Source organism: Schistocerca nitens, chromosome 1, assembly GCF_023898315.1.
Source record: "Schistocerca nitens isolate TAMUIC-IGC-003100 chromosome 1, iqSchNite1.1, whole genome shotgun sequence".
NCBI classification, from domain to species: domain Eukaryota; kingdom Metazoa; phylum Arthropoda; class Insecta; order Orthoptera; family Acrididae; genus Schistocerca; species Schistocerca nitens.
This window is the reverse complement of record NC_064614.1, coordinates 37,299,410-37,371,498: the sequence shown is the minus strand read 5'-3', so window position 1 is coordinate 37,371,498 and position 72,089 is coordinate 37,299,410.

The window sequence follows — 72,089 nt, the reverse complement described above, 5'->3', positions numbered from 1 at the left end:
ATATGTGCAAATAAATAATATATGTTCTACAAAACTATTATTCTTTATCCCCTTCCTAATCCTATCAATCAATATTTTTCATAAAAATGCCCATGTGCAAGTCTCCATCCTACCCAGATACTTGCCTGCTAGAACTCACAACCATACTGCAAATGAAAGAGCCACACATTGGTGAGAATTTCTTTCATCTCAGCATCTGCCTCAGAGCGCATGGCAGGAAGTACCTGAGACAGCATTCTTATCAGAGCAGCTGACGTGGAACATATAGCTGTTCGACCTCATACTCTAAAAAAGGCGGAAATAGCAGTCAGTATTCTAATATTAATTGAGAGTAAAGAAAAATGTGTTTGATTCCCAATTAACTTACTAAGATGTGGCGACTACACATCTGTTATACACACATCAAAAAACGTTTTGCATCACCTCGTTTCCGCGAGTTCCGGAAGTTGTACAGAAAATTGGAATAGAGATCAACATAAACATTATATCCGCCATTTTTATTGCTCATGAAAACCACACTTTGCATGTTGTACCACCATACAGCGAGACCTTCAGAGGTGGTTGTTCAGATTGCTGTACACAGCGGTACCTCTGATACCCAGCAGTATGTCCTCTTGCATTGATGCATGCCTGTATTCGTCACAGCATGCTATGCACAAGTTCATTCAGATTGTCCCACTCCTCAATGCCGATTCGGCGTAGATCCCACAGAGTGGGTGGTGGGTCACATCGTCCATAAACAGTCCATTTCAATCCATCCCAGGCGTGTTTGATAGGGTTCATGAGTGGAGAACATGGTGGCCACTCTAGTCGAGTGGTGTTATCCTGAAGGAAATCATTCACAAGATGTACATGATGGGGTCGCGAATTGTCGTCCATGAAGACGATTGCCTCGCCAATATGTTGCCGATATGGTTGTGCTATCGGTCAGAGGAGGGCATTCAAGTATCCTACAGCTGTTACGGCACTTTCCATGACCAACGGCGGCATACGTCGGCCCACATAAAGCCACCCCTGAATAGCAGGGAACCTACACGTTGCTGCACTCGCTGGGCAGTTCGTCTAAGGCGTTCAGCCTGACCTGGTTGCCTACAAACATGTCTTCAAAGATTGTCTGATTGAAGGCGTAAGGGACACTCATCGGTGATGAGAACATGATGCCAATCCTGAGTGGTCCATTTGGCATGTTATTGGGCCCATCTGTACCACGCTGCATGATGTTGTGGTGCAAAGATGGACGTCGCCATGAACATTTGGAGTGAAGTTGCGCATCATGCAGACTATTGCACACAGTTTGAGTCATAACATGACATCCTGTGGCTGCACGAAAAGCATTATACAGTATGGTGGCGTTGCTGTCAGGGTTCCTCTGAGCCATAACTCATAGGTAGCAGCCCTTGGGCCTCCTGAGCGAGGCATGTCATCGACAGTTCCTTTATCTCCTCCATGTCCGAACATCACTTTTGTTCACTCCGAGGTGCCTGGACTCTTGTCTTGTCGAGAGCCCTTCCTGGCACAAAGTAACAATGTGGATGCGATTGAATCGTGGTATTGGCCATCTAGGCATGGTTGAACTACAGACAACACAAGTCATGTACCTCCTTCCTGGTGGAATGACTGGAACTGATCGGCTATCAGAACCCCTCCATCTAAGTGACATCTCTGAATAGTCAAAGGGACTGTGTCTGTGATACAACATCCACAGTCAACGTCTATCTTCAGGAGTTCTGGGAACTGGGGTAATGCAAAACTGTTTTTAATGTGTGTATCTATATATCAGAATCTACTTGTGTATGTCCAGGATCTTCTCCTAAACCTCTGGACCAATTTAAACCGGATTTGGTTAGAAACAGTAGGCTTCACGAGTATAGACTCTGTGGGGTTTATAACTTCCGAGATCCAATAGGAGTGGTGATACAGGGAAAAACTTGTTTTCCCAGTCCTGGCATATAGGCTTCCCTGCAAGACAGGCTTGTTGTGTGGGAAAAGTATCAGCCTACCATATCAACCTGCTTTGGAGGGCAGCCTACATCTTAGTGTCGAGAAACAGTTTTCTGAGCCCAACATGTAGGCTGCCTGGCATTACAGACTTGTGTTTTAGAAGTATTGGCCCACTTTATCGACCTGATCTGCATGGCAGTGTGTATGAGAGGGCAAATAAATGATTTTCAAGCCACTGCCTGTATGACAGATGAATTATGGGACTAGTATTGGCCTGCTTTACTGAAAGTGTGTTGCAGGGGCTACATGTACCAATGAGCAGAGGTGAGGACAGGTTGAGATGGATAAAGGAGGGGATGGACAGACTGAAGGGTAGGAGGGAATGGACAGAACGATGGGAGGAGGAGGGGGATGTATGAGCCAGGTGGAAGGTGTAGAGAGATAGTGGGATGTGCAAAGGGAAGAAGGAGAGGCAGAGATGGAAAGAGAGAGGGGGAGAAACATATGGTCAGAGAGAGGAGGGTGTAGGAAATGGACAAAGAGAGAGGAAGAGGACATGAAGAGAAGATAGGCAGGAAGAGGTGGGAGAATGGCGACAGATAGAGGCCTCATACTCAGAAAGAAGCACATCCCTCTTAAATACTTGAGGCAGTCTGTTAAATCTGTGTGAAATATCATATAATAGAAGAGTAAGTTGCGTAGGAAACATATTATATTTAACAGCATTTAACCTACAGCTGCTGTCTGTAAGTTGCTTCTAATTGTTCAAAACCACTTTAGACACTTTCAGCCACCCAAACACACAATTAGCAGTAACACGATCCTCTTCTTCTTTTTCCCCATAGTTCTCCGGTTGAATCACTGTAACATGTTCAGGGAAAATTAACTTGAGAGTATCTACGATGTCTCGACTAAGTGGGTTTCTTTAATACAGTAATGTTATGCAATTAGCATTCTCCTTAAATAGCGAATTAATGTCTGTGTGCAGAGAGTGAACATATGCATCAGTGGTCATAACTTGAAAGATACGTTGACTGACCTCAAAAAAGTGTTCAGTGAAAATTGTCGCCCTGCATTTGTCAGACTGGGCATCAAGGATTATAATCTCATTCATTTTGGCATGAGCAACAGTGATGAACTGACTGTAGAGCACACAGTACTTGCATGGGATTAACAGAGTGACCTACAAGACATTACTCGAAAGGAGTGATATTACGCCACAACTATCTGTTCGTATTTCATGACATTGTGGAAAACTGGGATCTGACGTGGAAATATGTTTGTCTCGGCCGAAATATGAAAATTAATGTCTTTTATTTCAACCTGGCATATTCCAGAATTCCAAAACAGTTGATAAGGGGTAATGTGAAAAACAATTTTGCTAAACGTATATAGGAACTGACATGATGTTCAGTGAATTTGTTAGTAAATAGAAATGCCGTGTGGCTAGGGCCTCCTGTCGGGTAGGCCGTTCGCCTGGTGCAAGTCTTTCGAGTTGACGCCACTTCGGCGACTTGCGTGTCGATGAGGATGAAATGATGATGATAAGGACAACACAACACCCAGTCCCTGACAGAAGAAAATCTCCAACCCATCTGGGAATCGAACCCGGGCTGTTAGGTATGACATTCTGTCGCACTGACCACTCAGCTACCAGGGGCGTACATTTTTAGTATGTGCAAGGATTGCTGTAATCACATGCAGTATGACTTTGTGGTGATAGATAAAATCAGGAGATCGAATAACGCTCGATTTAGACATAACGTCGAGGAGTTTCTGCTTAAGAGATAGTGTACCAATATGTGATATTGTCAATTGCTGTAGACTATGGATAAATCTGCGTGCTTGTCATACACTCATTCTGAAGCACTGATCAAATGTATATCGTTACATTGATAAATGTAAGCTATCAGCACAAAATTAACACAACTGGAAAGTCTTATCAGTGCAGTAGTTAGAAAAGATGAGATGTTGAATGATGGGAGAAATGAAGAGGTCAGTTCAAGACTAGCGAATATGATCCGATTTATCGGAGCAACGCATGTCGAAGGTTTGTCCCATCTGCCAGTCACCAGAAGTAGTCTCAGAGTGTGTGTAAATTGTATGCTGTCTCAAAACTGGTTTAGTGTACTCAAGAATGTTGACAAAAATTATAGGTGTGTAGGCGTGGAAGACCATTCGCCATAAATTACGATTGATAAAATTAGAACAGCTGCAATGAGGTCATTCTCTCTCAGAAACGTTAAAATGCTTTTGAAAAGAGTCTCACACACTGTAGATGGAGGTGGAAGAGGAGGACGAGTAGCTGTAGTATCAGTGGTATAAGAAGAGGAACAAGAATAAGAAGAAGAAGAAAGAGAAGGGGAAGACTACACTATTACTGATTTAGTTACCTATCACAGTGACAGTAAGTTAGACAGAGCATAAAGGGGACAAGAGATAAACCGTATTTGTTAAGTAAGACCCTATACATTTAACCAAACATGTAATGCAGGTTAGGAATAAGGATTTCGTGGATGTTGAGTCTAATTTTCTTAAAAAGGTCGAACACAAGCAAGTATTCACTGAATGAGATACAAAAATATGCTGAAATATTACACATGGCTAATGCACATAGGTGAAATAACACCCCAAACTGATAGATGAAAAGTGCAAAAAGCAAGAAATACAAGAATATTATAGGATCTGCTTAGCTGGTGAAGAAGGCATAGGTGAAAGTACTGACATTCAACATAAAAGACTGAATATTCTACCTCTGGATTATATATACTATGATGACCTGCATGACATCGTAGGATGAGTATACAACTCACATGAATGAAGTCATATTAATCATTTTTTAGCTTCAAGAAAGATATATCATTGAGTAATTATGGAGACAGTTGTTCTTGAGTTCCACAAATCTGCACACAAAGTATTCCCATTCAGGCATGTTATTCAGCATAAGCTGTAAATCAAAGTTTCGCAGAACATCGTGCTACAGATCGAATTTTAGCTGATAAAGACAAGCAAATACGTTAACGAAAGGACTTGGGCATATGCGAACATTTGATAAAGTAATGCATCCCAAACTTAAATTGGGTGCTGGGATATATTGTCAACAAGTTACGAATGGAGCTCATTATACACTAACAAAGCAGAAGAAAAAATCAGTAGGATGTTTAAAAAAATCCATGATCTCGGCAGTGACATCAGGTAAAAGTGCCTTGAAACCGAAAGGAGTGAGAAGATAGGTTAAAAGACCTATGATTCTGCCAATACCTAAGACATCTGGTGGAATCATCCTGTTTCTAGTTCCTGTGCTTCGTAAGCAGGAGGGACAGCTACCATCGATCAAACATTTAAGAATGCACAGAACGATGAGGAGTAAATACAGGACGCTATAAAGCATGAAAGGATGATGGACAAAATCATTATAGGTAAAGGATTATATTTAAAACCACACAGAAAAGGGCTTGGTTTGTCTGTTCAGAAAGAAAAGCTAACAGACAGGCCACTTACAAATATGGGTCTGGTTAAATTCGCGAGGAAACTCAAAATTCCAAGATATCATGGAGTGCTTCTGTGGATTAAGTTGTCACAGAAGCATGTAACCGAGAATTCTGCAATTTTCGAAGCTACCAAGACTTTGTTTATTATCTCTGTAGACATATCTGTATTCTGTATAATACGTCTCCTGATGGCTGCATCAGCACGCACGTAACTGCATCAATGGAAGTTTAGATGTGATGTCATACAATCTTGCTTTAAAAGAACTTTCATCTGTATGAAGAGCAGACTACTCTCCTCCAATAGGTCCAATCAAGGGGGAGTGGAGCATTGCATGAATCACTCTAGAAAAATACAATGGCATACTCAATATCACTGAGACGAACAGTAAACGACGTCTAGGAAGTGGTGATGTTGTGGAAACCCCTCTGTGTGATATGATATTAATGATTCGAATGCACGTAAGCTCAGGTTGAGAACATATTAGCTATACCAGCTGAAGGCTATGAGCGGCACGAACCGACTGCCTGAAAACCGAACGAACTTGGACCTTACAAAGACCCACTCCGGGATATTACTGAACTTCATTTATAACAGTTTGCAAATTCCGTAGATCAAAAAGTTCATATTTTATTGGTAACTAATTTTGTCATTATATTTTGTTTGTATATTACTTATAGTGAGCAGTATCTATTAAAGTATGAAGAACGAATCTACACCTAAACAATGGGAATCCTTGGTTCATGACCATGGAGTCCATCTTACAAGTTAAAATTTGGTTATTGAAAATTTAGTAATTGTAATTAAGGACACTTGCTCATTAACATGGGTGTCAATAGATTCAGAAAAATCAGGCGATCAGAAGCATATCAACAGTTCCCGGAAATTTTCAGCAGTTTAGTTATAATCAGATAGTTTTGAGCATGACAAAGACGGCTGCTTTGGCATGATTGGTTGTTGCAGTTTAATGTCCACTATAGTGACTGTGATTGGTTGTTCTGTTTAAATAGTGGGTAAAACCATGGCCCATTAGGATGGGGTTCAGTGTAGTCCAGATTACCTGAGGCTGATCAAATCAGGGGGGTTTCTTCCGGATGCAGGGCAGTTTCAGGCATTGTGGAGAACAGTGTTGTTGCTAGCAGCGTTTTTGTTCGTCGATGGTATTGAATTCAGTTTCCGTGAGAGTCCTGGCTGTACTAAGACTGGAATGTCACGATCGTAATCTCTTTCTCTCCGTAGGGAATACACAGTTCAATACTGGAAGACCGGTGTTAACTTATAACACAGATGTTATATGTCTCTCTTCCCTAACAACCGAACCTTTAGTGCTGTCATAGGAAAAGCCACATATAACACTAACGTGTCGTGAAACATTCTAATGTTACCCCCTGACAGGATTTCGAATTTTGACCGAGCGTGTGTCTAATGGACAAAGGTATCGGACTGTAATTTTGAATATGGTGAAATTAAGAGAAAACCTTGGCAGTTAATGAAAGTGGTAGAATCATAAGTGAATGAAAAAAATGAACGGTCGCCAGCTCAATTAGGTACATTAATTTTGAAATATATGTTTAAGAAAATTGAATATTTGCTATAGAGATTACTTTCATTGATATTTCCCTTTGAATAGCACACAGGATACAAAATGACACAGTGCACTTTGAACTGTGTGTAGCACCAGTTACCAATAACGCACACACCAGTGAATTATAGGAAGCAAATATGCACCAAACTCGTACTAATGACAGCTACTTTCAAGAGCATTACCTAATCAAATACTGAAATGTTCCTGCATGAAGTGCAGAACCAAATTTAGACATGAGAGCCTTTTATCTTAACTGACTTGACAAAAACAAATAAAGATGAATAATATCATAAATACACTGTTTGAACTCCTCTACATATATCAGTTTTCCTTAGCAACAGTAATAGTTCAATTTTTTCTAATAGGTGGAGAGTATGATGGGGACCCATAAACTAGTGTAGTTTCACTAATCAACACTCTCTGATTATTACAGTAAAAAAGTCTAATTAAAAAAGGTAATCATTCACTTCACTTGGAGTAGTTCATAACTTACTTTGTAAGACAATAAAATACAACACTGGGCTTAATTAAGTTCAAAAAAGGAACCATTCATGACAGAAATCAAAACCACACTATTTTTAAAATGAGCTTAACTTATTTGCCTTTTTATCACTTGTAAAGCAGGTATTCTAGACAATGATAATTCTAGACAACTGTAGCAAAAGGCTATCCAGTTTCACTTTTATAGTTTTAACTTTAACTTGTACTACTCCTTTTATAGCAGACAAAAAAATCACTTTTAAACACTTGAATTCGAGAATTGTTCATTTAAATCAGGATACTAGGTTTTAGTAGCACTTAGATGAGGACCCTGCATAGGTTAGTGATCAGGATACGGGGGGGGGGGGGAGGGCTTTCCTACATGTTACAAATACAAGTGCCCTAAGCATGAACCAGCTTTCAATAAAAATTTTCATTTGATGAACATACACATACTATAATAATTTATGATTTCAACATATCCTTTCGCTTTTTTCATATATACATTACAAAACTCTAATTTGCTTCCCATAGCTCAAGGACTTTAAATAACAAAGAATATACACTCAATAATTGCAGATACACAGTTACATAATATAAACCTACTTCTAATCGATATAAGTGTTACAAACTGCAATATTCTGGTATTCATACAGTATCGCGCTGTTCCGTCTGATATCAGGAGGTGGAATGTGGCTCAAGATAGTCAACCAGTCTGTGGGAGCAGATCACTGACCCGCTAACAGTGTGCATGGCTTCGTTACGTTGTATGTCTATCTTCTATACATGTGGACTATTAAGCCAGACAGGCGCACAGTAACTGGTGTTGAATACTACCAGTCTGAGAGCTGGTACTCGAAGATGTCTGCAGGTGATCCCCGAATAGTGCCACAGAGTTTATGGAGGATATTATTTCTGCTTTTGAGCTTAGGAGATGTCCGTGCTCCTTAAAATAACGTGTACTATCCAGCGGGACCCCAAAGTAATTTCGATGCATGATGCGATGAAATTTGTCTCCCTCAAAACAGACATCAAGGGCTTTGTGTGCCAAACTTTTTGCCAGAAGAAAACATGAAACTTCTGTTTTATCTGAGTTTGGTTGTAGCCTTCATTTACGGAAATGAATTATATACGATCGATGATAAATGTTCTCCGTTAATAAGTGATCAAAAACATCTGCATATTCACGCTCTGCAAACCACTGTGAAGTGCAGGACGGGCAGTACTTTTCACTGTACCACGTATTAATATTATTTCCGGTTCTGCTATCGTATGGAGCACAGGAAGAACGGCTGATTAAATCCTCAGTGTGACCTTAACTGGTTACTCTTGACTTTACGATTCTTACGGAAGGGATACGAACGAGGCTATAGTATATTCCTAGAGTCATCACTTAATACTGGTTCTTGAAAATTTGTGGCTTATGCTACTGCACAATAGTTGGCAAAGTTGTCTATCAGCAAGTGGTTGCCAATTTTTGAGTATTTCCCTGATGCTCTGCCTCAGCTTCTGTACAGAATCTTGTTCAGTGATTTCAGCTGTTTCTCAAAGCCGTTGAGGCTGATATCTACACTCCTGGAAATGGAAAAAAGAACACATTGACACCGGTGTGTCAGACCCACCATACTTGCTCCGGACACTGCGAGAGGGCTGTACAAGCAATGATCACACGCACGGCACAGCGGACACACCAGGAACCGCGGTGTTGGCCGTCGAATGGCGCTAGCTGCGCAGCATTTGTGCACCGCCGCCGTCAGTGTCAGCCAGTTTGCCGTGGCATACGGAGCTCCATCGCAGTCTTTAACACTGGTAGCATGCCGCGACAGCGTGGACGTGAACCGTATGTGCAGTTGACGGACTTTGAGCGAGGGCGTATAGTGGGCATGCGGGAGGCCGGGTGGACGTACCGCCGAATTGCTCAACACGTGGGGCGTGAGGTCTCCACAGTACATCGATGTTGTCGCCAGTGGTCGGCGGACGGTGCACGTGCCCGTCGACCTGGGACCGGACCGCAGCGACGCACGGATGCACGCCAAGACCGTAGCATCCTACGCAGTGCCGTAGGGGACCGCACCGCCACTTCCCAGCAAATTAGGGACACTGTTGCTCCTGGGGTATCGGCGAGGACCATTCGCAACCGTCTCCATGAAGCTGGGCTACGGTCCCGCACACCGTTAGGCCGTCTTCCGCTCACGCCCCAACATCGTGCAGCCCGCCTCCAGTGGTGTCGCGACAGGCGTGAATGGAGGGACGAATGGAGACGTGTCGTCTTCAGCGATGAGAGTCGCTTCTGCCTTGGTGCCAATGATGGTCGTATGCGTGTTTGGCGCCGTGCAGGTGAGCGCCACAATCAGGACTGCATACGACCGAGGCACACAGGGCCAACACCCGGCATCATGGTGTGGGGAGCGATCTCCTACACTGGCCGTACACCACTGGTGATCGTCGAGGAGACACTGAATAGTGCACGGTACATCCAAACCGTCATCGAACCCATCGTTCTACCATTCCTAGACCGGCAAGGGAACTTGCTGTTCCAACAGGACAATGCACGTCCGCATGTATCCCGTGCCACCCAACGTGCTCTAGAAGGTGTAAGTCAACTACCCTGGCCAGCAAGATCTCCGGATCTGTCCCCCATTGAGCATGTTTGGGACTGGATGAAGCGTCGTCTCACGCGGTCTGCACGTCCAGCACGAACGCTGGTCCAACTGAGGCGCCAGGTGGAAATGGCATGGCAAGCCGTTCCACAGGACTACTTCCAGCATCTCTACGATCGTCTCCATGGGAGAATAGCAGCCTGCATTGCTGCGAAAGGTGGATATACACTGTACTAGTGCCGACATTGTGCATGCTCTGTTGCCTGTGTCTATGTGCCTGTGGTTCTGTCAGTGTGATCATGTGATGTATCTGACCCCAGGAATGTGTCAATAAAGTTTCCCCTTCCTGGGACAATGAATTCACGGTGTTCTTATTTCAATTTCCAGGAGTGTATATCGCATATCTTTGCAGTGGTATCAAACTTGCGCTGAGCGGTAATCCTGGATCGTTCTTTGTAAACGAACACTTGGCAATGGAAATCAGTAATTCAGATTTTGCTCTGCTTCTTCAATTTCAGCTCCTGTATCGTCCATGGGTCTCTGGACACAGACTTTTGTTCCACTGGAAGCCTTTATATACGACAAGAATTTCTTTGGAATTTCTGAGAGAGCCTGTCCATAAGGTTTTGCTGTCGTAGTGCTGCAGGCATTTACCACTTCTCTGCCTCCTATCTTTTGCTTTGTTTTACACCAACTGCGCAGTAGTCGTTGTTCCGTTAGGAGATTCCTTACACAGATTGTGAACCACGGACGGCTACTCTCATCACGAAGTGTTGTACTACGTACATACCAGTCTTCGCTCTGATTTTAAATTGTTCCGTAAATTGGACGGGAAGGCGCCATGACTATTGACGTAAGCCACACAATTCACGATACACCGCCAGCGTCGGGGAGGACTTTTTTTACCTCTTCTTTAGGACCGGCCGTACAACTGTGGAAGCAGTTCCGCAGTACGGGAGCTGTGGCTGACAATTTAATGACGTCAGCACACGGCGAAATGCGTCCCGAAAAAAGGGGATAGGAGGTCGGGTGCATGTTTTGTTTCCAGCGACATCTGTCACTGCCACTGGACGTTTCGGCCGCGTGACAAAAGGCTGCATCTTCAAAGGAGCAAATCCGTAGCGCAGCAGGACCTATATTTTCTGTGCCAACCCTGCTGGTGCCCACATGGAAAGAAATGCAACGAACACGTGGAAAGCGAACGGCACGGACGGAATGGAAACCTTTGTCAATGTAATACAAAGCTTTCTTCGATGTAGCACTGTATCTTATATAGCTTCCTACAACGTAAAAATATTTTTCTTTGAAAATAACGTTTGATACTTTACATACCAACTGAGTGTTGTATCACAATCAAAGAACAGATATCAGCGCTATAACGGCAGAAACTGTGAGGAAATTTTACAACTGCACAGCGTGCCGCTTTCGGATAGTACTTTTGGCCAAAATACGATAAAAACTCTAAGAGTACGGACAGTATTTCATGTCTCTATTAGGTCTCTGTTAGAAAGAGAAAGGTAATGAAGTGGTCATTTTCAAGCAGTTTGGCATTCGCCTGGAGTGAATCAGGAAAAGTATAGAAAAATTAAGAGGGTTTAACGGGAATATAATTGCCACTCCTACTAGATACAAGCAGAGTGATTTAATCGCTTCATTGTAAACCGGATTTTTATGTCTTTTCAACAAACTAGATATTGTTGGATATTAAGCACGATATTTTTTTTTTTAAGTTTGAAGTCTAGAATGACAAATTCCTGTGAAATGCGATTCTGTAATGAAAATTCGGACAGTAAGTATCTTCTTCCTCTATTATTAACAAATGTGGTCATTTCTCTGTGTCAAACAATGAAGCAATTGATTACTGATTCTCCAGGATACATCTTCGTCTCTCTTCGTTATTCAATTAGTCACTTCGTTATATTTTTTCTTTACTTCATTACCTGTGATCTATTACTTTCGCAAGTATCTATGCTTTGTATTTATAGTACACTATTTGCTTCGTAAGTATATCAAAGCTAAGTTTTTAGTTGTGCATAAGTAATGAGCTATACAAAATTTCAGTAAACGCAGAGATAAACCTGCATCAATATATCTAACAGACATCTTTTAAACGAGTGGTAGTTGTTTTAAAAATTTGCATCATTTGGCGCCGCAAAGAGTGACACGAATAGTAGCGGAGAGTGTTGTTGAAAATGTGTTTTTAGTGACGTGTCGTTCTGCAAGACACGTGAAGATATGCAGAAATTTTCTGGGCTGGATATACTGCGATGGGCGTAATGGTCGACTGTTGATGTCAAAGCCTCTATAGATGACCACTTGCGCGGGAAATAGGAGACAACTGCTAATTCTCCTGGAAACGGAGACGGCTACTGCTGCTACGGTATCATCTCTGTTTGGTAAACTGATGACGTTATACACGTGCTAATAGACAGCGCATAACCAGTTTATAATCTTGATCCTCTCACTTGGAATGTACGTGAGTGGATGAAATTTTCAGGGAAATCTGTATAGGCTTTAATGTTATTATTTATTCTTTGTGACTGCTGCTTCGTATTTGATTCTCCTTTTGTTAATATTGGCCGTACGAAACCCGACAGCGGTCGGTTTGGATTAATAGATCTATCCGAGGACGAGATAGGGAGTATTTATGTGTCTCAGCTGTGCAGAAGACATTTATATAAACAGGGGTCTGACAGAAATTGTTCACGATAGATTGAAATTTTATTTGAAATACATATTAAATTACAATCAGCAGCATAACGTCATTCATTTCGGAAGGACCGTTTGTTAAACTACCAATAGTTATGTTTATTATTCTGTCTTCAACACAAAATATGCAGACAACGTTAGCTTTGGCTATAGCCGTTCCTGTTTATACAATTTATGTTACAAGATTTTAGATTAAATTCCATGCTCTATTAGATTTAATGTTAGCTTTAAGAAATATTTTAACGTCTGTCACTTAATGAGTGTAATATAAAATATGAATGATGCCTGGTTGGATGTAAGAGAGGTCTATGATTTTAATATTATGCGGATAAACAAATAAATATTTTTCGTTCCATTTGGCATGCAGTATAGTATACCCCACAAGCTACAATGAATTAATATATTTCTTTAAATATTTTACACGACAGACCAGTTCCGGCTTGTTGCCTTTATCAGGTGACCTGCGAAAATAACGTTGGTAAAATTATCTCTACATAAATAGTGTCTGATGTATGTTTACAGTTGCATTGGTACTTACGTCTATCTGGAAGTGAAAACGATATTGCACCTACAGTAAATTTTTCTGCCATGTCTTGGCAAGAATATTACTTTTTGTAGTTAGAAAACGTAAAAACAGATTTTTGTTAGATATTGTGACAGCTGAATTTTGAAAGTTCTTTACTACGAAGCTATATGTTTACAAGTATATACAGCTTACCAGAGATGATGTTACAATGTGCTGTTCTTAGGATAACCAATTTAGTATTGGAGAGCAGCATGGAGGGTAAAAATCGTAGAGGGAGACCAAGAGATTAATACATTAAGCATGTTCAGAAGGATGTAGGTTGCAGTAGGTCCTGGGGGATGAAGAAGCTTGCACAAGATAGAGTAGCATGGAGAGCTGCATCAAACCAGTCTCAGGACTGAAGACAGCAACAACAACAGTTTCCTTTAAATTTTTTCTATGGCCTGCGTAAATTTTGTTTACCGAAAGACCTTTTCTTTTCGTATTCTATTATGTGAATAAAGTTATCGACTTAGTATTTATGTTTCTAATCTATTTATTCATTTAGAATCTTGTGTGGATGTTTCCTTGTATGGATATAAATTTACAGTTCTTCAAGCAAGTTCATAGAAAGTCCTTTCGGTGTGTTGTGTAATATGTCTAACGCAGTTACGAGTTTCTCGTCTTTGTGGTGTTGAGTTTTCAGATGTAAATATAAGCTTGACTGATAACTATCACTGTTTCTAGTGTGTTCTTTAAATCTGGTGCTAAAATCTCGTCCGGTTTGGCCAATGTAGAAATTGTTGCAAAGGTCCCAGGTGGTTTTATGTATTCTTGAGGTGTCATGTTGTGATATTTCTGTTGTGCTTGACGTAATTTTGTTATAAGGTTGTTATCTGTATGGAGGGAAAGTGGTATGTGTGTCGATTTAAATAGTTGGTTTATCTTACTGCTATTCCTCCCACGTAAATTGTAGGCATTTAGGTTGTTATATGTTTTGTTAAGGTTTCTCTGATAAGACGTATGTCGTCATGCATCGTGACGGGATTCGGTTATATGTGTTTTTAAAGTTATGTTTTTGTTTTATCTGGATCTAAATAATTTTTGTAGGCAGTGTAACAGAGTGTTTTCATTTCTTTTTGTATAGCTGATTGTTCTAGAGTTAAATTGATAATTCTATTATTCGTGGATTGGAAGAAGGCCTGATTTTGAGTTTTATGGAGGCAAAATGGCTAAGCAGGGATGGCTAGAGGACAAATGTAAGGATGTAGAGGCTTGTCTCACTAGGGGTAAGATAGATACTGCCTACAGGAAAATTAAAGAGACCTTTGGAGAGAAGAGAACCACTTGTATGAATATCAAGAGCTCAGATGGAAACCCAGTTCTAAGCAAAGAAGGGAAGGCAGAAAGGTGGAAAGAGTATATAGAGGGTTTATACAAGGGAGATGTACTCGAGGACAATATTATGGAAATGGAAGAGGATGTAGATGAAGACGAAATGGGAGATAAGATACTGCGTGAAGAGTTTGACAGAGCACTGAAAGACCTGAGTCGAAACAAGGCCCCAGGAGTAGACAACATTCCACTAGAACTACTGATGGCCTCGGGAGAGCCAGTCATGACAAAACTCTACCATCTAGTGAGCACGATGTATGAGACAGGTGAAATACCCTCAGACTTCAAGAAGAATATAATAATTCCAATCCCAAAGAAAGCAGGTGTTGACAGATGTGAAAATTACCGAACTATCAGTTTAATAAGTCACAGCTGCAAAATACTAACGCGAATTCTTTACAGACGAATGGAAAAACTGGTAGAAGCCGACCTCGGGGAAGATCAGTTTGGATTCCGTAGAAATGTTGGAACACGTGAGGCAATACTGAACTTACGACTTATCTTGGAAGAAAGATTAAGAAAAGGCAAACCTACGTTTCTAGCATTTGTAGACTTAGAGAAAGCTTTTGACAATGTTGAATGGAATACTCTCTTTCAAATTCTGAAGGTGGCAGGGGTAAAATACAGGGAGCGAAAGGCTATTTACAATTTGTACAGAAACCAGATGGCAGTTATAAGAGTCGAGGGACATGAAAGGGAAGCGGTGGTTGGGAAAGGAGTGAGACAGGGTTGTAGCCTCTCCCCGATGTTATTCAATCTGTATATTGAGCAAGCAGTAAAGGAAACAAAAGAAAAGTTCGGAGTAGGTATTAAAATTCATGGAGAAGAAGTAAAAACTTTGAGGTTCGCCGATGACATTGTAATTCTGTCAGAGACAGCAAAGGACTTGGAAGAGCAGTTGAACGGAATGGACAATGTCTTGAAAGGAGGATATAAGATGAACATCAACAAAAGCAAAACGAGGATAATGGAATGTAGTCAAATTAAGTCGGGTGATGCTGAGGGAATTAGATTAGGAAATGAGACACTTAAAGTAGTAAAGGAGTTTTGCTATTTAGGGAGTAAAATAACCGATGATGGTCGAAGTAGAGAGGATATAAAATGTAGACTGGCAATGGCAAGGAAAGCGTTTCTCAAGAAGAGAAATTTGTTAACATCGAGTATAGATTTAGGTGTCAGGAAGTCGTTTCTGAAAGTATTTGTATGGAGTGTAGCCATGTATGGAAGTGAGACATGGACGATAACTAGTTTGGACAAGAAGAGAATAGAAGCTTTCGAAATGTGGTGCTACAGAAGAATTCTGAAGATAAGGTGGGTAGATCACGTAACTAATGAGGAGGTATTGAATAGGATTGGGGAGAAGAGAAGTTTGTGGCACAACTTGACTAAAAGAAGGGATCGGTTGGTAGGACATGTTTTGAGGCATCAAGGGATCACAACTTTAGCATTGGAGGGCAGCGTGGAGGGTAAAAATCGTAGAGGGAGACCAAGAGATCAATACACTAAGCAGATTCAGAAGGATGTAGGTTGCAGTAGGTACTGGGAGATGAAGAAGCTTGCACAGGATAGAGTAGCATGGAGAGCTGCATCAAACCAGTCTCAGGACTGAAGACCACAACAACAACAACATGGAGGCAAGAGTTGGCACTTAGTATTTTATCTGTGGTAGTAGTTTTCCTGTACAAGTCAAATGTGTGGCAATAGTTGCCTTTGCTAATTTTCAGGTCACAGTTTCATGAAAGTTAGTTTAATGAATTGTCTGTTTCTACTTTCATAGTAAATTTGATATTGTGTATATTTCCCTCAAATTACCAATAATTAAATTCTTTTTAATTATTAGAATTACTTTCAAGTAATTAAATAATTTTTTACAACACCTAATTCTCATGCCTGCTAAATTATTATTCCATTTGTCCATTTACCACACTTCATTTGGGTACAAAATCTCAGACAAAAGTCTACTGTGTATTTTCTCCCCAAATAACTAATTAATTTATTATTAATTACCCTGATTACTTTCAAGCGTCTTTCGCATAAACCCAGATCTCATGCTGATCAGTTGCCTACTGCATTTATCCATTTACATCTCCTCATCTGGTGTGAAAATTCTCACCGTGTTATCGTAGGGTGATCAATTAATTAGTGAAGCCTAAACTTCTGAATTTCTTGACTAAATAGTGCATGGGAAACATATGTAAGTGCCACAGTCCGGGTCTTCTGGTATTGTCGATCAGAAGGTGCGCACAGTCCAGGTCTTCTCCTACTGTCAATCAGAACCAACTGTGACATCAGTCCCTTTGAATGTATTTCAGTTCCAATTCTGTCCCTCTATAATATGTACTCCTTAACGGGATTGGTTGTTAATACCACATTTTCTTTCAAAGGTACCTCCAGTATCCATGCGGTTAATGCAGATCAAGAACTTTATGTGTTTGAATAAAGCTTCCTCTGAAGTGCAATATAGAGGTTCACACTATTATGCTGCTCACGTTTTCTATAGACCTCTATCAGAGTCGGAAAATGTCAGTTATGAATATTATACTTTTAAAAGCAAAGTAAAAATTTTCCTTGTCGTTCAGCCTTTTTATTCTGTACGTTAATATTCCGTAATTTTAAAGAGACTTTCACTGTGAATTGTTACCATCACTTGCTTTCATACCTTACTGTAGCATATGACATTACAGTCTTTAATGCACAGTCCGGTCTTGTGCAAACGATGTATACCCACCTAATGCCCCCACTGCTTTGAATTTTCTCCTCGATTGTTTTTCACTGTGTCATCATTTCTGTTGCTTTATTTCTTTTTTAATGCTGCGATAATGTATATATCATGGAAAAACTGTTATTTTCTGTTTCTGATTTATAATCTGCGTTAGGTGAAATATGTATGTAATGACCACAGCTTAAGTAACTTTAGTCCATATGATCACATGTAATCTGAGGGACCAAATAAACCAATCAAATTGATAGTTTCTGAGTGGGAGAGAGAAAAAAAATTTGTTGCAAAACTAAAACGAACAGAAAAGTAAAAGGAATGAGCTCGAGCAAATTAAGAAAAGGGTATGATATATATTCAGATTCCAAATTGGGCTGTGCACATCGGATACAACTTTGATATGTTGTGTGTCTACAAACTTAACGAACTTTCCAGACCGATACTCTGTTTCGCTGCCGCTAAAAATTGTGGTCTTTCTCTCTATCCCTCCAGATAAACAGTCTTGATTTCCTGTTTACAACCTCGGTATTGTTTCCGACCTGCGTATGCGACTATGCTATTAGAAGCATATATAAATAATAATCTTAAAAGACCAAGGAGCTGGTTAAGACAGAGGTTGAAAAACGTCTAGGAAATGTGTACTTCATGCAATAGCCATTGATAATATTACCACTTATAAGATCTTTCCATCTTGACTAAACACTTTGCCGAATGGACGGGAATCTAACTACCGAGCAGAGAGCAGAATTATTAACTACTTAAACAAATATATACAAAGCCTGTGTTATCTTTCTCATTACTTATAGAATGCAGTTACTAAATGAGAATGGCGTGAAAATTTAGTGGTTCGTTGGACGAAATTTCAGCTTATTAGAGGCAACAGGTCTAAAAAGGTCATAAAATGTAGATGTACAAGTTTCCGTGTAACAATTAATTTGAGATGACAAGTGAGATTCATTATTGCTGTGAAGAACCACCAGCACAAAAGATGTCTTGTAAAACGCAGAGAATCCTAACACCAATTCCTTTTTTAAAGAATTCTGTGATGCGAATATAGTTTGATACAAAAAATTTAATAAATGGAGAGCTATGTTTGCACTGGAAAGAAGAATTTCAAGACTATGTATCTGAATATGAAAATTCCATAACTATCTGCTGTAAAGTAATGTATTTCTTTAAATATTTTACAGAAAAGGCCTGGTTCCGCTTGCTGTCTTTATTAAGCTATCTACGAAAATAATATTGGTAAGTATATCTCTGCGTAAATCGTGTTTGTTGTATGTTTCCAACTTACGTCTAGCTGGATGCGATGATCACATTACATCTACCGGAAATTTTTTCTGCCATGTCTTGGTAAGAATACTTTTTGTAGTTACAAAAGGTAAAAATACGTTTTTGTCATATAGTTTGGCACTTCTGTTTCGACAGTTCTTTACTTCGAAACCGTTCTAGGCGCTACAGTCTGGAACCGCGCGACCGCTACGGTCGCAGGTTCGAATCCTGCCTCGGGCATGGATGTTTGTGATGTCCTTAGGTTAGTTAGGTTTAAGTAGTTCTAAGTCCTAGGGGACTGATGACCTCAGAAGTTAAGTCCTATAGTGCTCAGAGCCACTTGAACCATTTTTTTTACTTCGATTCTCTATGTTTACAAAGTTTACCAGCTTAGCAGATACAATGTTACATTACGTTGTCCTTAGTTTCCTTTAAATTTTATCCGGTTTGTTGTTGTGGTCTTCAGTTCAAACACTGGTTTGATGCAGCTTTCCATCTACTCTATCTTGTGCAAGCCCCTTAATTTCCCAGTAACTACTGCCGTCTACAGCCCTCTGAATCTGCTTACTGCGTTCATCCCTTGGGCTCCCTTTATGGTTTTTAGCCTTACGTTTCCTTCCAATATTACACTGGTGATCCCTTCATGCCTCAGAATATTTCCTACCAACCGATGCGTCCTTTTAAACATGTTGTACCACAAATTTCTCTTCTCAGCAGCTCTGTTCAGTACCTCGTCATTAGTTACGTGATCTACCCATCTAATCTTCAGCATTCTTCTGCAGCACCGCATTTCAAAAGCTCATGCTCTCTTCTTGTCTAAACTGTTTACTGTCCGTGTTTCATTTCCATACATGGCAACACTCCATACAAATATTCGTAGAACAGACTTCCTAACACTTAAATCTATGATCGATGTTAACAAATTCTTTTTCAGAAAAGCTTTTCTTACCAATGCCACTTTGTATCCTCCATACTTCGGCCATCATGAACTATTTTGCTTCCCAAACAGCAAAACTCATGTACTATTTTAAGTGTCTCATTTTCTAATCTAATCTAATTCCCTCAGCATCACCTGATTTAATTCGATTACATTCCATTATCCTCGTTTTGCATTTGTTTATATTCATCTTATATCCTCCATTCAAGACACTGTCCATTCTATTCATCTGCTCTTCTAAGTCCTTTGCTGTCTCTGACAGAATTACATAGTCATCTGCAAACCTCAAAGTTTTTCTTTTTCTCCCTGGACTTGAATTCATACTCCAAATTTTTCTTTTGTGTTCTTTACTGGTTGCTCAGTATACAGATTGAATAACATCGGGGATGGGTTACAACCCTGTCTCACTCCCTTCTCAACCAAAGCTTCCTTTTCGTGTCCTTCCACTCTTATAGCTGTCATCTGGTTTCTGTACAAATTATAATTAGCCTTTCGCTCCCTGTGTTTTACCCTGCCATTTTTAGAATTTGAAAGAGAGTATCTCAGTCAACATTGTCAAAAGCTTTCTCTAAATCTACAAATGCTATAAACGTAGGTTTGCTTTTCCTTAACCTACCTTCTATATGAAGTCTTTGGGTCAGTATTGCCTCGCGTGTTCATGCATTTCTCTGGAATCCAAACTGATCTTCCCCGAGGTCGGCTTCCATCAGCTTTTCCATTTTTCTGTAAAGGATTCGTGTTAGTATTTTGCAGCCATGACTTATTAGACAGATAGTTCGGTAACTTTCACACCTGTCAGCGCTTGCTTTCGTTGGAATTGGGATTATTATAATCTTCCTGAAGTCTGAGGGTACTTCGCCTGTCTCATACATCTTGCTCACGAGATGGAAGAGTTTTGTCATGGCTTGCTCTCCCAAGGGAGAGAGCTTTAAAGGAGTGTTATCTATTCCCTGGGCCTTGTTTCAACTTAGTCGTTCAGTGCTTTGTCAAAAATATTCACACAGTATCATATCTCCTTTCTCATCTTCCTCTACGTCCTCTTCCATTTCCATAATATTGCCCTCAAGTACATCTCCCTTGTATAGATACTACATATATACTGCTTGCAAGTGTCTGTTTTCCCTGCTTTGCTTCGAACTGATTTTCGATCTGAGCTCTTGATACTCATACTGGTGGTTCTCTTTTCTCCAAAGGTCTCTTCAGTTTTCCTGTAGGAAATCTTACTCGTATGTTATACGCTTCTACATCCTTGCATTTGTCCTCTAGCCATTTCTGCTTAGGCATTTTGTACTCACTTCCGATATCATTTTTTAGAAGTTCGTATTCCCTTTCGCCTGTTTCATTCATTGCATTTTTATATTTTCTCCTTTCATCGAGTATATTCAATATCTCTTATGTTTTCCAAGGTTCTCTAACTACCCCTCGTGTTTTTACCTACTCGATCCTCTGCTGCCTTCACTATTTCATCTCTCAAAGCTACCCATTCCTCATCTACTGTATTCCCTTCCCCTGTTCTTGTCAATCATTCCGTAATACTCCCTCTGAAACCCTCTACAACCTATAATTCTTTCAGTTTATCCAGGTCCTATCTCTTTAAATTCCTGCCTTTTAGCAGCGTCTTCAGTTTTAATCTGCAGTTCGTAACCAAGAAATTGTGCTCAGAGTCCACATCTGCCCATCGAAACGTCTTGCAATTTAAAATCTGGTTCCTAAATATGTGTCTAATCATTATATAATCAATCTTAAACTTTCCAGCGTCTCCAGGTCTCTTCTACGTTTACAGCCTTCTCTCATGATTCTTAATCCAAGTGTTAGCTATGGTTAAATTATGCTCTGTGCAAAATTTTACCAGACGGCTTCCTCTTTCATTCCTTTCCTCCAGTGCATATTCATCTACTTCTTTTCCTTCCCTTCCTTTACCTATTATCGAATTCTAGTCCCCCATGACTATTAAATTTTCGTCTTCCTTAACTATCTGAATAATTTCTTTCATCTCATCAGAAATTTCCTCAATTTCCTCCTCATCTGCAGAGCTAGTTGGCATATAAATTTTTACTATTGTGGTGGGTGTGGGCTTCATGTCTATCTTGGGTATAACAATGCGTTCACTATGCTGTTCATAGTAGCTTATCCGAATTCCTATATTTTTACTCATTATTAAACCTACTCCTGCATTGCCCCTATTTCATTTTGTATTTATAACACTGTATTCACCTGAACAGAAGTTCTGATGCTTCACTATCTCCCACTATATCTAACTTAAACCTGTCCATTTCCATTTTTAAATTTTCTAACCTATCAGCCCTATTAAGGGACCTGATATTCCACCCTCCGATCCGTAGATCTTCAAAACCCAAGCCACTAGTTAAGACAGAAGTTGAAAACCTTCGAGGAAATCTGTACTTCATGCAGTAACTATTGATATTACCACTACTTATAACATCTTTGCATCTTCACGAATCACTTTACCGAATGGATATGAAACTAATCTACTGAAACAAATATATACAAAGACTGTGTTATCTTACTTATAGCTTTTAGAATGCAATTACTAAAGGTGAATGGGGTGAAATTTTAGCGGTTCGTTGGAAAAAATTCTGATTATTGCAGACAACAGATCCGAAAAGGCTAATAAAATGGAGATGTAAAAGTTCCCGTGTAACAATTACTTTAGAGATGCCAAGTGAGGTTCATTATTTCTGTGAAGAATCACCAGCACAAAAGATACCACGTAATAGGCACAGAATCGCGGCACCAATTTCTTTTTTTAAGGAATTCTGTGATGCGAATATAGTTTTATATAAGAAAAAGTAATAAATGGAGAGTTATGTTAGCTGCCGACGTGAATCTGCACATCTGTGCCATGAAACGTGCTATCACTATAGGCAGGCGAATGTTGTAAGGTGTGTCGTATTGGCCACAAATCACGGAGTGACGTGGTTTTCACAGCTGTCTGACTACTCCCCCCTCCCTCCCCTGTCCGCCGTTGATCCATACAATCCTCCGTTATCCGCCCTATTCCCCCCCCCCCCCCCCCCAACCTGCACCATCATGACATCTCCGACGCCCGTCAGTTAGCTCCGATGATGATGATGTATGGACGGCATAGATTTATGGATGGAACGGCGCCACGGGAGCAGGTAATGGCGGCAAAACAGGGCATATGTTAACATGAGCGGTGCGACGGGACGACATCGACAGCTAACTGATATGCCTCTGGGTATTCGTGGTGTTTGTTTGGCTGCCATCTTCTCTTTCTCTGATAGAGCGTTGTACCGCAGTATTTGTATTCAGTTCTGCAGCGTGAAGCACGGATAAATATTAAAGCTATCTCGTGACAAGTCTGTCAAGTCACACTTCTAAACTGCTGTCAAGAATATCGTATATGAGGAGAATAGAAAGAAAAGCTGAAAATGTTCTGCTCGAAGACCAGTTGGTTATGAGGAAGGGAAAACACAGTAGAGAAGCAGTCCTTAGTAATGGAAGATAGGCTGAAAAAATATCATCATCCCTTGATAGAATTAGCATCCGACAGTATCACATAGAGTAAAATATTTACAATCCCTAGAAATCTGGGGCAAAAGAATAAAGGCAAAAGAATAACTGCAACAACTAAAAAAATTTTACTGCAGTAATAAAACTGGAAAACTGAAACAGATAAATTCGTGTTACAAAGTATAAGGTAGGATTTGCGATTATCGCAACTGTTTTTCAACTTGTGCACCGCAGAAGCAGTGAAGGAAGCGAACAGAAATTTCCCAAGGGGATAAAAGTGCAAGGGTCCACAGACCACATTACCGTTATTGATGGAGGTAAGGAAGACTTGGAACAACTGATGAATCACCATCGTACTTCTCACGGAATATGGCTTAAGGATAATCAAATTAAAAACGGAGCAAGTGAGAATGACGACTAGCTTAACATCAAAATTTAGAACGCCTCGTTTGTCGAAGAAATGAAACAAAACGCGTGTCTAGGAAGCAAGATCACACAAGATGACCAAAACAACGCATACGCCTTCTGCCTGGTTCCAGGTGGCGCGAATTCCTCTCTTGAGCCAACCTCGTATCGGAGTTGCACCTGCACACCACGTCCTTCATCTTCTTGGGTGTATTCCAATCTCTGTCTTCTCCTACAGTTTTTACCTTCTACAGCTCCCCCTAGTACCTTGGAAGTTATTCCCTGGTGTTTTTAACAGTTGTCCTATCATCCTGTTCATTGTTCTTGTCAGTGTTTTCCACATGTTTCTTTTCTCATTCTTTATCCTATCAGTCCATCTAATTTTCAACATTCGTCTATAATATTACGTCTCAAATACTTCATTTCTCTTCTTTTCCTGTTTTCACGCAGTTAACTATCCATTACCATACAATGCTGTGCTCGAAATTTCTTCCTCAGATTAAGGTCGATGTTTAAAATTGCCAGACTTCTCTTAGCCAGGTGTGCCCTCTTTGGCTGTGCAAATCTGCTTCTTATATTCTCCTCGCTTCGTCCGTGACCGATTATTCTGCTACCAAAGTAGAGAAAACTTTCGGTTCATCTACATCGTGGTCGCCAATTTTCATGTTAAGTTTATCGCTAATATCATTTTTGCTACTCTTTATTTCATTCATCTTGCTTCAGTTTACTTTGAATCCATATTCCGTACTCATTTGACTATTCATTCCATTCAACACGTCCTGCTATTCATCTTCGCTTTCGGTGGGTATACCAATGACATCAGCGAATACCTGCTTCCTTTCACCCTGAATTTTAATCCCACACCTGAATCTTTTTCTTATTTCCATCATTACTTCTTCGATGTACATAACAAGCACAGGGGACGAAAGAATGCACTCCCGTCTTGCGTCCTTTGTAATCGAATCGCTTCACTCTTTGTCTTGCACTCTTATACTTCACTCTTTGTTACTGCATATACTCTATATTACTCGTCATACGGCTATTTTTCTCCAAATTTCGAACATATTGCAGCATTCTACGTTGTGAAATGATTGTTTTGGTCGATAAATTCTATGGAATTCTCTTGATTTCTCGTAAGTCTTTATTCCATTATCAATCACGCCAGAACTGCCTCTTCGGTATCTTTACCTTTCCAAAGTTAAACTGGTCGTTTTCTAAATGTACCTCAGTTTTCTTTTCCACTCGTCTGCATATTATTCTTCAGCAATTTTTAAGCATGAGATGTTAAGCTGAGGGTGTGACAGTTCTCACAATTATCTGCCTTTGCTATTGAAAGCTGTCTGTTCATTAACCATTTTTATTTCTTTTATGTTTTTCTGTTCACATGTTATGTGACTACCTTTGTGTTACTTTATACATACTAACTATGATCAGTTTGACTAATCGATATAAGCACTGTGAGAAACCTCTTTCTGGTCATGTTAAAGATGGTTTAGAAAGTTTTCAGAGTTAACTACAATAGTTGAAGTATGAGACAGGTGATGATCATAGTTGTAGCAGAGATGATAATTCGTTTCTCTTATCCTGATCGAAGGCCACAAAGGAGTAAGAACTATGACCACGATTAGTGTCATGATAGATATGGTAGATGGAGGGTTCAGGACAACGTACCTGACTACAATGGAAGTTACAATTTTAGAGGAGGCATAGATGCTTACAATGGTAGGCCCATTGGTCATAGTGGAGGAAGTTGGAGAAATGGTAGAGATGGGCACTGAAATGGCAGAGATTCAGGTGCATATGAAGCAGACGTTTTATCAGCTGATCTACAAAAGAATGAGCATATGGACAGCCTCCATCTATGTGAATGACAATAAGTTCTGTCAGCAGCTAATTCAGGTACTACATATATGACAAACAATAGCTATGAACAAATGAACGTGCTGAATTTTGAAGATGTGAGCCTATTATTACTTAGTGCGACACAGGAAAATACAAATTCTTTGGTGAGTCCAGTGTCTGGAAAAGATGTTAATGGAGCTATTTTGTCATGCATTCTGGATAGGGATAGCTAGCTGCCTATGATGAGTTAGTTAGCGTTTCAGAGCTGTGAGAGTATAGGTTCTTGACCTATACTTCCTGTGCAACAGACTAAAGTGGAAGAGGAGATTGTTGCAAAATGTGTAGAGTTGAAGAGATAAATAAGGTGTTGAATTTCTTTGCCAAGGTAATAGGTTTACTGAGAGTTTAGTGATTGTGCCAATTTAGGGATTGACTTTATTCTGTGCACTAAGAAGTGATGGGCTTGGTTGTAGTGAAGTGATTCAGGTAGTGGTAACGCAGTTCTACTATTAGACTGACAATGAAGTGTTTGTACCATAAAAGAAATACAGAATTGGGTCGACTGTATTCAGGAGGCAGATGAGGTAGTGAAAGGAAATTTGTTTTGTGTACTGTGACATTGTTCTTTGTTGCCTGAACATCCTAGTGTAGTTAAGGAATTTTCAGGTTTAAAGACCGCAAGAGGTTCTTTGTCAGGGTATATTCCATGTCACTGATTTATAAAGCGTGAGTGGAATCTTAAACTGAGAAAATGTTGGAGCAAGATCTGGTTGAGCATGCTGTCAGTTTATGTTATAATCTGATGTAGTGCTTAAGGATAGAAATGGATTAGTTTCTAGAAATATTGATATAATTGTTGTACCAAAAACTGATAGATCATTAACATTAGAAGAGCTTTGGTAGAAATGTCATGGTATTGACTTAAGAGTGAGGTATTGGCCAATTTAACTGCATCATTCAAGCCAAAGATTCACAACATTCTTGTCTTATGGCTCTTACTAACAATTTTGAAATTTACTCTTTGGGTTTAATGTCAGTTTGGTTGCATTTATCAGTGGCTTTAGTAGTACTCTTCCATCAGATTTTAGAAGATTTTATACACCTACATTGACGATGTATTGGTTGCGTAGTTGGGGAAACCATAATGAGGTGTCTGATTATTTAGCAGTTTCAAAGAGTATTGAGTAACTCTAAAACAAGAAAAATTAGATTTGGGAAGGAGTCAAGTCAAATTTCTTGAACATATTGTGATTGCATCAGGGACCCTACCTGATTCAGGAAAAAACAAAAATGACTAAATTTTCCCACTGCTTAGACAAGGAAACAGGTTCATATATCCTTGAGATTAATTAACTTTTATAAAGGAGGTATGAATTTGAATATTTTCTCCGTACCACGACTGTGTGTACTGACGAGGAAAAAAATCTCCTTGGAATTAGGATTCACGAACGCAGACTAAATTCGAGGGTGCGTAAGAGGCTGTTTTGGAGACTCCTGTCCTGTCACATACTGATTTAAGTAAAAAAAGGTGGGTCTTGGTGCTGAACTCTTCTAAGAATTTGAGGCAGATGAAGGTATGGAAATTCATATGATTGCTTTTATAAACCAGGATACTTACTGTGAATGCAACCATTCCATCACTGAGGTCTGAAGTTCTTGCTGTTGCATGGAGTTTTATGAAGGTCATATGTTATTTGTTTGGTCAGGTGAACATGGCCTATACAGACCATCGATCATTAGATTTTTGATGACAAAGGTGGCTGATGGTTATTTATACAGTTGGGCAATATATCTTTGACTTCAACTTCATGACTGTGCACATTACTGGTAAAGATAACATTCTTGCTGACTCTCTTTCGAGATCTCGTCTAGGGGAGCAAAGAAGATCTGTAAGAAAACAATTTCAGTATCATGCAAAGAATAGGATTTTGATCATTTTGAAAGAGTCCGCTTGAGAGTATTACTATGGAGTAGGACAAAAACCATTACATAAGGACGTGAAAGATAAGTACAGAGATGAAAACAAAACTGCAATCAGAAAATATTACTTAGTCGAAGATGATATTTTGTTTAGGGAAAAAAGTAGACATCACTGATACTGGGTTGTTTTAATTCCCGGTGAAGTATTCAATAAACTGATTTGGCACACTCATCTGAGTTATGTGCACTTTGGGGCAAGGAACTGATTTCGCAAACCTCATGAGAAATGCTTTTTTCCAAATATAGAGAAACTGATTCAGAAAATCTTGGCTTCTTGCAAATCTTGTCTAAAGACGAAACTGTGAATTGTGTCTCAACATACATCATACATCATATCGTCCCATCGAAATTGGGAGAACATCCTGCAGTCGATTTGTTTGGTACTCTTCCAAGAACTCAGAAGCGTCATTTTTATATATTTGTTTTGGTGTTGACGTGACTTCTAAGTTTCTATCACTTCATAGCATTGAGGAGAGTCAATAGTCAGTCTCTTTCATGAGCGTTTCTGAATCACCTTCTATGTAATGATGACTATGTTGACAAAATGGTGTCAGAGAATGGTCCATATACTTAGATCAGTGTATTGGAAACATGCTTTGCAAAACAGAAGGATAAAAACAGTTTTCATTATCGCACCATCCAGAAACTAATCCCTCTAAACTTGTCGCGAAAGAGCTTGGTAATTTATTTGAAGTTAAAGCGTTTATTGACGACTCTGTCAACAGTTGCAGTATTTATATTAGGTGACTAGTTTCGAACATTACCTGTCATTTTCAGTTGTGGTCTTCAGAGATTACAAAAAGCTGTACATGGTTGCCAGTGAACAGTGAATACAAAAGTGGTATTGCAATAAAAGGTTCAAATGTAACAAATTAATTATTAGAACATAAACACATCTACATAGACACTGCCTGATCTTAATGTTATCCATCAAAAAGTGACAACACATACTTAATAAGTGTTTGCAGAATGAATGCAACAATCCACACATACCTCTTACCAAACCAAAATAAAACTGGTCAACATAGCCAGCAGCACCAGGGAACATCAAAGGCGCTAGCGTCGCGAGTCGCGTTCAAGCGCACGTCTGCATCGAATGGGCGTGTCGCGTTTTAAATGGAGATGTGTCTACACCCAATTTTAAACCTTGTCTCAACACAGTGGATGTCAACAACAAATACACAAGTGTTACACAAATACTAATACTAGTGTCACGTGTACCCATTACATATTTGAACATCAGACAAGCATTTCATGTTCAAGTGCGTGTCCATGGCCAATGGGCACATCGAATTAAGATAGAGAGCATCGCAGACCCTTTATTAAACAGTCATATTTAAAGTACAATGATACAAATCACATTTGTTGCTCCATTACAAATTTTGTGTCACGTGTGTGGATGGTAGTCTTCCAAAAGTCTACATACATAAATAGTTTGCATACATAAAACGTTTAAAAACAATACATATCAAGTTCCAAACAATTTGGCATTACTGGTGATTCATGCTGCTTGAAGAACCTTTTCACGCGGTGCCCCTACGATTACGCCGCCAGTCAGAAACAAACATCTTGACCTGATTAATTTACTAACTACTGTGGTGTGTGGTGTAATTGCGTGTGCTGTGTTGTACAATATCAGCAAGATTACAATAAAACTAGTTACTTATTATTAATGTAACATGAGGTTTTATTTAATCACTGCTTTTCCCGGCTAATGAACGTTATTTTGTTAAAGAACTCTCCACCTGGGAACGTGTAGCCATGCTGTCTGTCAAGCACTGTAAATGTCACTAAGTTCATTCACAACAGTAATCATTTGTAACCAATAAACAACTAAATGTATGATAAGTAATCTGAACTAAACAAGAGTAATGATTTTTATTCATTTCAGTGCTGTTGTTTAAAAGACTCTGTGTTAGTTGCAGATCGTTTATCAATATTAACTGTACTGTTACTTCGAAGTGGCCAAACTTTTCTTTAAGCAAAATGAACAGTCCTGTCACACAATGCCACCCGTACACAACGATAATGTATTTTCCTGTCGAAGTACTTCATAAAAGTTGTTACGAAATTACCTGGCTTCATACATCAGTAGATAAGAATTTATAGCACGTAAGACGCTGTTTGCAATCATAGAGGTTCGATGTGTTCACCGTTTAACTGGAATTTATTAGCTCAGAGTGGGTCCTCGGCCACTAGTACACAATTATTATTGCAATTATAACCAACAAAATTTAAGTCTGCATAGAAAATCAATTTAAAACTACCGCTGCAGTATTTCACTAAGATGGCAGCTAACATAAGGCAATCACTTATCGATTCTGCTTCAGGCTGTATTTTACTCATAATAAATAATATATAAGAAATCTTTTCTCACCTTCACTGTATGCATTAACATTCGAAAATATTTCTCAATGTTTCATGACACATTAATATTCACTATTTACCAATAAACTTGCGCTGTAGATCAATGGCGCTAATGGCTGCGCTCTTTGATAGCTGAGCGGAAAATTTAACTTTTAATAGGACGAGAATTACAATGAAATAAAACTCCAAACAAAGAAGATTCATTTCTATAACACATATACTCTATTTTCAAATATCAGTTAGCAACATGACAATACATTAGAACAGTTTTTTACAGACGTCTGTGTTACGAGACATCAATCACAACCTATAAGAGTTCTAACAAGAAGATGGATTTTTCTACAAAAGTCATAGCTAGCAAAAGACTGAGATTTTCATTATCTTTTTACATGGGTATTGTCTGAGATATAATTTTTTATAATATATTAAATTGTCATTGACAATAATTATTTATTATTTTACTAACGATGAAGTCCCTTTTATCAGTATCACGAGAATACAATCAAAGTTTAGTCAGATTCCACATACAATGCAGTCGTGAATATTATTTTGAATAAAATATAGGCGTGGATATTAAACTACACACGCTAATCCAATTAGAAATGTGCTTAAGTGCTGTCCTGTGAAACACTGCTTCCCATTCAGACATCACGAATGAAATATTTGCTGGCTGGGCATGCATATCTAATTACGGATCACACTCAAATGATATTATTCCACTACAAAGCGCTCTCGTACGAAACATTGTGCTACGTGAGATACGGTGCGCAGTATTACCTACTTATTCGCTGTGAGATCATCATACTCTATTTTAGGCACCTAATGCGTTAACTAGAAATTGAAAAGGCCATTACGCGTAGCCTGCAAGCGAAAACCTACATTCTCTCGACTAAAAACGAGATTAAGTTAAAATTGAAAGTAAGAAATAAAAATTAAAATGTCGAGAAATAAAATTTGAAAAATCAGTCCATTGTGTCCAGCCTCGGTCAACGAACATTTTTTCTCCTCCATCTGCACACACTGTTTAGAAAACACTTACTCCTAGATATCATGCCATACACACTTTAGCCCCTGTGAATATCCTAGCGTTACCATCCAGCAATGATCGGGAAACGCCGCTGGTGTCCCGTAACAAGCGATAAAGACGTAGGTGACCTTAAGTGAGCCTTGAATGAAATGTCCATGCTTAACGAAATACATGGGGAGGTGCGGATTGCTTTCGTTCCAGTGATCTTGTCAATGTGCATGGTATTAAGCAGTTCAAGAAATCACAAGAACCTAAAACACTATACGCCCCAAGTCCATTTGGAATTGTGCAATCACGAAAACAATAAACAACGTACTATAGAATAAACGATAGTCAATGTACAGCTCCAATCTCTGGGATACATAGCAAGTAAGCCTCACAGCAGACATCGAAACGGTTCATAAACTTTATTTATTCATTTGTTGTAATCATAAAACCTCGGGAACGGGTGTGTGTGATGTACGCTCGTACTTAGCGTAAGTTATATTAAGTAGTATGTAAGCTTAGGGACTTCAGCAGTTTTGTCCCACAGGCTTTTATCACAGATTTCTAAAATTTACAGTCGTAAAACCTGATCTCCAGCGAGTCTGCAGCAGGTCGTACAGTACTGGGGGATTTAAAAAATGGTTTCAGTTGCTTATTACAAACTATAAAACACGAAATCACATTGCGCTTGACACTGGATAGAGGAAGAATCAAAGTTTTGACACAGCTGTGCTACTGTTTCCTTGTAACAACATGGCGAATACACCAAAAGAGAAATCGTTTGTGTCTTGGAATGTGCGTAAAGTCAACCCAACGCTGACGAGCACTGCACCTTCGATTTAGCAAGAAGCCGCCTCTGCGCAAGCAGATTAATGACTTGCATACAAAATTCTTGGAAGTTGGTTACATATGCAAAGGGAAGAGCCCTGGTTGGCTACACACCTCTGAGGAAAATGTCGAGCTAATCGGAAATGCATTCACACGGAGCTCTCGGGAATCCACGAGATGGGGAGATGGCAGCGCTCTGAAACGTCGCCTGCATATGAAACGTTAGTGCATCCCAGCGACCATAACAGAAGGTAAGAATTTTGCACCTCGTACCTACAGAATATTGCAGAGGACACTTTTTGCAAACGACTCATCTTATCGGACGTGTATATGTTTCACCTATCGGGTAGAGTAAACTGTCATACTATAAGAATCTGGGCAGCACAAAATTCTGTGACGTCATCGAGTATCGAAGAGACTCACCGAAACTGGAGGTGTTCTGTGTCGCTTTTGTTCACAAATTATATGGACCTTTCTTTGTTGCGGAGGAAAATGTGACAGAAATGTCATACCTGTATATACTGCAAAACTGGTTCTTTCCCCAACTTCACGAAGATTCCAATGATTTCACTCTTATGCATGACGGCGCCCACCTCACTTTCACCCTGAGGCGCTGCGTCATCTTAACAACACCATCCCACAACGTTGGATTCGAAGAGGTGGACAAGAAGGTCTCGTTCATTGCTTTTGGCCTCCCATATCAACCATACCTCACACCTAGCGATTGCTTCTCGTGAGGGTACATAAAAGCCAGACTTTTTGTCCCACCTATGGCAGCTACTCTTCAAGTGCTGAGAAATTGAATTGTTCGAGCTGTTGATTCAATAAACAAAGACTCATGTGTACATTTAAATGGACTACCGTTTCAGCGTTTCTCGAGCAACCCGTAGCGCTTATGTTGAGTGTATGTTACAGTGTCTGTGCGAACATAAAACTTTGAACCTTCTTCTATCTAGTGACCCGCGCAACGTGTTTCTATCTTTCGTAGTTTATGTGTAATAAACAACTGAAATTCGTTATTTCTTTCTAAAACACCCTAAACATTCACTACACTGAAAATGCTCTGCATAATAGTACAGTATAAATTGTTTCTTAACTCTAATAGAGCAATATTAAGATATAAATTTACATAACGTACCTTAACAGTAAGTAAATATAGGGTACCCATAAAGTTACGCTATCCTTTCAAAAGATGGGAACTATTAGCATCGTGTATTGCTGTAGAAAGTTTAGCACGTGTCAAAGTATTTTTGTGTTATACCACAATTTCAATATGTGCACCGTTCGCAGGTAGTTGAACATCAAGGCGATATTCCATTTCTGCCCATGCAATAGTCAGCGCTGCAGCATCAACAACTCTGGTCGCTCCATTGATTCATGTACGAAGGGCAGCAATGACATTGACTAGTGTTGAGTACACGCGATCCTTGACGTTACCCCACAAAAAGAAGTTGAGAGGCGCGACATTGGGAGTGGATCTACATCTACATCCATACTCCGCAAGCCACCTGAGGGTGTGTGGCGGAGGGTACCCTGAGTACCTATATTGGTTCTCCCTTCTATTCCAGTCTCGTATTGTTCGTGGAAAGAAAGATTTTCGGTATGCCTCTTTGTGGGCTCTAATATCTCTGATTTTATCCTCATGGTCTCTTCGCGAGATATACGTAGGAGGGAGCAATAGACTGCTTGACTCCTCGAAGAAGGTATGTTCTCGAAACTTCAACAAAAGTCCGTACCGAGCTTCTGAGCGTCCCTCTTGCAGAGTCTTCCACTGGAGTTTATCTATCATCTCCGTAACGCTTTCGCGATTACTAAATGATCCATAATGAAGCGCACTGCTCTCCGTTGGGTCTTCTCTATCTCTTCTATCAACCCTATCTGGTACGGATCCCACACTGATGAGCAATATTCAAGCATTGGGCGAACAAGTGTACTGTAACCTATTTCCTTTGTTTTCGGATTGCATTTCCTTAGGATTCTTCCAATGAATCTCAGTCCGGCATCTGCTTTACCGACGATTAATTTTATATGGTCCTTCCATTTTAGATCACTCCTAATGCTTACTCCCAGGTAATTTATGGAATTAACTGCTTCCAGTTGCTGACCTGCTACGTTGTTGTTGTTGTTGTTGTTGTGGTCTTCAGTCCTGAGACTGGTTTGATGCAGCTCTCCATGCTACTCTATCCTGTGCAAGCTTCTTCATCTCCCAGTACCTACTGCAACCTACATCCTTATGAATCTGCTTAGTGTATTCATCTCTTGGTCTCCCCCTACAATTTTTACCCTCCACGCTTCCCTCCAATACTAAATTGGTGATCCCTTGATGCCTCAGAACATGTCCTACCAACCGATCCCTTCTTCTGGTCAAGTTGTGCCACAAACTCCTCTTCTCCCCAATTCTATTCAATACCTCCTCATTAGTTATGTGATCTACTCATCTAATCCTCAGCATTCTTCTGTAGCACCACATTTCGAAAGCTTCAATTCTCTTCTTGTCCAAACTATTTACCGTCCATGTTTCACTTCCATACATGGCTACACTCCATACAAATACTTTCAGAAATGACTTCCTGACACTTAAATCTATACTCGATGTTAACAAATTTCTCTTCTTCAGAAACGCTTTCCTTGCCATTGCCAGTCTACATTTTATATCCTCTCTACTTCGACCATCATCAGTTATTTTGCTCCCCAAATAGCAAAACTCCTTTACTACTTTAAGTGTCTCATTTCCTAATCTAATACCCTCAAAATCACCCGACTTAATTCGACTACATTCCATTATGCTCGTTTTGCTTTTGTTGATGTTCATCTTATATCCTCCCTTCAAGACACCATCCATTCCGTTCAACTGCTCTTCCAAGTCCTTTGCTGTCTCTGACAGAATTACAATGTCATCGGCGAACCTCAAAGTTTTTATTTCTTCTCCATGGATTTTAATGCCTACTCCGAATTTTTCTTTTGTTTCCTTTACTGCTTGCTCAATATACAGATTGAATGACATCGGGGAGAGGCTACAACCCTGTCTTACTCCCTTCCCAACCACTGCTTCCCTCTCATGTCCCTCGACTCTTATAACTGCCATCTGGTTTCTGTACAAATTGTAAATAGCCTTTCGCTCCCTGTATTTTACCCCCGCCACCTTTAGAATTTGACCTGACCTGCTATATTGTAGCTAAATGATAAAGGATCTTTCTTTCTATGTATTCGCAGCACATTACACTTTTCTACATTGAGGGTCAATTGTCATTCTGTGCGGCTGGTCCTGGTGGAGACAACGGTCCTACGACACTCCCCTGCGGCAAACCTGAAATCACTCGTACTTCGGAAGACTTCTCTCCATTGAGAATGACATGCCGTGTTCTGTTATCTAGGAACTCTTCAATCCAATCACACAATTTGTCTGATAGTCCATATGCTCTTACTTTGTTCATTAAACGACTGTGGGGAACTGTATCAAACGCCTTGCGGAAGTCAAAAAACACAGCATCTACATGGGAACCCGTGTCTATGGCCCTCTGAGTCTCGTGGACGAATAGCGCGAGCTGGTGACATAAGACCAATATTTCTTAAGATTTTCTGCCAAGTGTACGGGTGCCATGCGATGGAACAACCACCACGCATCCCCCTGTCAAGAAATGGGTCAGTCATCACATCCCGGAAGTTCAAACACCAATGTAGGGCTGCACTTCCATGCTGAAAGCTGCATGGTTGCACCTCTTCGATCTGCCATAGCACGAACTGTTCGAGCATGCCCAAGTAAACATTTCCCTACGTGATTTCTCTGCATAAAACACTGGGCCTATCAAGCTATCGTGCGTTAGATCACACTAAACATTAAGCTTCCAGCTGTTACGAATGTTTTCACGTGTGTTGTATGGGTCTTCGGAGCTTCGAATCATGTGTCTATAAATGTGAAACGTCGCTTCATCTGCAAACGGGCACTTTTCCGGGTAGTCATTGTCAGCATACACTGATCAGCCAAAACATTACAACCAATCCCGCGGCGACGTTGAATGCCACCTGGTGGCGTTACAGGCACCCTGACGTACGAACAAAAGCATGTAAGCGGAGCAGACACGGGCGGGAATCACCCTAGCGAAGATATGGGCTGCAACTGGGGAAATCCATTGGTATAAGCGACTTTGACGAAGGGCTGGTTATTATTAGACAAAGCCTGTGAACGAGTATCTCTAAAACGGCGAAGCTGGTCGAATGTTCACGTGCTACTGTCGTGATCATCTACTGAAGGGGGTAGAAGGACAATAGTAAACGGTTGGACGTCCACGACTCTTCACGGAACGTGGGGTTCGGAGGCTTGCCTGCTCTCTAAAGTAGGGTAGATGGTAAATTGTGGCAACTATGCCGAAAGATTACTTTTGAATACATTATGGGAGTAGCAGTGATCAATGTGTTACAAATATTTACTATTAAAAATAGTCTTAATCACGATTTATTTATCAAGGTGACCGGTTTCTACCACTGCTGTGGTCATCTTCAGACCTACCAGTTGTATACAAAGCTATAATTAGAGGGCTACATACATTAAAGAAAATACATAAAGTTATAAAGCAATAAAACGATGAATTACCATTGAGTAGGAACCTCTTTCTGTTGCAGAATCACTACTGGAGAAATCAGTGCACGTCTTACTATACATAATGGAGGCTCCGCCCACTTCTGACGGCATTATAAATGTGCACGCACAAGTGTTTTGGAGCACACCGTTCATCGTGACTCGTTGAACATGCAGCTCCGCAGCAGATCACCTTCTACGTGTTCACGTGTTGACCCAACGATATCGTCAATTGCGATTGCAGTGGGCGGTCGGGATTCGACCATCGATCAATGGAAACGTGTTGGATTTTCGGGTGACCACCTTTTTGCTACACTAGGTCGCTGGTCGTCTCCACAAACGCCGCCATTGAGGTGATCGGTGGTTCGAAATGTGTAGACTGGTGGCAGCAGTATTATGCTGTCGGAGACATTGTTCTGCGTTTGTATGGGACCTGCTGTAGGAATCGAAGACATACGGACAGCTGCGAGTCACCTGCATCCATTCATGCTTGATGTCTTCCTCAATAGCGATGTCGTCTTTCAGCAGCAGAACTGTCCGCGTCTCGGAGCCAGAACAGTGCTACCGTGGTTTGAGGAACATCATAGTGAACTAAAGTTGACGTTTTGGCGACCAAATTTACCTGATGTAAGTCCTATTGAATCCATCTGGATCGCTATCGGGCCCAATCGCCTCGGACGCAAATCAGCGGCCTATTATTTACGCGAACTACGTGACCTGTGGCTAGACATCTACTGCCACATACACACAGAAACCTACCAACATACTGTCAGATCCGTGATACGCAGAATCAGTGATGCATTTCGTTCCAGAGACGGACAAACAATCTATCTTGTACGGGGTCATAATGTTTCGGCTCATCAGTGCATAAGGAGGCCAGTATGGAGCCCGCGAATCCATGCTGCAGAGAACGATCGTTTGGTTACAATGCTTAGACCATTTGCACTTTTTACACAAAAACTTTTAACTAAATTGAACAATGTTTAATATAGTTTATTTAGATTCTTAGGGGCTTGAATATTCTGTCGCTCAAATTGACACAGGTACCGCTAGCGACAAGTGTGAATAAGTCACGATAAGATACAAGTGGCTGTTTCTATCGCCGCCGACGGCTCCAAAGCTACGAGCCGTACTGCAAAGTTGTGCAATAAATGCTATTGAGTATTGACTCGCAACGTTACAAGTTGCTCTTGCTTCCTGAAATTCAGTTGATTCATGACTAGTTTACGTCTGGGTCAAAACATGCTTGAAACACAGGAGGACGTCCACCTCGAGGAACATCTTGGACACTGGTTTGTAGGGAAGCAGCATACTCACGCCTTATAAAATTCACATCAGTCTTTCCATTGTGTGCCAGCCTAGTCTGCTGTAACTAGCTCAGATGTCATAAATATTGCGCAATACTTTAAAATGAAGTAAATATTCTGAAACGTTTCTAGCATGTCAGGAGTAATGCAAAATCAATATGTGTTGGATATCAGTTCAATAACTTTAACCATTTTCGAAATTTGGATGTTTTTCTGTAAAAAACATTGGCGCAACAGAAAAGAGCTATATACTTAAAAATTTATATTTAGATTCCTTTTGCATAATAATTTAGTAGAAACAGTATTCTGGATCTCACAAATTAAAATTTTAGTTAAAATTCATGATTTTCTGGTTTTTGTCTTAGAAATTAAGGAAGCAAGATAGATTAAGTAGGCGAATAAATAAAGCTAGGATGTTTAAATTTAAGTAGAAGAGAGAGCCGCTATAATCATAAAGATGTGAGAACTTTCAACTGAATAACTATAAAACTATAGCGATAGCGTATCTCCAAAGGGCAAGTTCAGAGCTCGTCTACTGCGTGTAGTGTAGTTAAATTAATTCTCTCGCCCAAAATATTTGACTTAGCCACGTCAGACTTTTATTATGATTACTTACTTGTGTGCTGATTGCACAATTAAATTGAAAGCTTCATCGGCCATCAGTAAAGGAAGCAATGATTTATTCGATAACTTAAAGTGGTGCATTACTAGCCCAGTGGCTAGTCGGGAGAGCAAATTTGATCAGGCGTTCCCTTAGCCATCCGCACCGCGGCTTTATATGTAAGAACGCTGCGCGCGAAAAAAAGAAGGCCTCAGTTCTCTCCAGACGCTGATTAGCCTGTGCCGGGAGTCGCGTCGCATCGGTATCGTTGATATAAACAGCCTCGGATGCCGTAATAAGTTACTCGGGATACGCATAACCATGAAATCGTTTTCGAGTGAAGTGTTAATTCTGGGATGACCTGAATGACCTATCTTCAGTTTGCGTATGTCGTATTTTCACGTGCCGCCGCAGGACAGACATTCTACCATTATTAGCATGGCGTTTGATGAACATTATCATCAAATTATGGCGAGCATTCACTTAAACATTTAATTTGAACAGTTATAGTTGCATCAGCGCATTAGACTCTGAACAGCTCTGGTAGTTTGATTATGTGGATTCTTTTTGGTCTGTGACTTTCAGAATATAGTGAACATTTTAGAGAGAATGGTTTTTGATTACGAATCCCAGACAATCTCCTAATTCCTCAGAGCTATAAGCTGCAGCTATAAATGTATTTCTCAGATGAAGTGGGCACTAGGAATTCTAATTACAGGCTTCACGTTTTGCTAATCACTTTCTGCTTGCCAATATTGTAGTTAGAGAGCCAGTGTTGAGAACGGCAAACAACAGCATTAAATAAATAATAGGAACATTAACAATTATTCCACCTGCTGCCCCACATATGTTGCTAATCGGCCGGGAAACAAAACATTTATTCCACCCGCCGCCCCACAGGTTGTCTCTCTAAAGCTTTTGAACCACATCATTATGCTTGGTTTTACCGGTGGTGCTACCCCATACTGGCGTCGATAACTGAGCAGAACCGTTGCCACAGATTTGGATTCTGCACGCCAGATAACACTTACGCCTTCTCTCGGTCTGTCACCATTTTTATGCGCTCCAACAAATCTCAAAAAAAGAACAAAGGATGAAAAAAAACCTTGTGAGCTACTAAACGTTTTACAACAAGCTACGATTCTCTGTCTCCAATATTTTTCAAGTTAGGATTTTTGACATGATACAGGAATTTATAATAGCATGTAGATAAAGATGAAACGAGTGGTTAGGAAGAGTCAAAACGAAGAAATGTAACACGTTACCTTTTACGTTACTTTTTCCAGCTAAACTTCGGCTTGGAGCTACCTCGGTACATCTCCAGATTCAGAAACACCTTGTTACGATCATATGAGTTGGTTTAAGAAGTAAATATGCCTACCCGATCGGCTCAACCGGCCGCCCTGTCAGCCTTTTAGATGCGGAACGTCGATGTTGTGTGAAGAGGCTGAGAGGATTCAAAAAAATGGTTCAAATGGCTCTGAACACTATGGGACTTAACTTCTAAGGTCATTAGTCCCCTAGAACTTAGAACTGCTTAAACCTAATTAACCTAAGGACATCACACACATCCATGCCCGAGGCAGGATTCGAACCTGCGACCGTAACGGTCGCGCGGTTCCAGACTGTAGCGCCTAGAACCGCTCGGCCACTCCGGCCGGCTGAGAGGATTCCTTCTCAGACTTCCAATAAGAAGAAAATCTTTGGTATTAGCGGGAACTGAACCCGGTCCTCGGCACGCCAATCAGAGATGCTGGCCTGCAACCTATGGAGGCCGGCTGGATTTGTGTTACCCATATGAACTGCTCAGAGAATTTAATTGGGACCCTCTGCATGAAAGGTGAGGTAATTTTAGCGGAAATTGGTTAGTAAATTTAGAGAACCGCTTTTCGCGGCAGATAGCGCACAGTTCTTCCACATCCACCGTATATTTTGTAAGTAGGCTGTTTAGGTTTTTATGCTGGTAACGCCACGAAGCGCTTTGTATGAAAATCACTGACTGTGCTGTGTGAAGTCTGTGGCTGGTTTCCATTGTTGAAATATTCTATTGTAGTGTTGGGCAGTTGGCTGTTAACAGCACGTAGCGTTGCTCAGTTGGAGGTGAGCCGCCAGCAGTGGTGGATGTGGGGAGTGAGATGGCGGAGTTTTGAGAGCAGATGGTCTGGACTTGTGTCCATCAGAGACAGTGAATTTGTAAGACTGGATGTCATTAACTGATATATATATATATATATATATATATATATATATATATATATATATATATATATATATATATATATAATGACTTTTGAACACTATTAAGGTAAATACATTGTTTGTTCTCTAACAAAATCTTTCGTTTGGTAACTATGCCTATCAGTAGTTAGTGCCTTCAGTAGTTAGAATCTTTTATTTAGCTGGCGGTATTGACGCTCGCTGTATTGCAGTAGTTCGAGTAACGAAGATTTTTGTGAGGTAGGTGATCCATGAAAGGTATAGGTTATTGTTAGTCAGGGCCATTATTTTGTAGGGATTATTGAAAGTCAGATTGCGTTGTGCTAAAAATATTGTGTTTCAGTTTATTGATGGTCTGAATAAGTAAATAGAGAAATGTCTGTGCACGTTCAGTTTTGCTCAGCTGTTTAAAAATCAAATAACATAAGGAGTTTATCAGCACAGTAATTCATTAATTTTTCTAAGGGGACGTTTCAATTTCACGTGGGAGCTTTGCATATGCTTTAAACACGAACAGGAGCACACATAGTGTCATTTCCCCTTCGCCTCTTTCGCTTCAGTAGCAAGGATATACGTGTGTCTGTACTCCCTCCCGTCTTTTAAATTCAAGGAATGCTTGGAAAAGGCAGATTTCCCCAGCTGCTCTCTATGTCTAGCCCGCCAGCGCACATCGCATTCATATTTAGCTGTGCGGTTCGTTAGACCAACATATTATTTTTCCTTCTGGCAAGGGGTCCCATATAGACCTTGCTGTCTGAGGATTAGATGGTCCTTGTTAGATCTCAGGAGGGAACGTGGGTATGTGAGAGGGCTGTGAAGCACGTACACACTTGGGATTTTGAAGAATTCTGTAAATTTTGAAAGGAGCACTGCCGTAGCTTGGCGTCAGCACACACTATATTTCAATACAAAAAACGAAAAACTGCTCCTGCTTGTAACGCCGGAAAAGCATATCCTCCTATCTCCATCTATGGTACTATAAATTTTTTTCCTATTTTGTTACCTGAAGATATGACATTTCTGTGTCTTTATATATTGTAATTGTTTTACTATTTGTATACATATATATTTATGCATTTATGTCGGTGTATAATTGGTTTGTTTTGCAAATGTTATTTGTATTTTTACGGTGGGTCTTGCCTAGGGAAAACTATGCTATCGAACGATTACATCGATAGGTCGTGTGGAGAACCGAAGTGTTTAGGATCTTTGGTAGTGTTAACTCTGCCGCGTGGAGCGCGGGCAGAGCAGAGTCTGGCTGGAGTAGGGCGGTGGAGCAGGTGTGTTGGTTGAGTGACGCTCCCGCGAGTTGCCGCACTTCCGGGGTTTGGCAGCATGTAATTGCGCTCGACTTGCTATGATAGTTTCTGGCACGGTGTCGCGGACGGGAAAAATTAGCAGGCATGCATCAAGAGCCCGTTTCGCCTGGTGACCGAGTCGAGAAGAAGGAGCGCCAACATCCAGCTTCTGCAACAGCGACGGCCGACGAGGAGTGACTGTGGCCACCTCGTCAATCGACGACTTCAAAACTTCAATCAACCAACAAGGAAGACTGAAAACACGTTAAGTTTTAGAACTGTGTGGCAGACCTCAGCTTTTCAAACTGTTCCCTTAGCATCACTAAATTACAGCAACGTAGCATGAACCTTTGTTGCTCATTGTCCCAATTGCATTGCCAAGCAGGGTCCCTTCCTTTTCCGAAATGAACCCGAGTGCCATTGAAATTCAAAAGCCAGCATTAAAGTAATGTCATTCGATTTCACTGCTTTAATTTCAAAGTTCAGTTAAGGTATTCATAGCTGGCTACAATATTTAGATTACACAAGCACAAATTAAGAGTGCGAGTTTTGTTACCATATTTTAGCTTACCTGTGACTGCAGCTCAGCTTGGTACATACTAAGCCGGCCGCGGTGGTCTAGCGGTTCTGGCGCTGCAGTCCGGAACCGCGGGACTGCTACGGTCGCGGGTTCGAATCCTGCCTCGGGCATGGGTGTGTGTGATGTCCTTAGGTTAGTTAGGTTTAAGTAGTTCTAAGTTCTAGGGGACTTATGACCTAAGATGTTGAGTCCCATAGTGCTCAGAGCCATTTTGGTACATACTAAATTTTACTAATCTTAATTGTTCAGAATCATTTAATTCAAGTTCACAGTTAAATCTATTTCTGAATTGCATAGATTCAAGTAGATTTTGAAATGATTGTTGAGGTAGCCCAAGACAAACCTTATTTTATTGAATTTCGTAGTGCTTCAGAAACAAAGTTCACTATTTATTTCAGTCACTAAATAAACTTTCAATTTTCCGGTTTTATTAATTCTTTGGTTTAATTAAGTCAGAGTGTAGCGAAAGTTATTACTTCTGACAAACATTCAGTTTTCACACAACACGTGTCAACCTTCAGTTGCCACGCTTTTAGTGCTAATTATATGTGCAATAACCTTTCCTTTTCAGTTAATATAGTAGTTGTACATTGGACTGCCGACCGTAATTTCCCCCAAATCTCAAATATCTAATTAACGATAGTTAATTATTAACGTAACGACCGCACATTTAATTTCTTTATTAACTTTACCCTTTTTCAAAATTAATTTCCACCAGTTTCATTTGCATTTTTCCTTTCATTTAGATGTAAACCTTTCGGCCCTCTTTACCAACAGATTAACTTCGGTGACGATTGCTTTTCCCAAATGTCCATTACGTACACGCGGTTTAATTTTTCTGTCATTAAGGTCGATAAGTGAGAGGGAGGTTACATGCTTCCAGCAACAGCTCTGCTGCAAAATAATTCGAAAGTCTATCAGTAATACGAGAAGTAACGTTCAAGAGCCCCAGAAACATTAGATATGCCCGAAAAACATGGAAATGCACTGTACTGATGATTGTTTATTACAGGATATGAGTTCGCTTGATAGATAGATAGATAGATAGATAGATATTCAGCGATCACAGGCCCTGCAGACCACGAGCTGCTTCCACAAACTGCCTCCATTCCTTCCTGTTTTGTGCCCGGTTCCTCCAGGTGTCTTCAATTCCCAGGGCTGCTAGGCCCTTCGCCAGCTCGTACATCCAGCGCTGCTTTGGTCGTCCAATGGGCCGTTTAGTTTCACCGTTAGTGCCATCTTCGCCTGTCTTCCATCTGGCATACGGACTACATGGCCCACCCATTGTATTCTTTTGCTCTTTATCTTCTGTAAGATAGTTGGTTATCGCATCAGAAGGTAAATTTCCTCGTTTTTCCTCCTCCTCCATTCTCCGTTATCTAAAACTGGTCCCCATATCTTCCTCATTACTCTTCTTTCAAATATTGATAGTTGCTCCCTTTCTCGCTTAGACATACACCATGTTTCTGAACCGTACATTACTGCTGGGCGTATTACTGTGTTGTAGATTTTCGTCTTAGTGTTCACTGAGATCGATGTAGAGCCGGGCGTCTCTCTGAGGGAATGCATGCATTTCATTCTCACTCCTATTCTTTCCTTGATATCCATTTTTATGTTGTTGTCTGTGGTAAACCAAGATCCCAAGTATTTGAACTGGTGTACTCTCTTGAACCTCTTGCCATCTATCTCAAGAAATTCTTCCTGCCCTTGTCTTCTTCCAAAATGCATGAACTCTATTTTGCCTCGATTCACTTTACAATGCAATGTAAGAGTCGCTAGAACTCGCGATAATTGTTTTCATTACCGATTTCCACACTCAACTCTGTCACCATCAGATCTATGCAAAAAAAAAAAAAAAAAAAAAGGTTTGCACTAAGTATTAAACACGTGTATAAAAACAATATAACCGTTTTTTATACTTTTTAACAATTTAACAAGAGAAATATCTTCAAAAAGGTATATGTTTTTGTAGCGCTCTTTATTTAAGTCACGTGCTTGTCGTTTTATACATGAGATAAATCGCATGGCCAGTATGTTGCCTGCCTAACCTAGATGATCTTCACGGGTATATAGAATGAACTACATTTTGTGGTGTCTATAAATTAGCAACTTGTATGTTTACATCATGTATTCTTTTGGTATCAGTGTTTAATCTGTACGTTAAATCTTTCTATAAATTTCATGAGCCTGAAGACGCCTGTGAGAATAGAAACTTGTAGTCAATAGAATTTTTGTGTCAGGGAGACTGATTATAATTATCTGTACTACCATATAACGACGAGTCGTAGTTTAACATTGTCACCAAAAATCTCGAAAAGCTCTTGACGGATCAACTTCAGATTTTTGTTTTACTCGGCACTATAATAAAAGATCGAGTGGACACTTTCGGAGTCACATAGGCTACAATTTTATAAAAGTATATACGCTATATAATTGCATATATGAAATCTAGATTTACAAAGGAAGAAAGTTGTAATTTAAGGTTTTTACCAAAAATCTCGAAATCTTGTAGATCGATTTACTTCAAATTTCTCACGATACTGTAATAAACGTTCGGAAGGACTTAGGGTACATAAGTTTAATATATATGATATATCAGTATGTATATACTGTTTAAATGGGAAAGATTGCTAGAAAAAGTCTCGAAAAGTTCTTCACCATTTTACTTCATATTTTTACCCGCCATTCTTATAAAGGTTCAGACGGACATATGCTACAAATTTTTTAATTTACAGGCTGTTAAAGTGTCGAATAGTTTGAGGGATGGTAGTACTCATCGAAACAAAAAAAGAATAAGTTCAATAAACATTGGTCCGGAAACATACTTTCCGAGATAAACACGTATTTGTACGAAGAGCTGCGCGGATCTTGGTTGCGGATATTAGCACAATCGTTTCGTTGGAGCTCCGTCATATGTGTCGACAGTGTGTTATGGAGTCTTGCGCACAGTGCTCTACACACCATTAGGTGGTCTGCAGTCAGGTGCGTAGTTCGAGTTTGTGTTGTAGGCTATGTCAGTTTTTGTCGTGTTTGTGTGCCTTGTTGTACAGTACTATCAACCCTGGGAACGTATCATGTTGTTTTACCTTCTTCCAAACGCGGATTCACGTATATGTTTACTGTTATTGCGTTGTTTGTACATACAAATGGTGTAACGCATTTACATTTTCTCTACTGTACCAGCTGTTAGCAATGGAACCCTACTACTCGATAAGTGAAATGGCGGATATGGTATTCTGCTATGGTTTAGCAAACGGTTGTAGCCTGCGAGTCGTTGCACTCTACACTGAAAAACAGCCCAGCGCAGTCCTCTGATAAGCTGTGCAGCAGGCTTTTCTAGCGTCTCTGGTAAACAGGTAGCCTCGAACCCCGCAAGACTGACGACGGATGGCCTGACATGGAAGAGCGCGTGCTACGTTCGGTGGAAGAAACCTCTGGGATCAGTGTGAGACTATTAGCAGCAGCAGAAGGTCCGTCTCATCCCCTTGTCTGGGGGGGGGGGGGGGGTACTTCATGAACAATTGCTGTATCCATATCATCTACAGCGGGTTCAGGCCCTAAGACCACAGGATCATAATGACAGACGCCGGTTTGTCAGTGGCTGTTGTAGAAGTGTACCGCAGATCCAAGATTTTATTTGCCTCTGAGGCAAGTCCATAAGAGATGGTGTTGTGAATTTCCATAACCAGCATGTGTGGGCAGGTGTGAATCCCGAAACAGGAAACAGAGCATAACACCGATTCTCAATAAGTAACGTACGGGCAGGCTCATTAGCGAAGCATTAACACGGCCACATGTGATACCACAAAATTTAGTTGGGGCTCATTATCTGGACTTTCTCATTAATGTATTGCCTACTTCGTTGGAGGATGTGCCACTGCAACGACGAATGCAAATGTGGTTCATGCATGATGGCGCAACAGCAAACTTTTGTTACAACGTGCGTGAACATCTGACGCAGACAAATTTTTACATGACACGCACACACACACACACACACACACACACACACACACACACACGCGCGCGCGCGCGCGCGCGCGCTCGCCGCGCGCGTGTGTGTCATGTAAAAATTTGTTTGAAGTAAATCGGGCTCCAACTTTTGGAGACTTTCGCAAATTGTTTCATACATATAAGGACAAGTCATTTTTTTAAGGTTGTTTCCAAATGTCTCGAAAAGCTGTTGACCAGTTTAGTTCAAATTTTTACAAGATAGTCTAATCACAATTCATACAATATAGGCTATACGTTTTTTAAGTGGTTGGTTGGTTGGTTGGTTTTGGGGAAGGAGACCAGACAGCGTGGTCATCGGTCTCATCGGAGTAGAGAAGGATGGGGAAGGAAGTCGGCCGTGCCCTTTCAGAGGAACCATCCCGGCATTTGCCTGGACTGATTTAGGGAAATCACGGAAAACCTAAATCAGGATGGCCGGACGCGGGATTGAACCGTCGTCCTCCCGAATGCGAGTCCAGTGTCTTACCACTGCGCCACCTCGCTCGGTTTTTTTTAAGTGCATATAATAGATAGACATATATGTAATATATAAAGACGAAACGTTGTTATCAACTATCTCAAAAAGTTTGTGACCATTTAATTCTAATTTTTAATTAATACTCTACTAAACAATCGAAGAGACATATCTTTAATATTTACAGTGTGTGTAATATATAAATGGGGAACATTACTATAAATCTCGAAACTTCGTTGGTGAATTTACTTCAGATTTTTACACGATACTCTGATAAACAAAAACAATCGGATCGATATAGGCTATATGTATTTTGGTATACACAATATACACTATCAATACATATCTAATATACAATGGGGACACATTCATACAAAAATATCTAGAAAAGTTCTAGACCGATTTACTTCAAACTGTTATATGATACTCCAATGAATATTTACCTCGACATAGGCTAGATATTTTTTGATATATGAATACGTACTTATTGTTCAAAGGAGAAATGTGTTACCCAAATACTCGAAAAGTTATTGACATGTTGTAACCTCCCCACAGAAATTTTGAAATGACAATACTTAATAGAAATGGAGCCAAGTGTAACCTTCCCGCAAAAATATTAATGACAATGACAATTAAACAAAAATTAGCTATCTGACCGAAGTATAAGTTCTCCACACAAAATGTAAAATAATCCCATGACAATGAAACTACAGTGATAATCAAAACTCAATTTAACCGAAATGTCGGTCTTTGGCCCTGTGCAAAATCAGAATTAATTTCTTACCTTAGTATAATTGCATGTGACATATCTGCTCTTATTCTGCGCCACAGCTTGGAGGAAATGCATCGCAATAACTAAATTTTTTGAAGTTAATTGAAAATTTTTTTTTGTTTAAAGGAAATGGAAGGAAATCGAATGATTCTTTGTTAAAAATTGCTTTTAAATCAAAATTATTATTGGGGGCGATTCTTACAGAAATTACACTTAATTAACATCATTAGCTGATCGCAATGCTGCTTAATAATATACCTTGTCCTGAATCTCGACCATTGCGGTGCCGACGCCCGCCGACTGCTCTGCGCTACCACTACTGACAGACACCTCTCCGCTACATAACTCGGCTACTGCTCCCAACAGACTACTGTACTGCACTGCGCTTCGAGCGCAACTGCTCTGGTCAGAGATTCTACAATGCCTCATCATCGCTGCCAACGAGTACATACGCCTTTCATAACCCTCCACTGGGGGGGCAAAAATTTGGCAGCGATGGTGAGTCATTTGGACTTGCCAATCGCGGCAAAATTTTTTCCTTTACTTAGTTAACATTTACAATTTACAAAATATTTAGATGTACCACATGAATTAAATGTTGTGCGCATGCACCGATTACAAAACATTACAGACAAGACAAAATATAATATGTATAATGAGTAGAGAGCGTATCAGCAAATCAGAAAAATGTATATACAAATTATTTGATAGATAACAAAGTGCACACGCACTGTAAGATTCTGTAGCATTTTCAGAACAAATTCATGTTGACAAGGGACATGAGTGCACATGCACTGCAGTGGAGAACATATCAGCAAAAGACGAAATGTATATACAATGAGTAACAAATGACATAAAACATATCACGAAATCATAAAAGGTATACAGAAAAGGCACAAATCATATTGAAAAATGAGAAAAGTGCACAGGCACTAAAGTTCAGTAGAAAACATATAAGTGCACATGTACTGAAAACTTTTGAACATTTTCATAACAAATAAACGCAAGGGTAAATAATCAGCAAATCACAAAAAGTATATACAATATAGATGACAAGAGTGCACACATACTGCACTTCAGAACAAATCGAAAATGTCTTTAGTATTTTCACAACAAATATACATAATGGCAAAAAAAAATCATGTCGACAAGTGACACAAGTGTTCTGGAGTTCAACAAATCGAAAAAAATGTATAGGCCATGAACATAAATGATGTTAGCTAAAATGATTTTCACTATTAGGATAGGAAAGGAAAGGATTGCATCATGGTTGTAGCACTTTAGTTTGCACACAGCTGCACTGAAAGTCCATATCTTTCCACAGAATCACAACACTAAGTGATACAATCTGCAGTTCCATTCCCAGAAGTATTTATCAGCGTATCAAGACACTGAAACGTCGTAGTAATATTCCATGCTATCATTTGGCAGTATGCCAGGTACACCAAACAGTGGGACCATAATAACGTCTTCATCGCTTACGGTGGTGGACAGCATGTCGTGTCAACACCACACTCTTAAGAGGCACACCAACGTAGAATTAGTGCAAAAACCAAATATAGTGCTCCATGATAATGAGGATGGACAAGACAAATGGATGTTACAATATTTTCAGGTAGTTAGGTCAGAAGGTGAAGGACATTAACTAACACACAAGTCTTGATTAGTGATTACATAAGTAGTTTGCGGCATCCATACTCTAGTTATTGAACATTTCTGTACCAAGTATTTTAGTATTACAGAATAATGTTCATAAAATTAAATTTGCCATCATGGGTAGTCGTAATACAATAAACAGCGGCAATCTATGTTCAGTTACACAATTACAATCATAGCATTAATAATCATGGGCATAATAAGTAATCTCATTACAACAGACAGTGGTAATTCTTAGCCAGTTATAAAATTACAATCATAGCATTAATAATCATGGGCATAATAAGTAGTCTCATTACAATAAACAGTGGCAGTTATTAGCCAGTTACAAAATTACAATCATAGCATTAATAATCATGGGCATAATAAGTAGTCTCATTACAATAAACAGTGGCAGTTATTAGCCAGTTACAAAATTACAATCATAGCATTAATAATCATGGGCATTATAAGTAGTCTCATTACAATAAACAGTGGCAGTTATTAGTCAGTTACAAAAATATTTTTTTTATATATATATATTTTTTGTATCATTAAGAAGTCATTATTCAAGTGACATACTATTCAGAGCTGATCAGTATTATTCAGAATTATCATAAACTAGTGACATTATATGAGACTGGTAATACATTTTGTTTTTGTGCTAGCAATGCATTGCTTTGGGTAATTATAATGGAAAGCAAGAAGAGAAAAAAGAGAAAAAATTGCTTCTAGGTTGTTCCTATAAATGAAAAATGTGTAACGTCATTCGTCAAGAGTCAGCTGTACCAAGGTTGTGACACAAGGTAGTATATGTGATCACATTTATAAATGATAGACACAAATGGGTAAAAAAAAATGCAAGTACTAGAACAGGTATAATAAGTAACAAGTTTAGTAAGTATCATGAAAAGCTTCTCCTGGAAAAAATACAAAATGGATTATTGAGCTGAAAGAAGAAACGCAGACTATGCTGAAAAGTAGTGAACTTCGAATTAACAGGTAGTGAAATGTGTATAAAAAATGTATTCCATAGCTGTCCTTTCCAAAACTTTCAGTCATCCTACTATGCAATATAACACCTGCTGTCAAAGCAAACTGCAACAAATACTTAAATAACTACATAGCATAAATACATAACTTCAACATCATCCTCATCTGTAAAGAAAAAAAACTTCATTATCCATATTATCATAACTTCATTATCATCATCACCTGTAAAGAAAAAACTTCATTATTCATAGTAGCATATTCTTCATCATTACTCTTCATCAGCATTAATTATCATCTGCAAAAATCACTTCATTATTCATCACACAACTATTCCTTATCCCTAGCATATTTCATCACTTAAAACTAAGATGTGTAGTTCTGTCTGACAGCTTGCATCAATCGCCTTGTATTCTGAAAGAAAAAATTAGTTAAGACTGCTATTCTACGATGAGTATAATATATTCTTGTTAATGCTTGTTAAATTCTGATCCATTTACTCTTCCTCATAAGGTGTTTGTATCTTCTTTCGTCTATTCCGTAGTTGAAATTCCCATTTCTGTTTCATTTATTTCCTTTATGCATCATTTGTTTCTGAAACTGATGAACAAAGATTAATGTCTTGCATTTAAATCATCTACCCATTAAATAATGACTGGTTAATGGTGACACAATTAAGCATACAGCATAACATGACAGAAAACGTAATATGTCTAAAGCATAGACAGTGTTCAAAGGCAAAAAGTGTACAGAGAATATCATAATGCAGCAGCAAAAAAAAGAAAAATGTAAAACAGTCACGATGTTGAGATATCATAGGGCAAAAAAAAATGTCAAAGTCAACTGGTGTGTTATACCTTAAAAATTTCACAGTGCATACAAACTAAACATGAAAACAATCGTACATACATAAAAATTGAAAAAAAAATATGCACGGTCTGATGTGTAACGACAAGAAGAGCGACCTGCTAACCTTACCTTGCCGGGCACTTGCCAAGAAAAAATACGATAATCATCAATAAGTAGTCATGTGAATATAATTGCAGAAATGTTCATCAAAATTAGCAAATAGCATTACGGCGTGATAAATCATAAAGTATGTTCACTCAATAAAGGGTTTTATGTTTGACCAATGGTGGTTGCCTTTCGATTTCCTGGTTCTCAGAGTTTCGACGTGTACAACATTGGGGTGAGGAATGCTGCGAATCCGATATGGACCTGCGTACAGAAGTTCAAATTTACTGCACTTACCTTTTAATTTGCTGGATAAATAGTGTGTACGTACTAATATCTTCTGTCCAACGTGAAAGTCTCGGCGTCTACAAACCTGTTTTTGCTGTCTTCTCCGGCGCTCTGCGGCACGTTTGATGTTGTTCAGCGCAATGTCAATTATTTCGTGGTGTCGTAATCGACGAGATGTAGGAAATGTTACTAATTCTTTAATTTTGTTTGGTGGTTCAACGTTTTTCAGTATTACAGACGGAGATAGCATAGTGGATTCATTTGGTATGGAATTAATTATATCTTGGAATGAGTGTATGTGTGTATCCCAATTAACATGTCTTTTGTGGCAGTATATTCTACACAGTTTACCAATTTCTTTCATTATTCGTTCACAAGGGTTCGAAGAAGCGTGGTACTTGGATATATAAATCGGAGAAATGTTTCTAGCTCGTAACATGCGTGTCCATATAGCAGAACGAAATTGTGGTCCATTGTCAGAAATTACTTTCATCACATGCCCTACATGAAATAGAAAATGTTTTACAAATGCTTTCGAAACGGTTTTAGCGGTAGCTTTGCGTAACGGAGTGAAGGTAACAAATTTTGAAGTGAGTTCAACAGCGACAAAGATGTAGCAAAAACCTCTGTTAGTTCTCGGAATTGGACCAAAAATGTCTACTGCGGCCATATGTCTTAATTTAACAGGTACAATGGGGTATAATGGAGGAATATGTGAAGTGGTGTCAGACTTAGCTTTCTGGCAAATTTTACATGACGCTAAAACTCGTCGTATACGTTTTTCCATGTTGGCAAAATAACAGTTCTGTCTCAGTATAAGAAAACATTTTCTCGCTCCGTAATGTGCATAACTTAAATGAGTGTACCAGATTAATTTGTTAATCAGTTCGTCAGGAATGCATAATAACCAATTGTTGCTGTCAGGATGAGAGCGGCGAAACAGAATGTCATTGCGTACAGTGTAGTGGTTCCTAATCGTAACATTATTCTTATCTTGCCAAAGGTGTTTAATTTCTTTCCACACATTGTCTTTGCTTTGCTCTCGTGCTATGTCTTGTAATGACAACGAAATAAAATTTTCAAATGCTACTTGCTGAATGTACATAACGCTGAAATTTGCTTTGCAGAAGTTGGTTGCGACGTCTTGCTGATTGTTGCTGAGAGAACGAGAAAGTGCGTCTGCTATAACATTCTGTGTGCCGGGAATGTGAACTATTGTAAAATTAAATTCCTGTAAATACAGCTTCCATCTACTTAGTCTGTCGTGAGTAAATTTAGCCGAAAGTAAGAATTGTATAGCTCTGTGATCTGTGTAAACAGTCGTATGTCTGCCATAAAGAAAGTGCCTAAATCTCGTAAAAGCCCATACAACACACAATGATTCAAGTTCAGTAACGGAATAATTTCGTTCAGCAGGTGGCAAAATGCGGCTTGCAAATGCGATGTTTTTAATTACTGTAGAACCATCTTCTTCAATTTCCTGAAAAATGTGTACGCCTAAAGCTGTGTTAGAACTGTCGGTGGCAATGGAAAAATTTCTGGTAAGATCTGTGTGCGATAAAAGTGGTGTATTCAGCAAAGCATGTTTCAACAACATTCTCGTGAATAAGATTCTACGTGTCAAAATTTTTGCTTACGTTACTGGAATATGCAACCTGTACTGTATCTGGTCAAATTCTGTCGTACGTACTGTTATTTACGGGACGATGCTGTGGTATTTTGACTATTTAAACTGCTCTGTTATTTCTTACTGACGTGTTACGCTATAGATGACACCTATTGTCTGTTTCATTCATGATTATATGTTGTTGCTAACATTCTTGCTGCTGAAAAGATCGACTGTAATGAAATGTACGCTGAAAAATTGTGCTCGTTAATTTTACGTCTGTCATAATAGTCACTTCTATACGGCGCATTACGATACGAGTCTAAATAGTGTGTTGTCCGTACGTAGTTATTTCTTTGCTGCTGTGTGTTATTATTTATTGTAGCTGGGACTACACGTGCACGCGGCGAAACATTAAAGCTTGGTTGACCTTGTAGACTGCATTGTTGGTTAGGTATGCTAAGCGGCTAACTTTCATGCTGTTACAGTGAAAAACATCTATTGTTACCAAAATGTGGTTCCTGTTGCCAAAAATTTTACACACACTGATGATTACCATCTTATCTGTTATTAAAATTACGCTGGTAGTTCTGGAGTGCCTAAAGAGAATTGTCATTTTCGGTAAAATTTGTCTTATCGGGTTTTCATTACATTTTTCTTAATTCTAAGTAGAGCAATAGTTAAAGAGCTGTTTTGATAGATATAAAGGATAGTAGAAGAGAAGGCAGCAGTGCAGAAAACTAAAGATGAAACAGCACTACTACAGCTCGGGGCCCTATGCTCGCTACGGCACATATTCATGAAAGCGTAATGAATCCCCTGAGGTCTATTACGCACTGCAAATAAAATTTAACTTTTGCGTCACGGGCAATGGCGGTATAAATTCAGAAATAAATTGCTGTATCCATGCTAATTGTCGTTTCTGTATTACACTCAATGCTGATGAAAATACAATGGCAAATTGTCGTATCGAGTTCAAAGCTAGTTTCTGCGTTACAGATAATAGCTGTGGAAGTACAGAAATAAATTGTCGTATACAGCTCAAAGCGTGTATCTGTGCTCTGTCATTATTAAATTCCTTAGATTTTCTTACAAATGCAAATTGCTCATAATCTACGTTCTCGTCACTGATTTTAAGAATACGTTCAGGTTTGTGTGAGAATCTGTTTCTCTGTGTCATTTCTGAATCTAAGTCCCGTACTCTCTGTTGATTACCCAAATTATGCGCGCTGCGTGAGTCTGGCAAATGTTCGAAAAGTGGCGTCTGCTGTGATGTATTATTAACTGAAATACTTTTCATCTCTGTTACTTCTTGTTGTAAACTTGACAACTTTCTATGCAAGGTGTTATTAGACGAATCGATCTCATTAATCGTCTGCTGTAAATTTTGAAATTCCGGTGTTTGATTAAATGAAACCGGTGAAGTATCGTCTGATTTATTGTCATTAGTACTTTCGATCACATCAATACGACTGGCCAATTCATCACATTTTTCAGTCAGTATTTTTACCTGATCATCGGTTTTAGTGTCAGTGGCATTAATCTGGTTTTGCAATTTACGTGTAGTTTCGTTCAGTTTTCTAACGTCAGCTTTGACGACATCGGAATCCTGTGTTAGTTCTAATTGTTCGAGTCTATCGGTCACTGTTTGAAAATCGGTTGTGTATGTGTCTGTTTTTGACTGAAGATCAGAAATTTCGTCACGTAATTCTGTGTTTGACTGTTCAATAGTATTAATTTTGTCCGAAACTGTGGCAATATTATTGTCTACGTATGTTTTTGCCTTCGCAAACATTTTACGTTTGTCTCCCTGTCTCTGAACAGTGATTGTTTCCATTACTTGACGTTTTACTTTATTTTGATCATCAATAAATTTGCGGTAACGCGTATCACTGTTTTGTATATGGAGACTAAGACGTTCGTTAATTTGTGTGTTCTGTTGGTCGAATTTCGCGTCAATCTTTTCATCCATTGTGCGCGAAAGTTCTGCTGTCACTGCTTTAAATTCGTCGCGTAATGTGTAGCTTTTTCAGAGCATTGTTTAGCGACTGTACTGATTTCCGCTCTAAGTGTTTCTGTTGCAGCTGTTTGCAATTCCCTTAATTCCTGAGCAACAGACTTAATTTCTTCGCTACTTTTTTCTGAACAAGCCTCGATTTCCTCGCGTAACTGTTCCTTAGTGTCATGACACTGCGCGGCAACGGCTCTAATTTGTTCACTAAGCTGTCTGGAATTTTCGTCTAATTTTTCATTAAGATTGTATTGTTTTTCACTCTGTTGTCTGACCTGTTCACTAAGTTTGTCTTGTTTTTCATTAAACTGTTTGTTCTGTTCACTAAGTTGTCTGAAATTTTGTTGCAAAAATGCCATAATTGGATCCGATAAAAAATTAGCATTTCTGTTCTCTGTGTTAATCAATGCTGGATCTGGAATTGTCTCATTTTGTGTAACCATTTGGTTATTCTGAGATTCACAAAAAGGTTTGTCAGTCGGATGTGTACTGTCAGACATTATTTCGGAATTAAATAAATCCGGCATACTTTGTGTACACTGCCCATTTTCATTAGACAAATTTGTCTGTTCGTTACTTGAATTTTCCAAACCGGGTGTGTTAACCTGGGCAGCGCTCATTACAACAGAGCGTCCCTCGTCATCGATTGTCGTCAAATCAACAGAGGACATAACCGAGTTCGTTTGTTCATCATTAAGACAAAAGTCATCGTTAGTGGTTGAAAAGCATTGATTGTCGGTGCACGCAGGATTGTCATCATTACACTGCGTGTCACAATTACTATCAGTCACGTTGTTTAAATCGGTAATTTCATTCAAAATACCTCGCGATACACTATTCACAGTCTTTCGCGGCATTTTTACAACAGTCACAATTATTCAAAAAAGAAATAAGCACAAATACAAAAGCAACACACAAATACAACAGAGCAACGAATCGCTGATGATCTGAGGAAAGAAAGTCACAAATTAGTAAAAGCGTTGCGCCAAATTATAATTATATTTAAGCAAATAAGAGCAGATATCTGACTGTTTTTCAAAAGATTCTCACGAAATACGATCCTGGACTGGGTGTCGCCAAGTGTAACCTCCCCGCAGAAATTTTTGAAATGACAATACTTAATAGAAATGGAGCCAAGTGTAACCTTCCCGCAAAAATATTAATGACAATGACAATTAAACAAAAATTAGCTATCTGACCGAAGTATAAGTTCTCCACACAAAATGTAAGATAATCCCATGACAATGAAACTACAGTGATAATCAAAACTCAATTTAACCGAAATGTCGGTCTTTGGCCCTGTGCAAAATCAGAATTAATTTCTTACCTTAGTATAACTGCATGTGAAATATCTGCTCTTATTCTGCGCCACAGCTTGGAGGAAATGCATCGCAATAACTAAATTTTTTGAAGTTAATTGAAAATTTTTTTGTTTAAAGGAAATGGAAGGAAATCGAATGATTCTTTGTTAAAAATTGCTTTTAAATCAAAATTATTATTGGGGGCGATTCTTACAGAAATTACACTTAATTAACATCATTAGCTGATCGCAATGCTGCTTAATAATATACCTTGTCCTGAATCTCGACCATTGCGGTGCCGACGCCCGCCGACTGCTCTGCGCTACCACTACTGACAGACACCTCTCCGCTACATAACTCGGCTACCGCTCCCAACAGACTACTGTACTGCACTGCGCTTCGAGCGCAACTGCTCTGGTCAGAGATTCTACAATGCCTCATCATCGCTGCCAACGAGTACATACGCCTTTCAATGTTTACATTAAAGTTTTACACCAAAGTGTAATAGATACTTGGATGCACTTGGGGTACATATTTCTTAAACAACAAAGTACAGGTTTTCTATTGAAACTGACACCGCTAGAGAAACCTTGTGCTGTGCTCTGCCATGGAAATGTGTGGTATTGCTTTGTTTCTCACAGCCAGATAAGTTATTTTTCCCATATAAAGGGTGAGTCACCAACTATTTCCACCAACAATAACTCAAAACGTATGTAAATAGCTGAAAGAAATTATAGGAAGAAAGTTGGATAGGGCAACGGGGGCTATAATATGGCGTTGGTTTTTTGTTCATAGGTGGGGCCGCGTCAGAGATATGGTCAACTTTTTTTTAATGGTTTGCTATAGTTTGGTACTTATTCACTGATTGCGGCTATCGAGACGAATCCAATGATGCGTAATGGTAAGGTCAATGAAGGTCAAACAAATGGCATGAACGTCCATTTACAGAAGGTGTTCGCAGTGATTACTATTTGTATGAATGCAGTGCTGCAATCTTCTTATCATGGATTGAGTGGTATTCCTTATCACTTCGGCACTTATCGAAGAAAATGCACTCACAGCTCTCTCTCACATATGTCTTTTACGAACCCCACAACAAAAAATCCGCAGGCGTCAAGTCTGGCGAACGAGCCGGCCACGACACATCTGCTCAGCGTCCAAATCAACGATTTGGTATTTGTCTCATCAACTCATTTCTAGCCATCAGCGAAAACTGTGCCAGGCACCCATCATGTTGATACCTTATTCTGTTCCGTGTTCCTAAATGTATTTCTTCCAATAACGGGCCTAATGTTTCTTGCAGGAATCTGGTGTACTTCCTACCATTAACATTTCCTTCGATGAAATAGGGGTCTATAAATCTGTCCTCCAGAATCCCACACCAAGCATTCACCGACCACGGTTTTTGGTGTGCAACTTGCCGCAGCCAACATGGATTTTCAATTGCCCATTAATGCATGTTATGCAAATTAACATTTCCATGGTTCGTTAGTGTAGCCTCGTCAGTAAATAAAATAAAATTAATAAATGTGTCATCCCTCTGAATCTGAAATTGAGCCCAACGGCAGAATTTAATGCAACGTATACAATCCGTGCCAGTTAATTCTCGGTGGAGACTGATATGGTAAGTGTGGTGTCACAGCCAGACACCACACGTCCTAGGTGGTAGCTTAAATCGGCCGCGGTCCTGTAGTACATGTCGGACCCGCGTGTCGCCACTGTGTGATCGCAAACCTAGCGCCACCACAAGGCAGGTCTCGAGAGACTGACTCGAACTCAGCCCAGTTGTACGGACGACAGAGCTAGCGACTAGACGTACGAAGCCTTTCTCTCTCATTAGCCGAGAGACAGAATAGCCTTCAGCTAAGTTAATGGCTACGAACTAGCAAGGCGCCATTAGCCTTACAGTGATTGTAATTAGAGTCTCACTTGTGTTCACCATAGAGATGTACAAGAAGAAATTAAATATAAGTATATGAGAAACTCCGTTCTTTTCTTCATAGCATTAATTACGTATCCTGTTCCAGTACTTCACGCCCGTGTGCGTTAGTCTCGCATGCCTTTTTAAGCCACCTCTATCTACAAGGTGTTGGCCCAGCTGCCGACACATCACATGGCGACGAGTCTACAACGGCTCTTGTGTTTTACTTTGCCCTAATTTCTTTGTGTCATGGCTTCGCCACAATCTCCAGATGTACTGTCCGAATTTTATCGCTTGCAGAATCAGCAGATGCAGGCGTTATTGGATGCTCTTGGACAGCTCGTCCAGGGTCAACGTGCGCTGCACACCGATGCGGCCGCCGCCGCTTCATCGCTACCGCAGCCACAACATGCTGTTGCACCTCAATTCAGACCCTTTGATGCCACCTACGAGTCGTGGCACGAGTGGTCCCGCCAGTTCAGCTTTCATCTAGCCGCCTACAGAATTCAAGGTAATGAGCGGCAGCCGTTTTTGCTTTCTTGTGTCGGTGTGTCCACCTACCGAGTGATAGTGAAGTTGTTTCCCCGGCGCGACGTAGCAACTCTGTCCTACGAAGAACTTTTGTCTGCTTTAGATGTCTATTTCAAGGAAACAGTAAATGTCGTTGCAAAAAGGTATAAGTTCTTTCGTACAAAACGTACGGCCGGTCAGACTAATAGGGAGTGGGTTGCGACATTGCAAGGACTTACTAGGGAGTGTGCGTTTGAATGCGAATGTGGACTTCCTTATTCAGATACTATGGTGCGTGATGCAATAGCACAGAACGTTTCTGATGTTCGCATACGGGAACAGATTTTGAAACTAGTTAATCCCTCCCTTCAACAAGTGATAGACATATTGGACAGGCAAGACAGACTTGTCTTTGCTCAGGCCTCGTTTGAAACTTCGCCGGCAGTGTGTCATGTTCACCGGCCCGCCGGGCCCGCTGCACGGGATGCTAGGCGGCCCTCGCGCCCGTCAGCGCAGCGGCAGCCTAGCTCGCAAACACGTGCGCCGCGTAAGCAAGCTAATGCAGTGAAATCATGCCCGCGGTGTGCAACTAGACATTCGCGTGAAAATTGCCCGTCACGCCACGCTATTTGCTTTTACTGTCATAAGAAAGGACATGTCCAAAGTGTTTGCCAGAAAAAGCTCAGATCAGACACTCACACGAATTCCAGGCCCTTTGCTTCGCGCCGGAATCGAACCAAGGACACTCAGGCTCGTGAACCTTCGCCCATGGATATTCATGTAGTTCATTCCACCCCGTCCGGTGACAGTGTTCATTCCACAAAAAGTGTGCATCGCCGTCGACGGACGTCCCGTCACGTCGCACGTGATTCTGTCCCAGTGTCTGTTCCAGTTGCACAACACAGTCGCTTTTGTCGTCAGCAGGACAATAAACTTTTTGTAGACTTAGACTTTGCAGGCAAAGTGATACCATTCCAGCTCGATACCGGAGCTGCGGTTTCATTGCTCAATCACGACATGTACAACCAACTGGGCAAACCTCCGTTGCGTGCCACAAATGTTCAGCTCAATAGTTACTCAGGCCAGAAAATACCAGTGTTAGGACAGTGTAGCCTTCTTGCAACATACAAGGGACAAACAAAACTTGTGTCATTTTACGTTCTTCGTTCTTCTACTGCAGTGAACTTGTTTGGTTTAGATTTATTTCAGTTGTTTAATTTGTCTATAGTAAATCAGGTCCTCTCAGTGAATCAGACTGTGCCTTCCGCCAGTGTTTCTAGTCTATGTGAAGAATTTGCAGACATTTTTGCACCGGGCCTTGGCTGCGCTCAGAACTATGCAGCACATTTGGAACTGAAAGCAAACGCGCAACCGAAGTTTTTCAGAGCGCGCAATGTTCCTCACGCATTGCGTGATGAGGTCACAAGAACATTAAACGATTTAGAATCTCAAGGTGTAATTGAACGTGTGCAGGCTTCTCTCTGGGCCTCACCCTTAGTAATTTTGCCAAAACCTTCCGGAAAATTGAGACTTTGTGTGGACTTCAAGGCAACTGTGAATCCACAACTTGTGACTGCAACTTTTCCTTTGCCCCGCCCGGAAGATCTTTTTCACAAACTGTGCCTGGGAACATATTTTTCAAAGTTGGACCTAGCAGATGCGTACTTGCAAATACCTGTGGACGAAGACTCCCAGCGCGTCTTGGTGGTAAACACGCATCTTGGCTTGTATCGCTTCAAAAGACTGCCTTTCGGGTGTGCATCCGCCCCTGCATTGTTTCAGCAATATTTACAAACTGTTTGTGCGTAGGTCCCTACTGCTGCAAACTATCTGGACGATATTGTGATCTCCGGAAAGACAGAAGCCGAACATTTGCAAAATCTCCGAACATTATTTCAGGTCTTGCGACAAAATGGTCTTCGCTTGAGGAAGGACAAATGTGTGTTTTTTGCTCGGGATTTACCCTACCTGGGCCATGTAATAAATGCCCAGGGCATCCATCCGAGTCCAGAGCACCTCCGTGCCATACAGGATTTGCGTTCACCGCAGAACTTGAAGCAACTACAGAGTGTGCTGGGTAAAATAAATTATTATCATAAATTTCTGCGCAATGCTTCTTCCATTTCAGCTCCGCTTCATCGCTTACGCCGTAAAGGTGTTCCGTTCGTCTGGACGACGGAATGCGAACGCGCCTTTCGCCAGTTGAAATCGGCGTTACTTTCAAATACTTGCCTTACGCCGTTCGATCCCCAGAAACCCCTTTTGTTGATGGTCGATGCATCGGATTTCGGGATCGGTGCTGTGCTTCCGCACACAGATGGATCGCATGATCGCCCTATTGCCTTTGCGTCAAAATTGCTCTCATCTGCGCAAAGAAATTATTCACAGATAGAGAAAGAGGCTTTAGCTCTCGTGTTTGGTGTTACTAAGTTTCACGATTTCTTGTATGGTCGTCACTTTACCATCATCACGGACCACAAACCTTTGACATCGCTTTTTCATCCGAACAAGCCTGTACCTCCACGTACGGCGCTGAAATTCATTCGCTGGTCTATTTTTCTCTCGCAGTACCGCTACGATATCTTGTATCGGTCCACTGCTAAGCACAGAAACGCTGATGCGTTGTCCCGTTTGCCTGTTGCTGAGGATAAAGCATTCGATTCTTCCGAACTTGCTTGCATGTTCATTGATGCGGAAACCGATGACTGGTCGCATCGTTTCCGATTGATTTTCGTCGTGTCGCTACAGCCACAGCTGCTGACCCTGTCCTTGCTACTGTTTTGCGTTTTGTTGCTACGCAATGGCCCTTGTCCAAGTCACGGATCGAGGATCCGTTGGTTCGCCGATTTTTTGCTCACAAGGAGCGACTTTTTGTACGACGTGGTGTTTTGTTGTTGCGTTCTGATAATGATCAGTCCTGAGTCGTGGTCCCACGTTCGTTACAGTCCTCTGTCTTACGGCTTCTTCACCACGGACATTGGGGTATAGTGCGTACGAAACAACTTGCTCGTCAGCACTGTACTTGGTTCGGAATCGTTGCTGCGATTACGAATATGTGCTCCTCTTGCGTGGCGTGTGCCGAACAACAATCCGCACTGCCGCGGAAATTCTTTGCATGGCCGAAAGCCACTTCCCCTTGGCAACGCTTGCACATCGATTTTGCTGGTCCGTTCTGGAATGCTCGTTGGTCGGTTGTGGTCGATGCTTTCAGTAATTTTCCTTTTGTTGTCAGGATGTCTTCCACGATGTCTTCTGCCACAATCCAAGCCTTGTCTGCTATCTTTTGCATTGAAGGTCTTCCGCAGACTATTGTTTCCGACAATGGCCCACAATTCATGTCCACAGAATTTCAGTCCTTCTGCAAGGCCAATGGTATTCAACATCTGACGTCCGCGCCGTTTTCGCCTCAGTCAAACGGTGCCGTGGAACGATTGGTCCGGACTTTCAAGTCACAGATGTTGAAATTGAAAGAGTCGCATTCTCGGGAGGACGCATTATTGCTCTTTTTGTCCTCGTATCGCTCTCAGCCCCGCGATGGTCGCTCGCCGGCTGAGTTGCTCCATGGTCGTTCTCATCGAACCTTGATGTCTTTGCTGCATCCGCCGCATCAGGTTCCTGTGCAGTGGCAGACTCCTGCTTGTGCTCCTGGCGACGTTGTCTTCTATCGCACCTATCGCGGTTCACGGCGTTGGCTCGCAGGGCGCATTCTTCGCTGCCTCGGCCGCGCGATGTATTTGGTTTTGGGGGCCTCTGGTGAAGTGCGTCGGCATCTCAATCAGCTGCGCCTCTGTCGTCGCCCAGGTTCTGCCGCTCCCCGTCTGCTTTCAGCGACAGAGCCGTCAGGTCAGCACCCTGGGGACCCATCTACTGGCTCGCCTCATCCCCAGGTGTTACCGACACTGCCTTCCATTTTGCCTCATGGCGCCGCGCCGCCGCAGCCGCCGCAGCCGCCGCAGCCGCCGCAGCCGCCTCCGGCGCCGCCCGCAGTGGACGCTTCGCTGCAGCCGCCACCCGCCTCCCTGGGTCACGCGCCGCCGATCGCTTCCCGTGACCAGCTGTCCTCCGCCATGGACCTCTTGCCCGCTCCGGACCAGATGTCGTCATCGCGCGTCGGATCCTCCGACCACATGGAGGTCGACCCTTCGGCCCCTCCTGTCTCTTTACGGGCGCATACACCGCATGTTGACGTGCACCCTGGACTAGGTTTTCAGGCGTTTCCTAGCTCCCCTCGGACCGAATGGCCGGGTGCGGGTGGCACAGCCTCGCCTGTTGTTAGGCTCCCCACCTCATCGCATACGTCAACATGGGGTCCTCCCCACGGCGGGCGGAAGCCTTATCTCAGGACCATTCGCCGATTTGCGGGGGAGGAATGTGGTGTCACAGCCAGACACCACACGTCCTAGAGTCTCACTTGTGTTCACCATAGAGATGTACAAGAAGAAATTAAAGATAAGTATATGAGAAACTCCGTTCTTTTCTTCATAGCATTAATTACGTATCCTGTTCCAGTACTTCACGCCCGTCTGCGTTAGTCTCGCGTGCCCTTTAAGCCACCTCTATCTACAAGGTGTTGGCCCAGCTGCCGACACATCAGTAAGGATGATATTTATGGCGATGCAGAACACGAACAACACTACTCTGGCTCATGCCAGATTCCCTTGAGATTTGACGCGAACTGACACAAGGATCTCGAACCACAGTGGCAAGAGTACCGATTTCTGTTTCCTCGTTAGTAACTTTCCTTTGCCGGATATGTTTTCGATGCGTTAACGATCCAGTTGTTTTCAATTCATTACACACATATTTAAATGTACGATGTGTGGGGTGAGTTCGTTAAGGATATCTTTCAGCGTTTAAGTCTCTAGCTCTCGCTGAATTTCGTTGGCATTCTCCATAAACGAAAAGCATATCGACTTGTTCTTCGAAGGAATATATCATTCACATTCTCTTGATTCGACGATTGTTTTACCGTTCCTATCAGTGTTGTATTGCGAAAGCATCGAATGGTGTTTACATGTCAATGGCACGTTAGATGGATACGCCGTATTCGGCGAATATTTACTATTTGCACGATACGCGAGAGAGAATTGTCAGAGCATGTGCTTCGATAAGTACTGAAGTGATCAGGTATAGCACTTAATCCATGATAAAAAAATTGCAGCATTGCATTGACACCAATGGTCATCACTTCGAACACCTTCTGTAAAGGTGCAAAAAACACCTAGGTTCATGCCACCTTTGTGACCTTCGTTGACCTTTAAAGATCTTACTGTTACACATCACTGAATTGGCCTCGATAGCCGCTATCAGAAAATAAGTACCAAACTACAGCTTCCCATTTAAAAAAAGAAAGTTGACCTTCATATCTCTGACGCGACTCCACCGGAAACTGCGGAAACTGCGGCATTCTGAAGTTGTCAACCTGGCTCTACAAAATATTGCATCTGCGGCTGCTAGAAGAGAGAAATCAGCTAAACGTCCTGGTCGTTTAAAAACTTTGTCAGTTGGTCAATAGGTGTTAATTAAGTCTCATCGTTTGTCTCACAAAGGAAGGGGATTGTGTCGCAAATTTTTTCTGCTTTATAACGGTCCATATAGAGTTCGCTAAATTATTCATGATAACACTGTCGAAGTAGAAACTCTTAAATCCCGACGCTCTAAGGGAATGCATCATATACCGAACGTTAAAATTTTTGTGGAATGACATACTTTCGAGAAACTAACAGTTATACGTAAACACACGGGGAGTACAAGCATACCGCGCCGTGTTCTGGCGGCGGCACATACTCAAAGCAACAGTCAAGTCTGCGCGCCGCATAAGCCAGTCGCTGACCGCAAACAATTACTTCCTACGTCACGCGTACCTACAGCTGATCGAGCGCTCAGTGCGAATGCACTGACAGCCATAAACAAATACACAGTCGAATTTCTCTGATTAAATTCAGTATAAAGCTATAGTGACTTGATAAATTATGTTATTAACGTCCAGTATTTTTCATGATACGGTTGTGTAAAATATTTAAGAACTACAGGTAAATTCTGTGTGTCTCCGACGTTAAGAGGACTTGCTATGGAGAAAATTTCAGGAAGAATGTAATTTCGAAAAAAAAGTAAAAAACCAAAAAGGTAACTGTTAATTGAGTTTATTTTTCAGGTAACATATTTCCACTTAGGTACGTACTTTAGACGTATTTTGCTGCTCGCGATTACGTGATTTATACTTTGTGCTAAATTTTATGTTCTATGAATTTACTTGGAAAGCGACGTGCTTGTGTACATTTGCTGATTTTGACAATGTTTTATTAATGAACAGGGTTGTTACTTGTGTATATTATGCATCGCTTGGCTGCACTGCTTTTTCACTGATGTCATATTTTTTTATTACGTGCCTGCTGTGCTTATTTATTTAAATTATAATTGTCACCTGATTAGTCGTGCTCATATGGTTATTTATGTAGGTTATACTTTGTGATGTATCTGCTTGTGCCTTCATGTTTACTTATTAAGATTACATATGAACATTTATTTGCTTATGCTGATATGATGCTAATGACCTGTTTATTATCTAAGATACATATTTGCTGCTTTGCGTATGGTTTGCATATTTGTACATTTCTGTTTGTTGTCATAACTACTCTTTAATTTGGTATATAGAAATGCTGATATGCGGTGTATGAACATGGAGTTTAGGTCACACTATGGTATTAATTATAGATTGTTTGCTTGGCAGAGCCTCATTGTAGGGATTGTGCTTGACATTCTGTTCTCCACTGGTATATTTACTCGCTATTGCATGTTTTGCTTACGCTCAGTGCCTTATATTTTTAAGATAACAAAATGAACTGCTATAATTCTACGAACGACATTAGTACAAGAAACTTCATAGAAGTCGCATGAGCTGGAGGATTTATGGAAGCTGTATAAATTTATGCTAATAGAAAGGAAGTTAACGACATGAAATAACAACACTAGGTTTAGACCATTGACAGTTATTACACTGCATTCTTCGTGAGCAATTGAAATAGCAAGTGACACTTGACACAAGAAATACTCCACATGTTTGCTTCTGTTTTGCCATGATTCTTGAAGTGGTGTACACACTGTGACATATTACGATTTATTCATTCAAAGTCTTATGTGATCTTTCATACTACGTACTCGCACCTACTTACTGAAAGTTATTCAAACTGAAGGCTGTTAGAGGTCATGTATGCATTTCTTTTATTTTATGATGGACAAAGTAACCAAAATGTATTTTATAATTCATAATGAGTAGAAGATTTGGCTCAGGTGGACTACACAGAGGTTGTGTGTGGACATTGTGTCTTCGGATTGCATGGGATGATGAAGTTTGCACTAGGATTTTATCTGTACTTGTTCGAGGAGACTGACTAGAGGAAAGAGTTGTTATGGAAGTGAAATGGTATTGACGATAGGGTTTATATGTATCGACGTATTGAAGAGGTATTATTGAGGTATTGAGATTATGTGAAGTTAATGATTATTGGAGTTTTGGTGGACAAGAGGTAAGGTAAATGATATTGATGATAAGGTTTATATGTTTAAACGTAAGAGGTATTATTGAAGTATTAAGATTATGTAATGCTGATGATTATTGTAGTTTTGGTGGATAAGTGGTAAAGTAAGTGAGGAGCATATTTTTTTTGTTCGTTTATATGGAACAAGGAGGATGAAGATGGCAGACTAGAACACTTAAGTGGACGGAAGATTGTCTACACACACACACTTTGTTAAATCACTAAGCAGTATATACTTTTTTTGGAGAGAGGATGTATTTGCATATCTTGGCACACTGACAGTTGTTCAGCAACAGTACATTTGATTTGGGTTGGCAAACATTGGTCTTGACATGATGACTATGACGTTGACTAACTATTGTTATACATTGCTGCCACTACTACTTGATACACATGTCGAACATCAAATCTTTGACAGAATTGCATTTACACAGTTAACACTGTTCAATTACACAGTAGTTCAAATGGTTCAAATGGCTCTGAGCACTATGGGACTCAACTGCTGAGGTCATTAGTCCCCTAGAACTTAGAACTAGTTAAACCTAACTAACCTAAGGACATCACAAACATCCATGCCCGAGGCACGATTCGAACCTGCGACCGTAGCGGTCTTGCGGTTTCAGACTGCAGCGCCTTTAACCGCACGGCCACTTCGGCCGGCAATTACACAGTAGTACTTAATGTGGATGAAAGATGAGTGAGTGTGTTTTGTGTGTTTTCCTTTCCTAATCCCAAATAATTGGTACTGACCTACCTCCTAAATATTATCTTACTTGTTTGTTGTGGCTTGCACTGACACCCATAAATATTATAGGTTTACTGATATTTGTGTATTTGTAATAGTTAATATGACAATTCTCTGATATCATTTGTGTGTTTATTACAATTTGTATGTTTAGTGTAAGAGCATTGATAATAATTTTGTAAAAGCAATTGTGTGTGCCTTCAAACTGTTGTTCGTGCTTGCACCTGTTCAACATTGCTGGGTGCCACTGATGGAACTGCTTCTACTGAAATGATGTCACTTGTTGGTGTCTGCACCTGTTGAACATTGCTGGGTGCCACTGATGGAACTGCTTCTACTGAAATGATGTCACTTGTTGCTGTCTGCACCTACTCAACATTGCTGGGTGCCACTGATGGAACTGCTTCTACTGAAATGATGTCACTTGTTGGTGTCTGCACCTGCTCAACATTGCTGGGTGCCACTGATGGAACTGCTTCTACTGAAATGATGTCACTTGTTGCTGTCTTCCCCTGTCTACATTACTGGGTGCCACTGATGGAACTGCTTCTACTGAAATGTCACTTGTTGGTCTCTGCACCTGTTCAACATTGCTGGGTGCCACGGATGGAACTGCTTCTACTGAAATGTCACTTGTTGTGTCTGCACCTGCTCAACATTACTGGGTGCCACTGATGGAACTGCTTCTACTGAAGTGATGTCACTTGTTGCTGTCTGCACCTGCTCAACATTGCTGGGTGCCATTGATGGAACTGTTTCTACTGACATAATGTCACTTGTTGGTGTCTGCACCTGTTCAACATTGCTGGGTGCCACTGATGGAACTGCTTCTACTGAAATGATGTCACTTGTTGCTGTCTTCCCCTGTCTACATTACTGGGTGCCACTGATGGAACTGCTTCTACTGAAATGTCACTTGTTGGTCTCTGCACCTGTTCAACATTGCTGGGTGCCACGGATGGAACTGCTTCTACTGAAATGTCACTTGTTGTGTCTGCACCTGCTCAACATTACTGGGTGCCACTGATGGAACTGCTTCTACTGAAGTGATGTCACTTGTTGCTGTCTGCACCTACTCAACATTGCTGGGTGCCACTGATGGAACTGTTTCTACTGACATAATGTCACTTGTTGGTGTCTGCACCTGTTCAACATTGCTGGGTGCCACTGATTGAATTGCTTATACTGAAATGATGTCACTCATTGCTGTCTGCACCTGTTCAACATTGCTGGGTGCCACTGATGGAACTGCTTCTATTGAAATGATGTCACTCGTTGGTGTCTGCACCTGCTCAACATTGCTGGGTGCCACTGATGGAACTGTTTCTACTGACATAATGTCACATGTTGGTGTCTGCACCTGTTCAACATTGCTGGGTGCCACTGATGGACTGCTTCTACTGAAATGATATCACTTGTTGGTGTCTGCACCTGTTCAACATTGCTGGGTGCCACTGATGGACTGTTTCTACTGAAATAATGTCACTCATTGGTGTCTGCACCTGTTGACCATTGCTGGGTGCTACTGCTGGAACTGTCAACTATTTGTTTATTGAACTATGGAAAGCATTTTATGTGAATATTTGTACAAACTGATTTTTTTGTGTATGTACTGTTTGTGAAATATTATGAGACTCTTACCTACACCTATTTGACATTGCTGGTGCCATTGATTGAATGGTACTTGTGCAAACTATTATGTAAAATCACATGTATGAAAGCATTGCCCGCATCTCGTGGTCGTGCGGTAGCGTTCTCGCTTCCCACGCCTGGGTTCCCGGGTTTGATTCCCGGCAGGGTCAGGGATTTTCTCTGCCTCATGATGGCTGGGTGTTGTGTGCTGTCCTTAGGTTAGTTAGGTTTAAGTAGTTCTAAGTTCTAGGGGACTTATGACCACAGCAGTTGAGTCCCATAGTACTCAGAGCCATTTTTTTTGAAAGTATTTGTATTTCTTACTGTATTTTATATAATAGGTTATTGAAGGGTCAGTGCAAAGCCAAATTTTATTTAGTTATATGATATTTAATTATTAATATTATCTTTTATTTTTGTTTGTGTTTTTTGGGCGAATTTGGTGGTATTTTCACCACCAATGCTGGCAAAAATACCATCAAATTCTGGCCCGTGGAGGAGGGGCATATGAAAGGTGGCTACACTGAGCCACAGCGCCAGAGATTGCGCCAAAGAGTATTATTCAGCCGCCTCCACTGGCAGTTCTTGTCGAGAAGTCGTAGTAGGCAGTTGTTGTTGAGATGTGGTAGTGGAGAGTGCTTATTGAGAAGTAGCAATAGGCAGTGTTGGTTGAGATGTGGTAGTGGAGAGTTCTTATCGAGAAGTCGTGGTGGAGAGTGCTTGTTGAGATGTAGCAGTGGTCAGTCGTTGTTGAGAAGTTCCCATGGAGAGTGCTTGTTCAGAACTTGTAGTATTGTTTTGATGGGTTAGACACCAGATGTTGTTGGATTAGGGATGCTGTAATGTGCTTTTCGTCAATATATATGAAGGTAAAAAATTCCTTTTTTTGTATTATTTCAATGTCTTAAACAATAATGCCTCTTGGTCACAGGTTCAGTCAACAAAGCATCTGGCTCGTGTTCTTGTATTAGACTGTATTTCTGGTTTCTATGTGCAATTATAGTATTTCTGGTTTTTTTAATTACTTCAGTATAAATGGTGTTTAAAATATCTGGTCTTATTGAGGAAGAACCGTGCCAGATGTGTACGTTGAATCACACTTCCACACACAGAACAGCTACACTTCTGCCTTGTTGTTTCGTAGCTTTCATAGTTGCTGGGGACTTAATTAATTAATAGTGTTAACGGAAATTTTGTTTCATTCTTTGTTGTTGTTCTATGCAGTCAGATTGCGTACTATACCAGACAGGGCCAACCGGTTACGAGACAGCGTAACCGAACAGTCAGCTACAAAAAATTTAAAAGTATTTGCATAAAAATTAATTAAGCCCCCATGCATCCTACAGTGACTCAACGACGACACATTCCTGTACACCACAGCGTTATCAGAAAACATCGTAAATTCCTTCTCACCCTATCCGTGACGTCATTTGTATGTATATGAAATAAAAGCAGTCCTATCACACTTCCCTGAGACACCTCTGGCGATACCCATATCTCTGATTTGCTCTCGCTGATGAGGACTACGCACTGTGTTATACTACTTAAAAAGTCCTCAAACTTCTCATATATCTAGGAACCTAAAACCTTTTCTCGGACCTTTGTCAACAGTCTGCAGTGGGGTACCGTCTCAAAAATGCTTTCTGAAAGCCTAGGAATACCGACTCTTCCTGTTGCCCTCCAGCCATAGTTTGCAGGATATCATGCAAGGAAAGGGCAAGCTGAGTTTCGTACGAACGAGATTTTCTAAGTCCGTGTTCATTTGTGGGCAGAAGCGTTTGTGTCTCACGCAAATTAATTACACTCGAACTCACAGTGTGTTTAAGAACTGTGCAGCAACTGCTGTTAAAGAGATTATTCTGTAGCTATTGTGCCAGTTCTTTTGACGTTCTTATATACAGGAGTAACGTGCTCTTTTTACCATTAGCTAGGGACTTTTCGATGAGCGAGGGATTCGCCATAAAAGCACGCTAAGTAAGGGGCCAATTCTGCAGAGTACTCTCTGAAAATTTGAGCTGTGATTCCATCTGGACCTCATGGCTTATTTATTTTCAACTGTGTCAGCTGCTTCGCTACGCCACGGGTGTCAGTTTTTATGTCCACAGTGCGGGAGTCTGTACGACAGTCAAACGACGGTATATTTGTAAGAGCCCCCAGCGTGATTTCTTAAACGCGAAACTTAAAACTTCAGGTTTGCTTTAACTGTCTATTACCATCCCACACTGGTTGACGAGTGACTGAGGACTGGAGGTGTAGATACCGTGAAACATTTCAGCTGCTCTTTTACCCTTCCCAAGACACGTCATTCCATACACCAGTCTAATATTTGAATTATGAACTCTTCCTTTGTTCAATCCAGAAACATTTTCAGTTTTAGTTACTCCACAAAAATCACAATATATTTGAAGATTACTGCTCTCACCTTTACTATTTTCAAGTTATTCTACAATGTTAATACCACCTTTTCCGCAGGGCGCACATAGAGCACCATCCATTAGAAACCTACACAAAGCACTTAGTTCAGCAATTTTGGAACCACATTCAGTTATACAGTCTTGTTAAATTTTCTTAGAAGCTATTTTGAGATCTTTGATGGAATTAACCTAACTTCCATTCAGTTTGCTGATGTAATTACACAGCCTCTACTTGCTGGCGAAGTAAGCCGAGTGCCGTAAAACCTACGTTTTCGGTAAAAAAACACTTTCAAAAAATGTTTAAATGTGTGTGAAATCTTATGGGACTTAACTGCTAAGGTCATCAGTCCCTAAGCTTACACACTACTTAACCTAAATTATCCTAAGGACAAACACACACACCTGTGCCCGAGGGAGCACTCGAACCTCCGCCGGGATCAGCCGCACAGTCCGTGACTGCAGCGCCCTAGACCGCTCGGGTAATCCCGCACGGCCAAAACACTTTGCAGGAGACGTAATAATAGGAGACATAATATATTTCGAAAACAATGGAATAGCAACAACTGAAACTACGGAAACGTTTATGAGAAAAAGAACGGTCGAACACCAAAGATATAGAAAGGAAAATATAAGAGCATTGCAAAGTGTATCTTCTCACAGGGTTGCCAACTCGGAAAACCTTTGTGTAGTATATTTTCCTCGAACGGGAGTCTAATGACAACATTTAATGCGTGAAAGCAGCGGAAATATGGGTGTGGCCGCACACCAAAAGATATTTGTATTGGTTTCTAAACATTTTTCCGATCTCCAGTTCAACTTTTTTAGCTACCATTTTCTCTTAAAAACCAGATTAAACTCACGTCGTAATTTTCTCTTTGGTGCCTTCACCTTTCCTAAAGCCAAACTGATCGTAATCTAAAAGACCCACAATTTCCCTTTCTATTCTTCCACATATTATCCTTGTCGGAATTTGGTTGTATGAGGTGTTAAACTTTTCTGATCTTCCTATATTCAGGATTGTGTGGAGCAGCATGGGATTAGCTGAGCGGTGTAGGGTGCTGCAGTCATGGACTGTGCCACTGGCCCGGCGGAGGTTCGAGTCCTCCCTCGGGCACGGGTGTGTGTGTTTGTCCTTAGGATAATTGAGGTTAAGTAGTGTGTAAGCTT